Source organism: Cupressus sempervirens, chromosome 6 (assembly GCF_028749045.1).
Source record: "Cupressus sempervirens isolate cs-2001-9-10 chromosome 6, ASM2874904v1, whole genome shotgun sequence".
NCBI classification, from domain to species: Eukaryota; Viridiplantae; Streptophyta; class Pinopsida; order Cupressales; family Cupressaceae; genus Cupressus; species Cupressus sempervirens.
In genome coordinates, this window is record NC_143123.1 from 704,384,829 (window position 1) to 704,456,917 (window position 72,089).

The window sequence follows — 72,089 nt, forward strand, 5'->3', positions numbered from 1 at the left end:
CAATCAAGTATCATTACTTGAGAGAGCTATTTCAAGATAAAGAGGTAAAGATGGAATATGTGAATACAAAAGAGAAAATAGTTGATATCTTCACAAAAGCATTACCTAAGGATGATCATGACTATCTAAGAGGTAAACTAGGGGTAATAACCCTATAAAATGCTATTTAAGAAGCATGAGAAGTGCCCTACATCAACTGTGATGATTGACATATGTTACAAATTGATGAAGTGGATTTTACTTTAGGGGCTTCCTAAAGTAATCAATGAGTTGGAGCTACAGATTAGTCACAAGCTACGTGACAGAGGGAGAAACTGAAAATGTTCATATCTTCATATTGAGATGCCAAGCCTTTGGCATTATTTTAGAAGAGGGAGAAATATAGAAAGGGAGAAATATAGAATACCAAATAGAATGAGAACAAGGAAGAAAAATGGAATATCTACTTAGAGGGAGATAGTGTACTTCATGATTTAACTATAGAGAGAGAAATGATTAAAAGGCATACATCTACCTAGTAAGAAGGAGATAGTTATGAGGGAGATATAAGAACAAAATAGATAAAGACAGATATCTTAATATTAGAAATAAGAAGTGATCAAGAGGGAGTCATTAGGATCAGTTGATTGTCTATTGATTAGAACAAACTTTTGTAACCTATATAGAAGATGAAAGATGTTGATATAGGGAGAGTTTTCAATACAAGGAATTATTTTCTTGTTGGTATTGTTGTTGGTACTAGTTTTCCATCAATGCCAAAGACGAAGATTTTGAAAATAGGTTGATATAATTATGAGAATGTGTTTTAATCATTATTTTGTCACTGATGTCAAACTTGCTACTTTTTGGTAAGATAACTGCTTAGTTGATTTAAGTACTATCATTTGTTTGATTGATGAACAAGTTTTGATCAAATGAGATAACAAAAAAACCTAGAGGAAAGGTTGAGTTATGGTATGAAAAGGGAGTACAAAGATCATTTAAGATAGTGATGTTATAGTGAATTTATTAGCTACTTAATGTTGCAAAGGTTGGATACAATAACAAAGTCTAAAAGAACAAGTAACAAGAATTGATTTTTCCAGAGAAACTTTAGTGCAAGTCGAGTAGAAAATCAGTTGGAGCCAAGAAAAGTCAAAGTTCAGTGTATGTGAAGTGATATAGTGTAAGCTGAGTAAAGTTTGGTTGATGTCGAGCACAAGTAAACTTTAGCGCCTTCTGAGGGATCTAGTTAAAAAAAAGTGGAAGAACAATATGAAAACCAAGTGACAACATATTGGTGCCAAGTTCCAATATTAATGTTAAATCATATGTTTGACAAATTTGAGCTCACTATATTATTTTCTTGAATTTTGTGTAGAAGATAACTATGATGAGTTGGTGGCATAGAATTCATGGTAAACCATTTGGAGGTGAATTCAAATAGGATTCAAGGAGAAGTTTCTAGAAAGGACTATAATGAAAAAGATGGATAGATTCATTGAATCCTACCTAATCCTACGTATCCTTAAAATGGACAATAGAGGATGAATGAAAAAATATCTTAGTTTTTTATTTATAGAGATGGCTAGTTAGAAGCAAGGTTGGTCAATGTTTGAGAATCTATGTTAGACAAGATGTCTAAGGTATTGCTTCATTTAGAGACTGAACAAAAGATACTACTATTAGAAAGCAAAGAAAAAGGGCTTAAGAGTATGACTGCTTGTAAGGTGAACAAAATAGCATGTATGAAGTGTGTGAAAGCTAAGAAGAATGGAGGACTAAAACATAGATCTGTAATGTATAAGTGAGTTGTGATCTGTTATCATCTCAAGCCTTACTATTACTTTATAATCATTGTATTAGTCTAGGGTAAATGCTTTAGATTAAGGTTGATCTAATAGTCATTTGTAAATCATTTAAGTGGGTGACATTCTAAGTGAATGATCTAAAGTCCTCTAGCAAGGTTCACTCCCAATAGGGTGATTAAAATCCTCTAACTAAGTAAAATTTAATAGTGTGTATTGTACCCTTTAACAAGGTTGTCCTTTCATAGGGCATCACTTCAGAAGAGTGAGAATAAGTAGCATGTTGCTAGTGGTTTTTCTCAAATTGGGTTTCCATGTAAAATCATTGTGTCAAATTTTTTATTGAATCTATTGTGTTTCATGCTTACATTTCTACAAAGTTGATTTGATAGTAACCTATATAGTTTAATTGATTGTATGATCTAATGGATGCACACATGAATATTTTTTATGAATATGGGTTCACTAAGTTGTGAAGAGTTTTATTTGTATATCTAAACCTTGGATAAATGATTCACCCAGCCCTCTTAGTTATTCTAAATAATTCCAACACAACCACCTTGCTAAGTAAATACAATAGAATAAAATAGCATAGAGAAAAAAGCCAAGGAGACATAGAACAAAAAAAACTTTAGTAATTCATCAAATTATTATTATACATTCCTTCCTGGTTACAACCAACAAGATTTACAAAATACAAAACTTAGAGCTATTACATATCATAAATTTGGACTTCCATCTCTTCTACTTCACTCTCCTATCTACACTCTCTAAGTGACCCCTTACCTACACCTAAACATCCCTATTTATACTTACCAAAATGGCTTACAAAAGATTTTAGATCATTACATAGTAGAAGGATGATTTTTAAAATGGTTTGCACACATCCCAAGACAAGATCCTAACATTAAATTCATGATCCAAATTAAATATATAAGTTGGCTCAAAGTAAGAACTAATCATAGGAAAACTCAACTAAAGAAAGAACCAAGCATCAAAAAATATCAAGTTCACTTAGCACATGAAGGAACAGTTGGCAAACACTGGAAAAATTGGTACATACAAGAACTCGACAATGACTAGAACTCACAACATTTGGAACTCAATAGTAACTAGAACTCAATAGTGACTAAAACTTAGAAATAATGGGTAAAAGAGATTAAATGAGTAGGATTGCAAGACAAGGAAGGGTGCTCCTACATCACTAACAATCATTTGTAAATTGTTTAATTAATGTGACATAAAAATGGAATGTTCTTAAGCCATCTAACATGGCCACTCCTAACAGGGTAATTAAATCCTTTAACAAGGTCATGTTTAATGTGTGTTTTATAGCTTTTAATAAGGTTGGATCCTAATAGAGTTCACTTCAATAGAGTGAAATTGGTAGCATGTTACTGGTGATTTTTCTCAAATTGGGTTTCCTCACTAAATCCTAGTGTCATACATGTGTAGATGCTATTTGAGATGTTTAATTGTTAATGTTTTACATTCTGTAAAGTTTTTTTACTAATAGGATAGTGGAAATCAAGTTTTATGTGGCTAAATATTTTCTATAGAGATAGAGATACTAAATATTTAGATCTAAAGTATTTTACATGATGAAAATTTGAATTTGTACATGTAGACCTGATGATAATTGATTCACCGCCCTCTCAATTTTTCTAAACCATTATAACATCTATTTGATATTGTTTTTTCTTTAAATTTTAGTTTAAGATATAGGTGCATCTTTCTAGGAGCATAGTGTGAAGAGTGGAGTATAGAATCACAACTTTTCACTAGCTTGCATAGTCACAACTTCTTCATTTTCAAATTATTATATGTACCCACTAGAATAAACTCTTTTCTCAAATTAACCATGACTTTATCTATAATATAAAATTCCTTATACCGCTTTTTCACATCTTCCTTAACATTGTAATGTGTATTCATCTTAATAATGTACTTCCTCACCTCCTCATGGATGTTCTTTAAATTTTCAGCAAAATCTTCCTCTTTTGCACTACTTATTTCTCCTTTATCCAACTACCTCAATTCACAAGGATGTCTCTAAATTCTCCCATATATAATCTAGGATGGTGGTTTATTAGTAATCCTATTGAAAAAAAAATTATAGGTGAATTCTACTTGTGGTAAAATTAGATCCCATAAGCCAACTAAAAATCTTAGTAAAGTCCCCAAACTCCTATTCACCACCTATGTTTGTCCATTAGATTGTACCCAATAAACCTGGTATCTCAATATAAAACTGTGCTCTTTAGTAGACCATATAGTCTCACCACTTCTTTGAAAAACAAATCTACCACATGAAAAACATCACTAGTCTTCTTATAGGGAATGAGGTGTTCCATCTTTGAAAATCCATTAACCACCACAAATATCAAGTCATACCCTCATTGGGTCCTTGGTAAACTAAGAATAAAATAAATGCTCACATTCTCCCATGGCTTCTCTAGTATAGGTAATGGATGGTATAAACCCATATTTTGCTTCACTCATTTTTCCATCTGGCATACTTTACAACTCTATACAAACTTCTTGACATCTTGTTGCAACTATGGTAACAACCAAAGTGTCCAACCATTCCTCCATTATGCTTCTCATTAATGCAATTCTCTCTCATATAAATTCTAGGAATTCACAACAAACTTTCCTTGAACAACATACCATCTGGATTATAAAATCAAACCACTTTTTCATGTCAAGTGTAATAGGTATTATACAAGCCTTCCAATATTCACCAAAATGAGGATCTTTGAATACAAATCATTGAGTTCCTTAAACCCAACCACCTATATTTTCATATATATCAACAAAACTTGTCTTATACTAAGAGCATTTACAATCCTATTAGGTTTCCCATTCTTGTGCTTAAAAAATATTCAACTTTGAAAAAACTTAACCCATTTGAAATGCCTTTGGTTCAATTTTCCTTGACTATTCAAATATTCCAAAGCTTGATGATTAGTATGGTCAAGTGTAATAGGTTTTTTACAAGCCTTCCATGCTTCACCAAAATGAGGACCCTGCAGATACAAATTCTTGAGTTCCTTAAACCCAACCACCTATATCTACATCTCTATTAGCAAAATTTGTCTTCTACTAAGAGTCTATGCAACCCTATTAGGCTTCCCACTCTTGTACTTTAAAAAATTGTACAAATTTGCAAAAAATCAACCCATTTCAAATGCCTTTGGTTCAACTTTCCTTGATTATTCAAACATTGCAAAGCTTGATGATTAGTATACAAAAAGACTCCTTAGGAGGAAGATAGTGTCTCCGGCTCTTCAAAGCTTGAACTATAACATAAAGTTTTTGACAATAAACAGAGTATTTTCTTTTGGCATTGTTCAACTTCTCATTTAAAAAATAAATAGTTCTACCTTGTCTCAAGATAGCCCCTATTTTAGTATCATTAACATCACAAACTACTTGAAATACCTTATTTAAATCTAGAAGTACTAAAACCTAGCTACTATATAACTTTCTATTTGACTAGATTAAAACTCTTATATACTCTTATAGTTCACTTAAATTATTTGCTATCCCCTCTCATTGTTTCACTCAAAGGTCCACAAATTCTATTAAAACCTCTCATATACTTTCTATATATACTAGTCGGTTCATGGAAAACTCTTACTTTAGTTGTAGTCCTTAGAGTAGGCCATTGAAGAATATTTTTCAATTTCTCAAGGTCCATTTTTATACCATTTATTGAAACTACAAATCCTAGTTACACTGACTCCTTCTTCAAAAAACTATGCTTCTGTAGATTTATGGATATCTTTTTTTCCATCTACTAATGAAACACCTCATGAATATCCATCAAATGCTCTTCCAATATCATAATAAAGTTCAAAATTTCACCTAGGTAAACAATGAGAAACTTACCAAGAAACTCCTTTAGTATGTCATTTATGAGCCATATCAAAGTGCTTGGTGCATTGGTTATCCTAAAAGACATGACTAGGTACTCATACAATCCTTCCCTTGTTTTGAAGGCAATCTTCCACTCATCTCCTTCTCTGATGAAAATTTGATCATACCCACTATTTCCAATCTATCTTTTTGAAATAAACAAGTTCACTCAAATAGTCCATAATATCATCCAACCATGGAAACATAAATTTGTAGTTGATTGTGATCTTTTTGATAGCCAAAAAATCTATGTACATCCTCTATTCTTTATTTATCTTTTTATCTAATACTGCTAGTACACCACATGGACTTGGATTCTCTAAAATCTACCCCTTCTATAATAACTCATGCACTTGTTTGTTTAAATATTCACTTTATGTTGGTGTCATTTTGTTCACTTCCTTATTTGGAAACTTGGCTCCTAGAATGAAGTCCATTTGGTGGCTGATCTTCCATATTGGTGGTAATCTATCAAGTGCATTATCTAATACAATATCTAGACCTTCTTCCAACAAATCTACAATTTTTGCAAGAAGGTCTTCTACTTTTTCTTTACCATCTTTTAGAATTACAGAAAAAGACATTGGCTCACACCTCATACCCTTTAAGAAATTCATTCCATAAATAAAGCACACTCTTGCATCACTACACACATTTTCATTTGTATCCTTTGATGAATTCATGTTATGTTTCATCTCATCCTTTATTAGTATGTATATTTTTGAAAAATCATCATGTACATTATGTCTATTAAAATACCACAGTCTACCTAGAAACATATCACATATTTTCATAGGTATGATATCAAAATGAAACTCATCCTGATAGCTTCTAATATTGAACTTCATTAGGAACTACTCATTGACCATGACCTTGTGGTCATCCTATAGCCATGAAATACAGTACAAACAAAAGTGTTTCTAGCTCTTGAGGTTTAACTTCATGTCCATATTTTCTAACACTAGATTTTTAGTACTTCCACCATCATGATCACATCACAACACTTATTTTCACATTTGCACCTTGTGAAAAACAAACTTATCATTTGATCAGATTCATTCTCACCACTTAGTAAGACTCTTTCATTAACTAAAAATTCTCCTCTTTCAAAATATTTGGAATGCAATGATTTTGAATCATTATCAAAATGAATAACTCTAGCCTAGCCTTCAATTCTTTTATCAGTCCTTGTTAGTCATTGGGAACATTCAAATACTCTATGCCCTTCTTCTCAATGGTGAAAATATTTTCCATAGAAGCCTAATCTTTTGAATACTTTATATCTCTTCCTCTTTCTATTTTTTCTCTATTATTCTAATCATATAAATGGATGGAATTGTTTCCCCTTTGGTTTTGACTGCTACTTTTAGCATTATCCTTATTCTTCTAATCATTATTTTGGCCTCCATATGACCGTGTGCTAGATCTTCCACCATGATCTCTTCCACTATTCTTGTTACCAAACTTCTTATTTAGATTTTCCTTAACTCTTAGGGAAAATATGTATGCCATTCAATACTATTCATTCAAATGACACTCAATTCCTCCTGAATGGTTGGCCTTAACCCATTAAGATAACACACAACTTTCTCCTTGTCAGCATCAACATGGCCTATTTTCATGAGAACTTGGTAGAACTCTTCAATATAGTCTTCAATATATCTTCCCACATGCTTCAACCCTTATATTTTTTTTAGAAAATAAAGATCACAATCCCCCAGAATGAATTATTGCTTTAATTTAGATATCATCTAATCCCATCTTGTGACTTTGTCCTTCCCTCTTCTATTTCACTCCAATTGAATCTTCTACCACCAAATATTTGCATGACCCTTCCATTTGGCCTTTGAAAACTAGACCTTATCATGATCCTCAATATCTTCATGCTCAAAATATTTATTCAATTTATTAGTCTAATCAATAAATTCCTCTAGCTTAAGTTTTCCCAAAAATGTGGGAACCTCAAACTTAGGTCTTTTTCCAATCTTTGAGATGACTCTAAAAGTCCTCTCTTTTTATGGTTGCAAGATTGCCTCTTCTTCAACATTTTCTTCATCTTCTCCTTCATCCTCACTTTTTTTTGACCGTATGGTCAAATCATTTGTCTATTAGTGGTTTAAAACTTAGTCAATTATTTGCATTGCTATAGAGCTCCATATACAAAAAGAAGTGTTAGCATGAATGTTGATGATACTACATTGGGGGAGTATCCTAATCATTGGAGAGTATTGACATATTGCATTCATGACTGTGTTTGTCATTGATGTCAACATAGAATAGTTTCTATAAAGACTAACTAAGTAAAATATAGAGATCTTGATGGTATAGACAATAATTTGATTTTTTGGTGATGCATAGTTATGAATATGTTTGACGCGATGTCCTGATGATGTGGTCAAGTGTGTAGTGTCTCAGTCAAAGACACACAAAATTTGTACTCGATTTATAGAAAGAAGTTTAGAGATAGATTATTGGGAAAGTAGTTCCTAATGTTTGTTAGCTAGATTACATCTACGATTCAATAAGAAGATGCGCAACCAAGCAGTGATATAGGAAAGTTAATTGATGATGTCAGCAAGTGCTAAAGCCCTAGTAAAATATGTGTGAAGTTTTATATAGATTGTGAGCCAATAGTATTATTGTAATTGTAATTAATTAATTATCGTATTATAATTAATTGGGAAAGCCTCAAGGCCAATATCAAGGAATTATTATGAAGATATAGAATAAAGGAAAGATGTTTTACTTCTTTTTAAAGTGTATCCATTGTATGAAGTGCAAACTATAAAAAGGAGTAGAGTGCCTACTGAGTGTGTGTAAGAAAAAGTTTAGAGACAGAGTATTGGGAAAGTAGTTCTTGATGTTTGTTTACTAGATTACATTTGAGATTTAGTAAGAAGCTGTGCAACCAAGCAGTGATAGAGGAAAGTTGGTTGATGATGTTAGCAAGTGCTAAAGACTTAGTATCATACATATGAAGTTTTATATAAATTTTGAGCTAACAATATCATTGTAATTGTAATTAATTAATTATCTTATTCTAATTAATTATTTATTTGGAAAGTTTCAAGGCTAATATAAGGGAATTATTATGAAGATATGGTATAAAGGAAATATGTTTTCATTCTTTGTAAATTGTATCCATTGTTTTATGAAGCATGAAGTGTAAAAAGGAGTAGAGTGCTTACTAAGTGTATGTAAGCAATTCAAGGGATTATTGGATATGCATGGCCTATTTTGATGAGAACTTGGTAGAACTTTTCAATATACTCTTGAATAGATGTTCCCACTTGCATCAACCCTTATATTTTCTTTAGTAGATTAAGCTCATAATACCCTAGAATAAATTATTGCTTTAATTTAGATATCATCCAAACCCATCTTGTGACTTTTTCCTTCCCTCTTCTATTTCACTCCAATTGAATCTCCTACCACCAAATCTTTGCATGAACTTTCCATTTGGTATTAAAAAACTAGACCCTATAATGATCCTTAATATCTTCATGCTCAAAATATTTCTCCAAATTATTAATCTAATCAATCAACTCCTCCAGCTTAAATTTTTCCAAAAATGTGGGAACCTCAATCTTAGGCCTTTTTCCAATCTTTGAGATGGCCCTAAAAAGTCTCTCTTTTTCTAGGTTCAGAATTGCCTCTTCTTTAACATTTTTTTCATCTTCTCCTTCATCCTCACTTTCTTTTATCCTTATGGTCAAATAATTTGTCTATTAGTGACTTAACACTTAGTCGTTTACATTACTACTAAGCTCCATATGTAGAAGCAATTGTTAGCATGAATGTTGATGATGCTACATTAAGGGAGTATCCTAATCATTGGAGAGTATTGACATGTTGCATTCATGACTATGTTTGTCATTGAAGTCAACATGGAAAAGTTTTTGTAAAGACTCATAGAGTAACAAAAAGAGATCTTAATGGTACAACTAGTAGTTTAATATTTTGGTGATGTGCACTTATGAATATGTTCAACAATATGTCCTGATTGTCTGGTCAAATGTGTGCTATCTGAGTCAAAGACATACAAAAGTTGTACTTGATTTCTAGAGAGTGGTTCAGAGGTAGAGTATTGGGAAAGTAGTTCTTGATTTTTTTTTGCTAGATTAAATTTGAGATTCAGTAAGAAGATGCATAGCTAGGTAGTGACAGAGGAAAGTCAGTTCATAATGTTAGTAAGTGCTAAAGCCCTACTATTATATGTGTGAATTTTTATATAGATTGTGAGCCAATAGTATCATTTTAATTGTAATTAATTAATTATATTATTATAATTAATTTAAAAAGCCTTAAGGCCAATATCAAGGAATTATCATGAAGATATGGTATAAAGGAAAGATGTTTTCCTTCTTTGTAAAGTGTATCCATTGTTGTATGAAGTGTGAAGTGAAGAAAGGAACGAAGTGTGTACTAAGTGTATATAAGCAATCCAAGGGATGATTAGATGTGAGATTTATGATCTAGTTACAAGATCAGAAGGAGAATTTTGGTTGACATGATAGAGAAAGAGGAAGGAATAGTACAGTACCATCCTATTATTCTACAGGGATTAATATAGAGATCATTGGACAATGGGTTCATTGGTCTTTCCCTTGAAGCTATTTAGATAGTGGGTCTAATTGTCTTTCGCAACTCCTAATAGGGTTGGTACAACTCCTAACAAGGTTGGAATCTCCTAAAATGGATTTGAAGTCTCCTAATAGGGACTCATATGTGTTGAATATATTCAGAGACTCCTAACATGGTCCATCCTCTAATAAGGAATATTTATATTAGTGCACCATTTTGTGGGTACCATCCTAAATGGAGTTTTAACTCTAATCAAGGGTTTCCCTAGTTAACAGATCTAGTGTTGTTCTGTATGAGTATCTTTTTGTAGTTTTAACTTTTATTACTCATATGGTTAAGTATTTTTAAGGTTGATAATTATGATAATAGTTGGATAACTAATTCACCTTAGTGGACTATATATTCTAACAATTGGTATCATAGTATCAAGTCCTTGAAGGATAAGTTGAATAGCTTGGGGAGATTGATGGAGAATCTTTTTAGAAAGGATAGTCCTAGATTTGATAGGGCCAACTATGATAGTTGGAAGGAGAAGATGAAGAATCATCTATTGTGCATGGGTTTGGGATATTGGATCTTGACAAAGAGTGAGAACACAATCATTGAAGAAGAAAATCTTAAAAGGATTTAATGAAGAAGAGAGAGATCTATTCATGTGTAGCATGAGAGAAAGCTCTTCTAAAGAATGAATGTAGTCAAGTAAAGTTACTTGTAAGATCTTATGAAATTTGGAAAGCATTAGAATCTACTTTTGTAGGTGATGATCATGCAAAGAGAACAAGATTATAGAATTGAATATGTGCATTTCAAGATGCTAGAATGATAGAAGATGAATCTATAACAAGTTATATTGGTAGGGTATCAGAAATTGTTGTAAGAATTTAGTCTCATGGTGGAACCAAGGAAGATGATGACGTTATATGGAAGATCTTGAAAAGTTTGACACCACCATTTAAGCCAATAGCTTAGATTATTTAGCTAGTAATGCCCTAAACTAAGGATTTCACAAAGGAAATGTTTCTTGGAAGATTAGAATTAGTAGAAGTAGATCTAAGATAGTATAGAGATCTAGCAAGAGTCAAAATAGATTTTAGTGCCCTGAACATTTGACCTAATTTGACAAGGAGTGCAAACACACATGGAGATTTTATTGGTAGCAAAAAATCTAATGTAGACAAGAAGATTGAGGAAGGAACAACCCTTCTTGTGAGAGGAGAAAAAGATGGTGATAAAATATTTAAATGTTGGAGTTGTGATAAATTTGGTCATTATGCATTTAACTGTCCTAAAAGAGAGAAAAAGTATAAAGGAAAGTTTAATCCTAGAAGAGATAGAAATAGAAGTTGTTTGTATGCAAATGAAGATGAAGAATCTAATAAGAAATGTCAAAGTGAAAGTGATGATGAATTGGGATGTGTGGCTATCAAGGAAGAGGATCTTGAAAGAGAAATTGGAGATAAAAGAGCTCTAATTTCCCAAGTGGAAAAGAAAATTTTATTGAATAATTGACAATGTCTATTCACATTGCATGGCTAGTGATATGAATAAGTTTTTTAATTTCAAGAATTATGATAGAGGTAGTTTTAGAGTTGGTAAAAATGCACCCTATCATATAATAGGAATTGGATCTATTAATTTTGATGGTAAAACTAGCACTGATGATGTTTTGTTTGTTAATGGATTGAAGCATAACTTGTTGAGTGTTGGATAGTTGGCGGATAAGGGTTATTATTTACAGTTCACTAAGATCACCTAATCCATTAGATAAGGTGACCTCATCTTGGCTTGATGTACTACAATCTTTGTTCTTTCTCCATGTATTGTTCATTTATATCTTTACCTTTTTAGTATCTACCTTTTCTTTAACTTTGCTAAATTCATTGCTCGATGTAGGTTACCAAGTTGGACACTTTTTTCTTACATGACTAGTCTTAAGATACCTAAAGCAAATGATCTCATTCAACCATCTATTTTAATTACCTCTAAAATGTATCATAGTGAAATTTACAACAACATGACCATACTCACTTCAATAATGACAACTGTACCTTATATTGTAACCCCAATTGAATAATAATTTTTATGATATGTACCTTAGTTTTCTTGCTTGATGTTAGCATGGGTTTGGATTTTCATCTATACGCCTTGTGTCCATAATTCAAATAGTTGTAATAGTATCCTTCAAATCTTTGAGTGTTTGTGGTCTTCATCCTACATTCATGTGCCTAATGTCCTTGCTTCTTGTAGTTATGGCAATGTCCCTTGAGTTTCTACTTAGGACTTTTATTTCACATGTTGGTCCTATAGAAATTTTTCATGTGACCCAAATTTCTACAATTATGACAAGTGGGCTTATTGTTCTTTCCATTATTGTTCCTTTGTTCACCACTTCTAGATGATTCTCCATCCTCAATACTAGAATATCCCAATCCAGTAGTGTCATTATATGATCTTGGTGCTTCCATTCATTTTTGAAAGTACTTTATGGCTTCACTAGGATTGTTAAGCTTTTACTTTTCTACCTTTAATTCATTCTTCAATAATGTATTTTGTGTTTCCAAAGCTCTAATCTCGATGTCTTTCCTATTCAATTCTTCATTAGTAAGCTTCAACTGATTCATTTGATCCAATTGAATATTTGATAACTTCCACACATATGATGACTTCTCCTAAAGTCTATTAGCTAGTACTCTTTTTTCTCCTTCAATCATGACTCTATCTTCTTCATCTTTCCTTTTTTTTTTAGTTGTCTCACTTAATAATATTGGCTAAGTTTCTTGATCTTGTTTTAGATTCATGACTTCTTCATTTAGGGCACTATTCTTTTCCAGTAGATCTACAATTTTGGCACCAATTTCTTTACAGTTATTTTCCTCAAACAATCCATTAGTGCCTTTTTCTTGATATTGAGTATCATTTTCTTGAATGGCCAATTCATTTCTTTTCTTCAAAGAATGTTGTAGTTCATCTCTTGCCTCCTTAAGTTGATGTGGGGAAAGATTTATTTCAATATTTTGGTTCTCAATAGTCTTTCCTAGTCTATAAAATTCTATCTTCAATATCTTACCTCCAAAGCTATCAAACTTTCCTTTTCAAAGAACAAATCTTTGATGCCAATTTTCAGAAATAACAATGGGAAATTAAGTTTTTTGGTGGGGGGGAAGTAGTGGGGTGGGCTGAATTATCACTTAAACCTTTTACTTCTAAAATAATTCGCCATTCATCCATCTCATAACTTAATATGTAAACTAAAATAACTAACCATAAATCACATCCAAAGAAAAGTAATGTTAGGTCTCACATTGACTAAAGGATTTAAGCTCAAAACTAAGTAAGCACTCTATTAGGAGATTTACTTTATATCACCTATTAAAATTATTTAGCACTTGATCCTTCAGTTAGCACCTTTTTGCTTGATGTTAGATCTCCTCTTTACTAGTTATCTCTTGATCCTCACGACCAAATCTGATGCAGGAGCATCTAGAGGTATAAGAACAATCTTGTGTCACCCAAAAAAAAAAAAAAAATTAGACTTAGATTTTGTTTCATGTGTTTTCATTTCTGGATACCCATTTGGGTCAAATAAAGGTTCCAACTCTCATAGTTCCACTATCAGTTTTCTAAGTTAGAGTTTTTAATCACCTTAGGATACATGTAAATGCCAAAAAAATAGGAGTATGTAATTGAGCCATCATATTGGTGAACTAGAAGGTTTAAATTGGTTAGATTATTTTCATTGTAATTTAGAGCATTCCAAAAAAAGAATCAGGTCAAAAGGCCCCACAGTTTGAAAGTTATCATAGTTTTTCAGTTTTTGGAGACATCCTAAAAATGCTTCAAAGTCAAGTTAGCGGCATTAAATGACCTCTAATAGGGCCAAAAAAATGGTTTATGAGAAAAGATGGTCAATAGAGCTATAGAGTGCTTCGAGAGCTTTTTGAAAATGTAAACAGTTCATCAATCGAAGCTACGGTTCAAAAGTTATGCCTCCTGGAAGTTCGATTACCATTTCTGGATTCTTCTAATTTTGTGCCGACTTCTAATGTAACTTCTAGAGCCTTCTATTTGGTTGGTGGATGCCTACTAGCACTTTCTAGAATGTATTCCTAATTCATAACCCTCTGGGGCCTATTTAAGAATATTTTTGGCATTGTAAAAGGCAGTTCAAAGTGGAGTTTGAGAGAAGGTACTAGGAGAAGAATTTATCTCCTGATTTATGCTATTGTAAGCCCATAGGGCATGTTTTGGAGTCTATCTCTCTACACTAAGTGTACTAGCATATTTTTATAGTTAATAAAATTTTCCCTTTCCTATTGTGTCCATTTTGTGCTTGGGTTGTGTCCCATCAAGTGGTATCAGAGATGGTTTTTCTGAGTGTGTAGACAGAGCACCGATTGTGAGGCAATTTGCACTAGGACTATGTGGTTGTGGGTTTGAATTAAGAAGATGCCTCCATGAAGAGAGTGTGGTGAAAGGGCCGGAGCTATTAATCTTGAGGAGGTTAGAGCCCTCCAAAGGTAGGTACAAGCATTGTAGGAGGAGCTCCATAGAGGAACAAATGTTGCCGTAGGCGACGAAAGTGAGGATGATAATAAAGAAGAAGAAATTGGACCAGAAGGGGAATTTGACAGGAAAGTTCTGAATCAGGCAGAGGAAAGGCCTTTTAGGGCCATTACTAAGTTAGGAAAAAGACCTACAATTGATGTGGGTGTATGTTCAGGAAATTTGAAACCAGATGAGTTGATTGATTGGATCAATGAATTGGAAGAGTACTTTGAGTATGAGGATATCAAGGATCGAGATAGGGTTAAATTTGCAAAGGACAAACTAAAAGGACATGCCAAAATCTTGTTGAAAGAGGTTCAATTGGAATGAAATATAAGAGGAAAGGATAAGATCACAAGGTGGGCTCGTATGGTGGACAAATTGAAGAAGTAATTCATTCCTATTGATTATGAGCTTGATTTGTTTAAGAAGCTACATGGGTTAAAGCAAGCGAGAAAATCAGTCCAAGAGTATATAGAGGAGTTTTATCGACTTCTGATTAGAGTAGGGCATGCAGAAGCAAACAAGAAGAAGGTTGCTCATTATATCAATGGGTTGCGACCTAGCATCCAGGAGGAATTAAGTCTGGTAAGAATGACCATCATTGAAGAAGCATACCAATTTTCCCTACAAGTTGAAGAGAAGATAAATAAGAGGGCATGGTCAAGGAGGAAAGGGTAGTGGTAGGTCATCGAGAGGTTGAAATGAAACCCAAAAGAAAAATGAAGATGTGGGTACTAGCAAGAACTAGAGGAACAAGGGTTTCAACTGTTCCCAAGATCAAGACTTTGGAAATCAAAGAGGAAGAGGTAGAGGACATGGACAAGGAAGAGGAGGCTTCTATGGTACCTATTTCCATTGTAATGACGAAGGTCATCATGCCTTTGAATGATCTCAATGACAAGGAAGGACAAATAGGAGAGCTGAGGGTCAAGCTAAGGTTGCTCATGTGGATGAGGATGCACAATAATCACATTTAGAGGATGCAAAAAGAGGAGAGACTTTAGTAAATGAAAGGGTCCTACTAAGTGGTGAGATTGAACTAGGACAAAGGAGGAGTTTATTTTTTACCAGGTGCAAGTGTTAGGATAAATTTTGTGATGTGATTGTTGATGGTGGTAGCACTGATAACTTAGTATCAGAGGAGATGGTCTCTAAACTGAAGCTCAAGAGGGAGAAACACCCCCAACCCTATCAGATTGCTTAGGTGAAAGATGATCATAAGGTCTTGGTAAGTGAACAATGTTTAGTGAAGTTCAAAATTGGGAGTTACCATGATGAAGTTCTCTGTGATGTTATTCCAATGGATGTTTTCTATCTATTATTGGGTAGACCATGGCAGTTTGATAGACATGCAATAAATGATGGTCATGCAAACACATACTCTCTAACAAAGGATGAAATTCACCACAAACTAAAGCCCATGAAAAAGGAAGGTGAAAAGGTATGTAGCATTTCTAGGATTTGTCTTGTTGATGGAAGGAAGTTTTTAGATGGCATGAAACATCAGTGTATGTGCTATGCTTTGATCCCTAGGAAAGATAAAGAAGGTAGTAGTGAAATTCCACTTGAAGTTTCAGATTTACTAGGTGACTTTGGAGATATTATCTCTGATAATATTCTAGAAGGATTGCCATTGGTAAGGCAAATAAGTCACCAAATGAATTTAAACCCAGGAGCTAGTTTGCCTAACAAGGCTATTCATAGGATGACTCCTACTGAAACTGAGGAGCTAAATAGACAGGTTTAGGAGCTATTGAGGAAGGGCATGATTTGAGAGAGCCTAAGTCCATGTGTAGTACGTATAGTATTGGCACCAATAAAGGATGGAGAGTGGAGGATGTGTATAGACTCTCGAGCTATAAATAGGATAAACATCAAGTATCGATTTCCTTTGCCAAGAATGGATGATCTTATGGATTGCTTGAGTGGAGCTCAGTACTTCAAAAAGATAGATCTCAAGAGTTGTTATCACCAGATATGGATTCGAGAAGGAGATGAGTGGAAAATAGCCTTCAAGACCAAGGAGGATCTTTATGAGTGGTTAGTCATGCCCTTTGGATTGACAAACGCCCCAAGCACCTTCATGCGGCTTATGAATGAGGTACTTAAGAAGTTCTTTGGAAAATTTATTATTGTCTATTTGGATGATATTTTAATTTTCAGAAAGACCTTGAAAGAAAATTTATTGCATATTTGTAGTGTCCTTGAAAGTTTAAGGGAAGAGAGACTGTTAATTAATCTGAAAAAGTGTATCTTTGCAAAAAGGGAGTTAGTCTACTTGGGGCTTTTTATATCACCTGACAGTCTCAAAATGGAACCAGAGAAGGTAAAAGCCATCTTGGAATGGCCTACTCCAATGTCTGCTACTGAGATAATATTATTTCATGGTCTGGTTAATTTTTATAGGAATTTCTTCAAGAATTTCAGTGGCATATGTGCACCCCTGACTGAAATAATAAGAGGGGCTAGAAAAGAGTTCAAATGGACTGTGGTAGCTGCAAGAAGTTTTGAATTTTTAAAGAAGAAGGTGATAGAACAACCTATATTGGCACTTCCAAATTTTAGAAAGGTGTTCTAGGTGGATTGTGATGCTAGTGGCAGTGTTATTGGGGCTGTATTGAGCCAAGAAGGTAAGCCTATTGCATATTTTAGTAAAAAATTGAATGAAGCAAAAAAGTAGTATTCTGTTTATGATAAAGAGTTCTATGCAATAGTTCATGCCTTAAAGAAATGGAGGCATTATTTATTGCCAAAGGAATTTGTTTTGTATACTGATCATCAAGCATTACAATACCTAAATAGCCAAGGTAAATTGAATCAGAGGCATATGAAGTGGGTAGAGTTCTTGTAGAGCTATGCATTTGTGTTGAAGCATAGAAGTGGAAAATCTAACAGGGTTGTAGATGCACTAAGTAGGAGATAGTTGTTGCTTACAGTAATGTAGATTGAAGTAGTTGAGTTTTTTGAACTCAAAAATCTATACCCTAAGGATCCTGATTTTTCTAAAGCATGGAAAGCTTGTAAAGAGCCTATTGTTTTAGATAGAACTAAGTGGTTAGACCATCTGATTTAAGATGGTATGTTATTCAAGGGTAGTCAATTATGCATTCCAAGGAGTTCCATGGGGGAAAATCTGATTAAGGAGAAAAATAGTGTAAGGATGGCAGATCATTTTGGTCGAGATAAGACCATTTCCATTCTCAAAGAACATTATTTTTGGCCTCAAATGTCACAGGATGTGAAGAATTATGTATAGAGTTGTTAGATTTTTCAAGTTGCCAAGGGATTTAGTCACAATACTGGACTATATCAGCCATTGCCTGTTCCATCAAAGCCATGGGAGGACATAAGTATGGATTTTGTTCTTGGATTGTTGAGGACACAAAAGGGTAATGACTCAGTATTTGTGGTGGTTGATAGGTTCTCAAAAATGGCACATTTCATTCGATGCCACAAAACTCATGATGCCACAAGACTTTTTTTTAGAGAGGTGGTAAGAATACATGGTCTCCCAAGGAGTATAGTTTTTGATAGAGACACTAAATTTGTGGGGTATTTTTGGAGAACATTGTGAAAAAAGTTGAGAACAGACTTGAAATTCAGTTCCACACATCACCCGCAGACTAACAACCAAACATAAGTGGTAAACATAAGTCTAGGCAATTTGCTGAGATGTTTAGTTGGGGATAAGCCCAAGGTATGGGATTTGATTCTACCACAAGCAGAGTTTGCTTACAATAACTCTATAAACAAGACTACTAGAAAATCACCATTCCAAATTGTATATGGAAGTAGCCCAAGGACTACACCAGAATTGAGGAAGATAGAGCAAGGAGAGAGGACAAGTGTTGAAGCTAAAGAATTTGTTGAACATATTAAGCATCTACATGAAGAGATTCAGACCAAGATGAATCAAGAGTATAAAGCTAGGGCTGATCAAAGGAGAAGACAAGGAATTCCAAGTAGGGGATCTAGTCATGGTACACTTAAGAAAAGAAAGATTTCCAATCGGTACTTACAACAAGCTAAAAATGAAGAAATTTGGTACCTACAAAATTATGAAAAAACATGACTCAGGAAATGCATATGAGGTGGAGTTGCTAGATGGTATTCACATTTCTCCTATTTTCAACATTGCAGACTTAATAGAGTATCATGATGATGGTGCAGATGAGGAGCTGATGTTAGAGCCATGTCCAATTCCTACTTCTAAGAAGGAGGAGATAGAAGACATTCTAGATCATAGTGTGGGAAAGAGTACCAAACATAGGCAGTATGAAGAGTATTTGTTGAAGTGGAAAGGATGGCCAATTGAGGACTCAACTTGGATATCAGCAGCTGAGATTTCCTCTACCATTCATAAAGTGACAGGGTTACTTTTCAATCTATCCTGGGTGTCTAATGTAGGAGCATCCATAAGTATAAGGGCAATCCTATGTCACCCAAAAAAAAAAATGTACTTAGACTTAGTTTCTGTTTCATGTGTTTTCATTTTTGGATACCCATTTGGGTCAAATAAAGGTTCCAACTCTCAAAGTTCCACTATTAGTGTTTTGGGTTAGAGCTTTTAATCACCTTGGGATACGTGTAAATGCCAAAAAAAATAGGAGTATGTAATTGAGCCATCATGTAGTGCCTCTCCCATTTGACTTTTGTAAGTCATCTTGATGGATGCAACCTTGCTGATCTTTTGTTGTGATGGGATCATGATTGTGACCCTGAGTGGTCTACACCATTGAGGTGTTTGGATTTATGTTTCTGTATCAGTTGCTTTGATTATGATTTTGACTGATCTTTGAGATTATGATGTGATTTTTGGTTCACTGAGGTTTGTGCCAGTGGTTACCAGGATCGATGTGGTATCATGAGGTTGTTCCGTGATTACCTTGAGGTGTGTGCAGAGATTGCACTGTGTTCTATTACCATGCTACACGGGACTAGGTTCCTGTAGCAGTGGTTAGTCATGTTTGTGACTATTTTTGCTTATGTGTTTTAAATGCCTTTTTAATGCAGAGTAATCAATCATTATTAAATGCTTAACTAATTAGAATGGATTGTTCTTGTTGGATTATTTGGTTATGTGCTACGGACATTTACCTTGTTATATTTCTGATTAGAGAGATATTTATTACTCATGTGATGTTTACATTTGAGAGGACCCGAGGGTCAAATGTTACTCTTTGATTCCAGTATCATGGATTTTAGACTACTATGTTGTTCAGTTAATCATATTGCATGATGATGCCATTTTTAGATGACAGTGTGTTTTACGATGTTATCTGGTTATCTGGTATTTGGACATACCTCTGATTTTGTTATGTGATGCATTTAATGCTATGGTTATTTACTGCATTCCTGCGTTGTTATGCTTTATGCGAACGTGAGTGATGTAAATAGATTATTTTAATATAATTAAATAAATGGTTAAATTAGGTGATTTAATGCATTTATTGCTTCGGCTATATTATTACATGCAATTGCACTTGATCATGTTATTTAGTGTGCAGGATTTATATCCCTGGCAGTGGCACATGGAGTTAGTGATTCAGCCGTTCATATTTTACCAATGTCGCCTTTGTATGGTCAACGTATCCTTTATTAAATGTTTAATTTAAACCTTTTGGTGATTATTTAATCCGAACTCATTTGCATTATGTGATTAGACCTGTAAGCATGTCTGTGCATTTAGAGGTTCGCATTGTCACGAAAGTTATTAAGGAGGTTTATGTGTTTTTGGGTTTTCGGGCTTTTTAATTAATTTATTTTAATTTCTGGTAGCTTTGCCATAGATGAATTCCTATTTATAGGAATAGCCTGTTTTTGTTTGGGTCGATTCGGGGTTTAACTAGATTGGCTTGTTAAATGTCCTAATCGATTATTCACCCGAAAAGTGAATAAATATCCAAAAAGGAATTTAATTCCTCACTTCTCACTTTTGAATTGGAAAGTTGGAGAGTAAAACCCAAAATCCTCTTCATGAGGATTTACTATTTTGTTCGTTGTGGGAGCTACGGGCGTGGGATCATCGCGAGGTTGGGCTCATTGGATCCAGCTCGGAGAAACTTTGGATTGCCGCAATTTTCAGCTACTTCTGCGGGATATTTATTTTATGGTTCAGATTCCCGTTTTGCCCTTTTGGCTGTGAGGTAGGGCTTTCCCGTTTTATTGGTTCTGCTTCATTTTTGCTTCTGCTTTTGGTAGCCATTTGTTTGGAGGCTGAGAACTAGTGTTTCCCTCCATTTCTGTATGCTAGTTCTACCCGGTTGGGCGGGTATGAACGTTTCTCTATTTTTTGAGATGAGGGTTTGGGATTTTAGGCCGTTATGTTGGCCGTTTTTGCATACGGTGTTCGATTTCATTTATTTTTGGATTTTTGGGGTTTTTGAACCCAAAGGCCAAATGGGTTTTAATTTTGAAGTTTTTCCAAAATTTGAGATTTTTACCTCATTTTGTGTGCCACCTTATTTTCTCAGGTTTTCTTGGCACAATGTGGGTCGTGGACCTTGATGATCTGTTTGGATATCAGTTAGACCACTTTTGCACTTTTATGTTGCATTGGGATGCGTGTTGCATCCGTACTCCCGACGTTGTGTTCGGTTGAGTGATTTTTTTACCTGGTGTTATGGTTTCCTTTAGACCTTTGCTTTTGTTTTGTAAATGCTAGGATTCGTGTAGAATCCATACTCTCAGATTGACGCTGATCAAGTGAGTTCATGATGTTTGGTCTTGTTACATCATTAGGATTTGTGTAGAATCCATACTCTCAGATTGAGGCCGATTGAGTGAGTTCATGATGTTTGGTCTTGTTACATCATTGGGATTCGTGTAGAATCCATACTCTCGGATTGAGGTCGGTTGAGTAATTTCATGATGTATGATTTTATTGGCTTTGGGATTCATGTAGAATCCGTCCTTGCTGTGTTGCTTTCGGTTGGGTGTTTTCTTTGCATTGTGTTCTCATTCCTGTCCTTGTGTTATGATCTTCGTGATGGTGGTGCGCCACACACGAGTACATACGCATACATTTGTTGGGTGACTTGCGAGGCCTGATCTTCCGTGGATTTTCTGGAAGTTATGATCATTGGGGTTGGGATGGGAGTATGCATGCCCATGGGCACTTGTCGTAGGATGAGCATGGGTAGGGTAGGGTAGCATATGGAGGGGGCTTCTATCCTATAACCTGGTGACTACTTCCCGGTTGGCAGAGGAAGTTTTATATAAGTGATAATTAAATTAAAACTTTGGGTGGTAATAAATACAAGATAATTAAAATGTGTGGGTTGTGCGCCTTCCGTCGGGAAGAGTTGCTGCCCTAGGTTGTGCGCCTTCTGTTGAGAAGAGTAGCTACCTTGGGTTGTGCGCCTTTCATCATGAAGAGTAGCTGCCCTAGGTTGTGCGCCTTCTGTTGAGAAGAGTAGCTTCCTATACTAGCTTGGGCTTGTTGATGCCAAGCGACTCTCCATGATGTTAGCCCTTACATTGTAGCCTATTGAGTGTCTGACCAGGACCTGTACTCCTTGCATTGTCTTAGGTTCTTGGTTCAGCCATCATACTGTCTGGCGTGAGTGTTAGCCTTGGATGTTGTGCTTTTTGTGTGTTAGTGGTTGGATCATTATCTCCATCAGCACGGCGGATGTGGACCTACGGGTGCCACGTGGTTGGGAGGCATAGCTACCTTCACCATTGCTAGGGATTAGTGTACAAAGACGATCTTTGTCCTAGTGTGACCATTGATGGATGTCTTCACTTGGTACTTCGGGTTCCGAAGTATGTTTTCTTGTGATTTATGCTTTCATTGGAATGCTTGGATATCATGTTTAGATGATGTTAGTTTACTTGACGCATTCCCTTATCATGATGTTTAGCATATGATTAGATGATGTTATTTGCTTTAGTAGTATATCTGTTGCTTACTACTATTTAGCATGTGATAGGTGATGTTATCTACTGTAGGATTATCTTATGCGTTATCACTAGCATGTTAGATTTTCTTATGCTGTTATTATGCATGTTTTAGTAGTGACGTCCCTATTACGACAGTACTGACGATCTGGTCAGTGGCTTGGGATGTTACGCGCGGGGGATGGCTAGGACACACGATGGTCTTATGATGCTATTGACGGTTGGGAGGAACCGCGTGCTTAGTTTGGTTGTTTTGTTCCTGAGATGTATTTATGTACATTGCGATGTTGCTTTTTTTCTCTGCGATGTTTATATTCAGTGTGTTCTATGCTGTTGTAGTTTAGATGGTTGATGTTCTCCATTATTTGTTCTTCTTGCACTCGAGTGTTCATTCCTCAAGCCTTTGTGGATCCGGTACTCCCTGGTGTGGAGGTTCTTTGCTCTATTTTGGTCCTTTTTGCTTCTGGGAATGTTTTCATGTTTCTTTGGGTGACATTTGTTCAGCATGGTGCGACACTTTAAAAAGTATCGCACGCCCATGAAAACTATGTCGTAAGACACTGTAAAATATCGCACGGCTTCTTGAGAAATGTCGTACGACACTGGAAGAGTGTCGCACGCCTTCTTGAGAAATGTCGTACGATGCTGAAAAGTGTCGCATGCCTTCTTGAGAAATGTCGTACGACACTGGAAGAGTGTCGCACGCCTTAAGGAGAAGTATCACCCTCCCTTAGTAAAAAGTGTCGCACGATTTTTGTGAAAAACCTGTGCGTGCCATCAGCGGGCACTTTTCTTCATGATCCGATCTTTTTGAGAGTGGTTTTGGATACCCTTTTAGGCGTTCTTCGACCCTATGCTATTGCATTTTGAATTTTGTCGGTTTCTCTTGAAATCGAGTTTTCGTGTTTCTGTTTTAGTCTCTTGGGGTTTAAAATATATCGTTTATATTTAATTCCTTATACTTAAGATATATTTTAATATATGCGACAAATCATTTGAGATAGGTTTCAGACCTCTCAGAGATAAGTTATGGATTCTAGAAAATTTCAGGGCTTCAGAAATCTAGACTTAGCCAATTTTTAGGGCTTCAGGATTTCAGGCTTAGCCAAATTTCAGAATTCTGCATATTACCCTAGCTTGGTGTTTCGTTGATGAGTGGTTGTTTCTTGTGCCCTCATCCTATGTGTTGTCCTTGTTGGCTTTGGTTGTGTGTGTCAGTTTGGTAGTGGCGTTTGGAGATTCGTTGGTTGCCGGGATTGTGTTGAAGTCTTCCGTTGCGATCTTTATGATCCCTGTATGATGTTGTCTTGTGCATTCATACTTGTAAAAAAAAAATATCTTGGCTTGATTTTAATCCTTGATTCCAAGGATCTCCGGGTGGGGCATTACACATCATATTGGTGAACTAGAAGGTGTAAATTGGTTAGATGATTGTCATTGTAATTTAGAGCATTCCAGAAAAAGAATCAGGTCAAAAGGCCCCATGGTTTGAAAGTTATCGCAATTTTTTGGTTTTTAGAGACATCTTAAGAATGCTTCAAAGTCAAGTTAGTAGCATTAAATGACCTCAAAAAGGGCTAAAAAATGGGGGATGAGCAAAGCTAGTCCATAGGGCTATAGAGCGCTTTGAGGGCTTTTCAACAATGTAAACGGTTCATCAATCGGAGCTACGGTTCAAAAGTTATGCCTCCCAGAAGTTTGATTACCATTTCTAGATTCTTCTAATTTTGTGCCGACTTCTAATGTGACTTCTAAAGCCTTCTATTTGGCTGTTGGATGCCTACTAGCACTTTCTATAATGTATTCCTAATCCTTAACCCTCTGGGGTCTATTTAAGAATATTTCTGTCATTGTAAAAGGCAGTTCAGAGTGGAGTTTGAGAGAAGGTACTGGGAGAAGAATTTATCTCCTAATTTATGCTATTGTAAGCCCATAGGGCATGTTTTTGAGTTTGTCTCTTTTCACTAAGTGTACTAGCATATTTTTACAGTTAATAAAATTTTCCCTTTCCTGTTGCATCCATTCTGTGCTTGGGTTGTGTCCCATCAAAATCTATCTTCTCTATCCTTTCACTACTTATATCTATTCTTCTCAAACCAATTTTGATTGTACCTCCATAACTTAGCCATCATTTCCACCATGAAATTCTCTCTATTCTCTTAGCATTCCTCTCCTTATGCATGTAACACTTCTCTTCACATCATTCTTAGTTCCCTCTTAGGGTTTACTTCTTTGATTTGGCATTATGGGGACGGGCAAGGTCATTATCAATAGTTGTGGTTGATCCTTATAGCTTCCCAGTTATTCCCTTAATCTAATTGGTTGTATGTATTTACATAGGGATTCATAATATGACTAGATCCTTATTTATTAATATAAAAAATTCATGTTCATGTTAGAGAAAAATAGTTTAAATAGAAGTTTGTGCCATAAAAAACATCTATGTCAAATACAAGTAACTCAACATCAGTAGACTCTAATGCTTGACCTTCACTATGCTCTTTATACTACTAATTGACTTCTAAATGGCTTGAAACTTACTCTTGCTCGACACCTAAATCATTTGGCACACTATTTTCTCAGAACTTGATAGTACATGGAATTAACTTTCATATTACTCATGTATTATCTGGAGGCTTATGCTTGACATACACTATGCACTTGGCTTGAACTATTCTTTTCTATATAATGACTAAGTGTTCTATCACTACTTTGTCAAAACCATAACAATATTAACACGTCTTTCAAGTTGGTTGGATCTTTTATATCCTATTATAAATTATTTCTTCAAACAAGTAATTTTTCTAGGTCAATGGTCTTTAGATCTACAATATTTCTCCATTGACTAAATCACTCCTTAATTTTCTCCTTCAAATCTACAAGGAAGGGCATTTTTAAATAAATCTTCTTTACTTGTGTTCTATTAATACCATCCTTTTCCTTTTTAAAAATCAATAGCATCAGACATATATGCAATTTGTGACTCAATTTACTCTTAATGATCATTTATGTTCTATCTAAATGCTAGAAATCTATGCAAAAATTGACAACTCCAATCATTTCCTCCACACATTTTATGAATTATTTGAGGCCATCTCAGAACCTATTATTTTTAATTGCACACCTATCCATAATATCCTTTAACCCATTTTCCTCCATTATTTCTCCATGTACATTTACATATTAGCTTCTAATTGACAAGCACAATTGTTTAAATAATCAATAAAAATTCAACATTTGTAGCTACTCCATGTTCTTGAAAAATAAGAGTCTACTATAACTATAAGAAGGAATTTTTGTAATACGTTAATGAAAGCCTATACCAATTAGTACTCTACATGCATGATTTGATGACCATATGTTATGTTCAAGATGCAAATTAGAAAGAGTATCCATTTGACATTTTTACATCGAAACTTGCAAATAAATTGCTATCACATTTGGTTCAAAATTTATCTACAAACTTAGAAGGTTGATAAATTAGTTATCAAACGGTCTAAATGACTTGTGAGTTTGTATCACTCCTTTTCCTTCTACTCCACTATCTAATCTATTCTTTAGAACCTTCTCCTTGTCAATATTTTTCCTTTGAACCTTTCATGTACCTAGCATATTTTCACTTTCTTATTCATAAGTGCTCTCCAAGATGGTCTTCTCTATTTTTGCATGCATTCTGGTGTCCATAAGAGATGCATATACTAGGAAATATAAGTCTATAACAAAGGTGTAGGAGAACCCTCATAACATGAAGAATCTTGATACATTTTGATATATTTTAAGGACTTCTTCAAGGTCCTAAGAACCTTTTACAATAGTAAAAAATAGAGGCTATGCATTTGGATCTAATTGCAAGGCCTAGTTCCAAGTTTGACACAATTATAAGGTCTTGGTCAACTTTGGTCAAAGGTTTCTAAACAACCTAAAATCTTAGATAGATTCTATTTTCATTTTTTAGCATGTTTTGGTCCTAGTTGGATCAATTAGATGAGTTTTGATCATCTTTTGCTCAAAAATTGCAAAAGTTGCACAAATTAAAAAATTGCTAAAAATGTTGCATATTTTTGTAATTTCACTCGCCAATGGCCAAATTCTATTTGAAAAGTTTTTATAAATATTAGGGAGGCCTACATAAGTCATTTAAAGAAAGTGGTAGAACATGTTGCATACTTTTTCCTTTGAATTAATAAAATAACTCAAATTTTCTTACAACTTCCATGTTGTAGTAGACTGTAAGGACATATATGGATAGAATAGAAGGATCAATCTATATTTTTGGATTGATTGATGAATCACCTTTCATATATATTTGGTTTAAATTCCTACTTCATCCTCTAATTCTAGATATCCAAGTTTTTGTAATAATTATCACAATTAGTCGCTATATTTAAGGTTTCAAGCAAAATTAGCCATATCTTGGGATTTCACCATGGGAGTTTAATGGCCAATTGTGAAATTTAAATGTTGATCATGTACATTAAGTTGGATTCAGTTTCAAATTTTAATATGTAGGCCACAAGGATAAATTTGATGCCCTAGGCATGCAAGTCCCATGTACATGCCCTTAGTGTTCAACAATATCTATCATAACCCACTCCAAAGGAGTCATCAGGATCTAAAATTAGGTTTATGACTTTTTTGTTTGTATTCCCCTTCATGATCCAATTTTTATATTGGTAATTTGGTCTTGAAAAATTTTACTTCCTTTGTTATTGGAGGCATAATACACCTAATTGCCTAGAGGAGAAACTAGCTGAAATCTAATTCTTTTACACCATCCTATTATGGTGCTTTGACATGTTTAGTAAACCAAAAAGGGTATCTAAATCTATGATTTGAATATAGGTTTATGTGGAGATTTTTTAGCTTAATTATAATTATCATAATTAAGGCATATAAGCCTAGAATTGTGGATTTTTGAAGCAACCATTGGTTAGATGATGCATAGTATGGTTTTAACCTTCAATACACCTTGTAATTGACTTAAAGAGACCACAAGTGCATCTTTTATTCAACCTTGGCCCTATTGAATTTTTATGGAGTCTTGTGTAAAAAAGTTGTCATTGTGCTTGTAAAAGCAATTTGTGATAAGTTGTCTTATAGTAAGGGATTTTTTTTGTGATTAGGATTTTATTTTTTGTGGTTAGGTTTTAATAACTTTAACCTTATATTTTGAACACTTGTGATTGGTGTTTGAGCACATTGGTAGGAATAAGGACACTATTGTTGGACATTTCTTTAGTGAAGTTGATCTAAAGGGCTAGAGTGTCATTAAGACTTGCTATACTAGGACCTATTGAATCAAGTGGTATCAAAGACATGTCTCTTAATGAAGATGAAATACCTAATAGGGTAATAAATATAGAGCTTGAAAAGATCATGAGAGAGTAGAGGGAAACCAATGTTACTCTAGCAAAGAGGTTGAAAGAATTTGAAAGCAAGTTGGAAAAGAACAAAGAGGCACATTCTAAAGATGATAGCAATGAAGAAGAAAAGGACCTTGATCAGGATGGTGAAGTGCTTATAGAATAGAGACCTCTTTTGAATGCTCTCAAATCCATGGAAAAGAGGACCATTGAAGGAATTTGGAACTACCAACTTTTAATGGAAAGATGAATGCAAATGTGGCCTTAGATTGGATTGAGGCCTTGACAAGTTTCTTTGAATGTGAAGAAATTCTAGATAAAAAAAAAGTGCATATAAAAAAGTTCAAGTTGCAGGGAGAAGCCCTAACTTGATGGAACTTAATTCAAACTGAAAGAGTGAAGAAAGAAAGAAGCATGATCTCATTTTGGGATAGAATGGTGGCACTAGTCATGGAAACCTATGTGCCTAAAGACTATGGGGTAAAACTCCATAGAAGGAAGTAAAGTATTAAACAAAAGGAATTAGATGTAAGTTCCTACATTGAGGAGTTCCTAAAGTTGTGCATGAAGAAAAACATAGTGGAGGATGAGGTAGAAAAACATGCTAGGTATATGAATGGCCTCAAGGTACCCACCTAAGAGGAACTAAGTCTGTACACCCCTACTTCTATGAACAAGTGCTACTAGTTAGCCTTCAAATTAGAGTAGAAATAGAAGAGGAAACAAGACCAATAAAAAGGTAAGGAAAATAAATACAACAAGAACTTCAAGGGAAAGAACAACTCTTGGAGTAAAGGAAAGAATAATGGAAAAAAGACTATTGATTAGAACCAAAGGGATAACGTTTATGGTGAGTCAATTTCCAAAGGAAACTATAGAGGAAGGAAATCCTTCAATAAAGACATAGGAAGAAGCAATGGCCCTATCAAATGTTACAGCTACAACCAATTGGGTCACCATTTAGGTAGGTGTCCTAAAAAGAGAAACAATAACCAAGGGGAGAGGAAAGAACAATTCATTAAAGAAGATAAAAATGATAGAAGGATCTAGAACTTGAACAAGGAACATGTTTAATGATGAATTATGTCTACATGCAAATCCCTTAGACCCAAGAACCACCCCAAAGAAAAAATCTGTTCGAAACAAAGATCAAATGCCAAGGCAAGGTATGTATTCTTTTGATTGATTCTATTTCAAATAAAAGTTTTTTATCCTTTCAAATAGTTGAAAAATTAAAACTACCTAAGAAGCCCCATGCCTTTTCCTATCATGTCTCTTGGCTCACGAAAGGTTAGCCAACCTTAGTAACTTAACAAGCATGGGCCAAATTCTATATAAAACATTTTAAGGACAAGGTTCTTTGTGATTTGGTTGAGATGGATGCCTCCCACATTCTCCTTGGTAGACCTTAAAAATTTGATGTGGATTCCACACACTATTTTAGGAAGAACACCTATTCCATAACAAAACTTGGGGTAAATTTCACAATGAAGCCACAACCTAATCCGGAGGCATAATCTACTATAGTCACCATAGGAAAGAAATAAATACTGAAAGCATTGAAGGAACCTAACTCCCAAGGGTTTATACTTGTTTATAAGCCAAAGGAGAACATTAGTTCTAATGATAAAGAGCCTATACCTAATGAAATTAGAGATTTTCTAATCAAGTACAGTGATGTGACTTCCAGTGACTTACCTATAAACATCCCTCCCTTAAAAGATATCAATCATCAAATTAAGTTGATCCTTGGCTCTTCCTTACCCAAAAAAGAGCCCTATAAATGACTCTATCCCAACATGTAGAGATTAAAAGACAAGTGAATGATTTTCTTGAGAAAGGGTTGATAGAAAGAAGTTTAAGTCCATGTGTAGTTCCATTAGTCCTTGCCCCTAAAAAGGAGATTATGCACTAATAGGAGGGCCATAATTCTCTATGTCAAGGATTCAGGATTTTCTAGACCAATTAGAATGTGCTTGCTACTTCATAAAAAAATGATTTAAAATTAGGCCATCACCAAATTAGGATCAATCTAGAAGAAAAATGCAAGAAAAAATTTAAAACAACTAAAGGAATTTTTGAATGGTTAGTCATGCCATTTGGGTTAAGTAATGCACCTAGTACATTCATGAGACTCATGAATGAGATATTTATTGATTTTATTGGAAAGTTTCTTGTTATATACCTTGATGATATACTAATCTTTAGTCATAGTGGAGAAGAATGCCTTGACCATGTGGGACGGTTTTTGAGGAGACTTAATTAGCAAATGTTGGTGATCAACTTAGAAAAATGAAAATTCATAAAAAAGGAGCTTGTGTTCCTAGGCTTTTTCATCTCAGAAGGCATCTTAAAAATGGACCTTGAGAAGGTTTAAACCATTATCAACTGGCCTCTACCAAAGAACCAAGGTGATGTAAGGATTTTTCATGGCCTTTCTACCTTTTACAAAAAAATCATCAAAAAATTTAGTCATGTATGTGCTCCTACACTAGACACCATTAAAGAAGGAAGAACAAGTTTTCTTGGACCAATGAAGCTAATGATGCGTTCCAATACTTGAAGAATAGAGTATCATAATACCCATTCTTGGTCCTTCCAAACTTCAACAAGGTATTTACTATTGAGGAAAGTGTAAGTAATTTGGAAATAGATGTTTTCCTAAGTGAAGAAGGTAAGGCCGTGACATTTTTCTAACAAAAGCTCAATGTGGCAAAGAAAAAGTACTCTAATTACAATCTAGAGTTATATTCCATGGTGTAGACCCTAAAGAAATGGAGATATTACCTAATCCCTACATAATTTTTAGCCTATTTTGATAACCATGCCTTAAGTTTTCTTAATTCTTAGAGAAAGTTATGAGTTAGGCATCCTAAGTGGATGGAACAAATACAAGCTTGTACATTAAATATCAAGAACAAAAAGGAAGTGGAAAACAAGGTGGTTGATGCCCTTAAAAGAAGGATTGGATTGGTGGAAGAAGTTCAACTCCAGAGTGTGGGAATAGACTCACTAAAATACTTGTATATTGGTGATTCATATTTTGGAGAAGATTTTGAGGTATGTACACAAATGGTAGGAAATTGCCATACTAATTTTTCTTATTATTTAGTTTAAAATGGAATCCAATTCAAAGGGGCTCCATTATGCATCCCTAAATGTTCCATGAAGACAAAAATTATTAGCGAAAAGAATTGTGGTGACTTAGGTGGTCACTTTGGAATAGACAAAACAACACACATGGTAAAGAGAAGCTATTTTTGGCCAAACTTGGGAAATGATGTCAAGAAGTTCATTAAAACTTATACAATTTTCCAACAAGCCAAAGGAGAATTCACAAAGCAAGGATTGTACTAGCCCTTACCAATTCCCACAAGACCTTGGGAATAAATTTCAATAGATTTTGTAATGGGTCTTCCTAGAACAAAATAGTGATATGATAGTGTGTTTTCCATAGTGGATAGGTTTAGTGAAATGGTCCACTTTGTACCCTTCAAGAGAAAAAATGATGCATCACATATAGAAAATTTATTTTTCAAAGAAGTGGTTAGAATTCATAGCCTACATTAGACTATAGTTTCAGACAGAGATGCCAAATTTCAAGGACATTTTTGGAGGACTCTTTTCAAATAGTTTGGAACAAACTTGACTTATAGCTCTTCCTACCACCCACAAATTAATGGTTAGAATGAAGTGGTAAATAGGTCACTAGGAAACCTTCTAAGATGTCTCACCAAGAAACATTCACAAAGTTTGGATTTTCTCTTGCCTCAAGTAGAATTTTCTTTCAATGATTCACCTATTAGAATGTATCAGCAATGATCCTACAGTTAGGACTCTACTACTAGATAACAAATCACCTCTTTCCTAATGTGTACTTGATCCTCTTTGACCATATGCATCACATTTTTCCTCTACTTCCTTTCCTCTATTCTCTTCTAACTAATTATGTAATGTATCTCAATTCACAACTCCTTAGCCACCATGAATGCTCTACCTATGCATGCAAACTTCTCTCTTTTCTCCTTCCACACTCATACAAATTTTTGGGTTTTTCCTCTTTAAGAAGACCTAGGTGACTTAGGGTTGGGTATGAATTAATGATTGTAATTCATCTATCTAGCCACTCAAAACATTTCTTTAAGTGATTTCTTACATTTATTTCATAGGGATCTACAATAAAGATTCATCCTTATAATCTTAGAATTGTAAAACAATCCTTAAGTGAGCTCAAAAATGGTTTACATAGACATTTGTGCCATTATAAACAACTATGTCCAAAACTATTTACTCAACACTTGAAGTGTTTGCTGCTCAGCATCCACTATATCTTCAATGTTGTAACTCAACCTCTAAATGACTCAGCATCCATTGATCACCTGGCATCTGAATAACTCAACACTTACTATTTGCTTGGTACTTGAGTGACTCAACACTTACTAGTTACTCGACATATATTGTATATCTGACAACTTACACTTATCAAACACTACTTATTCAGCATGAACTAAGAAAATGACTTAAGTGTGTTGTTACTCATATGTCAAAACCAATATAAGATTAACAATCTCCCCCTTTGACATGAGTGGAAAAAACATTTGGTCATTCAAGAATAACATTAACCTTTCAAGCATAACTCAAGTAATATCCATTTAGTATTTTTCTTACATACAAATTTTTAAAACTTCAAAAATTTTCAAAACTTATGAATCATAAGCCATACCTCAAAATATAATAACTCCCATTGAGGTTATTATTCTATCTAATTCTAATTCTAAAACTCTTGTTGAGTAGATCTATTGTGCTGACTCTATCTCTATTTGGTCTCCCCCAAAAATTATCTCTCCTCTCATGCATTCTCCCCCTTTCTTTATTTTCTCCCCCTTCATTTATTCTCCCCCTTTTGACACTTATATCATGGGTTATACAAAAATTGTGTGTTTTTCCAAGAAATTTTTATGGACCTCAAGTATTATCTTCAGATTTACATCCTAGTTATCACATGATACTTCCAATGATTTGATTTGGATAGATAACTTAGCAACAAGGTGTAGTAATCCTTCATGTTTAGAAAGATGGGGATCTTTCTTCATCACTCTTTTTATAAAGGCTAGTTCCTAGCATAGTATCTCCATGTATGAGGTCAACATGGATAGGATACTAATTAGTGTTGCCTGAATTTTTGCATCTTGAGCATGTAAGGAAACCAATTGACCTTGGGAGTTCTTCGAATTCCTAAAGTTCTTTTGACTCTAAGATAGAGAATTAGGTAGAGTAGTGTTGGGATGAAAAATTACATGCTTCATTTTTAGTCCCATTTCAAAATTTGATAAATCAAGCCCCATAAATGCTTGTGTAATCAACTATACCTTTAAAGCTCTTAAGGTGTTCAATGCTTCTGGCACCTTTCATTCAGTTTGCCTAAATGTTCCATGATGATAAATTGTCATTCTGAGTTATCTAACAAAGTCTTATTTTGAACCAATCCTAAATCTACTCTCTACCCAAATTAATATGCAGAATCTAGTCAAGAACCTATTACTTTATGCAAATTTACCACATCTTTTGAAATCTTTTAGCCCCTTCTCAATTTCTTTCTTAGGACATGCCTTTTAAACCTTAGGCAAGTATGAAATAATGTTTTGTTAAATCTTTTTTAAGTTTAAGGTAATCATGATTTATGTGGTTTTAAACCTAAAAGAGTTTCATTTCAAACTTACCATGCAAGTCTCAGCGATCATTGATCTTCTTCAGATCGACGGACCCTGCATTCCAGCATTTTAAAGATGCGAGGCCATTACAAAATTTGGTGAAGCGGAAAGAGGGCATGTAGCATAGTTTGATTACATGGGTCCAAAATAATTCAAAGGTTGACTCACCGTTGATCTTGGGTAGATCAACGGATTCTTCTTTCCCACAAGATGAAGATGAGCATGGTTTAAACAAAGTGAGCAAGCGCATAAGTCGCATCTGTCCCTTGTGAAGACACAAGGGGTTTTCATATGAATAAAGTGGACAAGTTATGAACATCATCAATCTATGAGAGATTGATGCATGAAGCATACTCACATTTTCAAGATGCGCAATAGATAAACATTGTGGGAATGCTAGTTTGCAATGCATGGCATAGTGGAACCAAGCGTGGAAGTAACGATGTCATGGGTGCAGAAGTTTTGAATGCCACAATTAGGTTTGTTAGAGTACGTGCATTAAAAGGTGATTTCTCATTGGTCAAGATCATTTTAGTGGGCTGCCAAATATTGAAATTTTGAATCACTGTCAATTTAAGCTAGCAGTAAGGGCTAGCATTTGCCCACATTGTTTAATCTCAATATGTTTTCAATAATGCAGGTAAATAGGTTGTGGACACGTATCACAATTGGTCAATTCACACCATTTTGAAATGCCACGTGTTTTGTGATAAATCAATAGTGCAATGGTTATTGAAGAGTTTTCCATCAACCGTTGATCTTCTTTAGATTGACGAAGGGCGCTAGCCCACTTTATCAACATACATGGAGATTAAGGAAAGCATGAATGCATCATAAAGACACATGTCCCTAGTGATATCAAGTCCTACCTTATGATCTTACATAGATATTTCTTGGTCATTGATCTTAGTCAAATTAATGGTCATCACATTTCTGCTTTATGAAGATCCTCGCAAGATAAGAAATGCAGGAATGTGCAAGCCTGACACATGGGATAGACTCAAGTCGTTGATTCAATTCAGATCTATGGCTCTTGCATGTTTGCATTTCTTAGAAGCAAGAAGTGCCAACTAAAAGAGGAATTGCACACATGGCTAATTATGATTGGGTTATTTCGAACCAGCTTGTCTAGTGGATTTCGAAGTCATCATGTTCATAGCTTCGACTTGTAAGATCTTCAAGATCGACGATGCATATTTTACTATTGAAGGTGGTGTCATTTTGCATATTCATGAGATTTGAAAACCTTCAAGTGTGAGAGTGAAGAACAGAGTGTAACAGGTAAGATTTTCCTAATTTCAACTTGTGCATGTAGAAATTCATGAGTCACCTCTGAACAAAAATAATTATTTCTAGGATTGAGATAAATTTGGCACGAGTGTCAAGTAGTTGGCTCAAGGATAAAGTATAGAGTTATAGATATAAAAAGAAAAGGCTTTGGGTAAGTTTGTATACCATAGTCTCTATATTTTTTAGTCTTGGTGATTTATTCAAAAGACGATTCTAAAGATTTCACTAAGTCTGAGTGTGTGGATAGCAGAAGGATCGCCTGTTAAGAGTAATTGGTTCTGGGGCAGTGATAGTTTGAATAATGATTTATTTATTTTCAAAGGATGGTTCACAAAAGGAAAATGGTTAGCTTCATATTCCTGTATAAGGTTTTTTGATAGAGGAAAGCTAGTAATTAGGTGTCGTAGTCAAGTCAAGAAGGTGGTAAGAAGAACAAGGAATAGACTTGGTAAGCTAACAACCTTTTCAGCAGTAACTTCATCTTTTAAACAAATTTTCAAAACATCTTAGTTTGATGCTAGGGTAGTAGAAATATTTGAGACCCTGTGCATAGTTTTAGAAGAGGGTGAAGAAGATTTTATACCCTTGGGTATAGTCTTTTTCATTTTTCGTGTGCATACCCCTTTTTTGTGTCAGTGGATGGAAAATTTTGGTAGGAAGTTGGTTAAAGAAGCAGATGTGGCTAGGGATCAGAGGATCCCTATTTTGTTATTTTTAATAGCCACATTTTTTTTTGGCTTCTGTACTACATGATAAGTAATGATTCTATTATTTCTGAAGCCAGGCATGAATAGTAAAGATTGGGAAGTAAAGATGATTCTCATTCAGTAGTCATCTTGACAAAATCCACGAGCCTAGGTTGGTGCATATTTTTCAGAGTTGATTTTTTCATTGACGGGGCAGTCTTAGTAGTTGCACACACAACAAATCAGTGGTAGAGCCAAGTCAGCAAAAAATTGTAACAGAAAGGAGCCTACATGAGAATATTTGATCTACATGATGTTCTGTTAATCATTCTTCTAGTTTTTCTGTTATAAGCTTGTGATATCTTTTGTAAGGGACACTTGTCAGTTCTCTACGCCTGAAGCTTGTTGCATCTCACATTATTTAAGTGAGATCCTAGTGCTAGAGAAGAGGTTGGTTGGTTTTCTATTTTCTAGTTTTTGGAGCTCTGCTTAGGCTGTGAAAGCCACACACCCAACATATCTTGTATGAATAGCATATGGATTTCATAGATAGTTCTGATACAGTAGTGTGATCTTGTATATTGTTTTATGCATTCCTAATATACTTATTTCAAGGAGATAAATACAATGTGCAAAAGGTTTTAAATTTTAATATAGTTTTGTCTGCTTTCTTGTTGAATTTTTAATTTTATATGTTCAAGAACAAAGAGCTTGAACCTATTTGTAATTGCTCAGTTGTATGTTGAAAGTTTTCTTGCCTTTGACTCAAGGAGTCATATAATTGCTTGTGGTTTCAGACAAGGTTGCAGATTCATTAAGAAGGATGTGTGAAAATATGGGGTTATATTGGATATTGTTGTCTAATTCATAAGGTGAATAGACTGAACATGAATGTCTCAACATATGCCATATGTTGATTGATATTCAAGGATGCATAATTCTGAAATATAGGATTGCTAAATGGATAAGGCACTGGTCATTTGTAGGATCATTAAGTTTTTGCTGCATATTGGACATTCTGTCTTTTCTCAATATGAATCATTTCCCTTCATGTTGAAGTGGACATAAAGTTTAAAACCTCACTCAGTTGAGGAATAATATAGGTTTGCACCTAGCTATTGTAAAATCTATGTTGTTTCATAAGCCATTAGGAGATATTAGGGGTTTCATCTGCTATCATAGGTCCTAATTATCTTTATTACACTGGTTCCATATGTCAGATCTAAGGAGGTTCACTTGCCTAGGTTTTGCAGAGCCTAAAGTAGAAGAAGGGTTATGCCTTATAGTTGGCCTGGTGTCTGAATAGGCATGTTGAAAATGGGAGTTAGCTGCCCCTAGATGTGCTTTGTTCTCATCAGGGTAATTGAAAACTGATAACATTTTCAAACACCAACAAAATGGTGACTCTACTGGGGAATGTATTGAATTAGATTTAAGAAAAACCTTGAGAATTTGAAAAGAAGAGATTCAATACAATAGGAGAAGTGCATTAAAAAGTTTCAGTAGTAAGTTCTCTGATGTTCTTTCCAATTTTCTACCTCTGAATTATGCACCCCAATAAGTTTTTATCCATTTGCAATAGTATTTTGCAAGGTTGAATATAGATTGTGTTGCTAAGAGTGTTCATCTTTAGTCATGTCAACTAGTTGTTGTTTTCAAAATACTGTTGTAATTTAGAGTCAAAATTGGTTTAAAATGTTTTCTCTCTTTTAAGTGTTTTTAAAAAGTTTGCAAAGTTTAACGAAGTTGACAATTTAGTTCAAATCTATAGTATTATGAATCATGTTTAAAATCTTTCTCACAATAGTGAGTGGTGACTCTATCTAAAGGATCTCTGAACCATTGAAGAGTGGTGATGTATAAATTGTTTTCAAGAGTTTTTAGTTAAATCAGATAGATCTGAAAGTTTTGTTAAATTTTTAAAATAGGAGAGAGATCTATAAAAATTTTTGACCAGTAAGTTTCCAAGTGTTGCCTAATTTTCTGTTAAAAGTTTTTGAAATGATAAATGGGAATCACTGTTGTGATTTTATTTCTCTCCTCAAGGAGATGGTGACTTTGTAAGGTTATGATCAGTGGTGTGAGGAATTCATGTTAGCACTAGGCAAATCAATAGATCAGTGGTTTCATGCAGCAACACTTGAGGTGTTTTATGCTTTCATATGATTTCTTTTCAATGAAAGTGAGTTCCACATATGTGTTCTCCATCAAGTGAAGTTTTAGAACTAAGAAGAGGAGAATGATTTGATAAGTTTTATGCACTTCATTAGATCAAGTTTCAATTGGTTATATTTAAAGTTTGTGAAGTGTGTTTGAAGTGTTCATTTGGTAGAAGGTTCTGAAGATCTGCTGCAAGTTATGAATTTTGAAAATGTTTAATGGTGAGTGAGTCTTGAGTTTGAAGAATGTCGAGTTTCATCTCATCTAGTATGCAACCAATTAGTGAAAATTTTACATCCATCTCTACCAAGCAGTATATGCCATTAAATTTTAATGGTATTCATGGTTTCCCAAATACTATTCCTTGTAACCTTAGAAAGTATTTGCCTAAGTTTGGCGAAAACCATGAAATTTCAGCTAGTCATCATGTTCAGTTGTTTAGTGACTTGGTTGGTGATTTTGAAATTGCTCATGAAGATGTTCAGATGAAGTTTTTTGTTCAGACTTTAGAAGATGATGCTAGGGACTAGTTTTTTTTTGTATCAACATGTTCAATTTCATCCTGGGATGACTTACTGTTAGCCTTCATGATGCAGTTCAGAGAAAGAATAAGCATCTTTGATTATTTTGATAAGTTTTCGAATATCCAAGTCAGGAATGGTGAGTTAGTTCCTAAATTTAATATTAGATTTGCTAAGGTTTTAAATGAAATTCCTGAAAGTTACAAACCAAATGATCAAATGTGTTTAGTGGTTTATCTCAGTGCATTTGATAGGAAGATGAACTATTTGTTGAGAGATAAACAACCCAAGACTTTGCATCAGGCATTCATGATAGCGATAGAGATTAAGAATAACATAAAATATGGCTTAACCTGGAGTCACTTCTCTATAAATACTTGCCAACAAAATGAGATGTAAAGAATAAATTAATGTCATATAGAATGTTTAATTTTAGATCAACAAATAAGTACCCCTGCTATTGTAAATAGTTTTGTTGAAGATTCAGAAATAAAACCATGTGAACATGAAATCTCTTTGTTGCAAAGAAGAAATGATTCCATGCATGTTGAATTGAATGCACATGTCTATGGTGTCATAACAGCGAATGAGAGAGTTGATTAATTTGATGAGTTATACATGCAAGATATAAATCTAATCATTCATTTTCCCATTGATGATTTGCATTGTGTTAAAAACATAATGAATCAAGAAGAAGAAAGGTATTTATCTTAGTATGAGGATGAAGAACTTGGAAGTAATGCATCAAGTGATAAAGACAAAATTGCTGATCTGACATATTGTGGAGAAGCATCATGTGAAGACAATGGTGAGACTTGTTGCTCAAGTCAAGAAGAGGGTTGTGATAGTACATACACATCTTTATGTGAATCAGATGCAGATTGGGAAGAAGAAAGTAATGACGGAAGTGAGTACTCTTTTTCTAGTAAAGGTATGAATACTATTTCTAAATCTGAAAGTGAGTGTCCATTTCAGAATTGTGTAAATCAGTTTGAGATTGAAAGTTATGAAGAAAATGTGTCTACACAATATGAATACAAAGAGGTTATCTATAAGGACCTATTCCCTAATTGTGTGGAAAAATGTCTTGAAGATGTGTATGGTGATTATCAGTATATGAGTGATCCTAAGATTAATGCATCACCACCTATTAGTCAGATAAATGATGATTTTCTTACAAGAAATTTGAATCACCTACATAAAGACAATGAAAGTAACTTTGATTTATATTTCGCATGCTTCTTTGATGGAGTTGATGGTGTGTCCTCTTGTGATGATTCTATTTTTTCTTTTTCATATGCTGAAAGTGTCCATGACAGTGATGTTAGAGATGGTTTTAAAGTTTTTACTAATCCATTATATGGTGAGAAGTTTGACATTGATCAACACATCACTTGTCCTAATGTCTACAAAGGCACTTTGCATGGAGTTATCAATCCTCTTTTTGAAGAACACATGGAAATTTTAGATTTAGAAGGGAATAAGTTTAATGATGATACTTTGTCTTACTACTGTAAGAGGTCAGACTATTCTTCTTCCAAATATGATAGTGAATATGATCATGATATTGCATCTGATTATGATAACAAGGTGTTTGATGAGACGGTTATCAAAAATCTGCCTATACCTTACAATAATTTTTATGATGAATATTTCAATGTGGTGACTAATCCACTTGCTGATTTCAGAGAATCATTCGGAGATGTCAGATTAGTTTCAAATGTTGATATTGATGACATGTATGAGTACAAGTCAGATTATTCATTTGATTCCTATCTAGTTATACAAAAGGATACACATTTTGAAGGTATGAGTGGTCTTTTTCTCCAGGTTGAATATGAAGCCTTCATATTCGAGAATGATAGCATGCATGAGCCATTAAATGAAGAGAGTTTTCAGTTTTAGTCTAATATGTTTAAGCGTGCTGATCAATATTTTCATAATAAGCTGATGGTTGAAGATGAAGTAAGTTTTTATATGCATTATGAAAGTAAGAGTAATGATATTTTTTTGCCAAGTGATTTTTTATATGATGATAATATGATTGGTGAAACTGATAGGAGAAGAAAATTTAGTTTACCTCATGAAAGTTCAGATGAGAATCATGTTTATGACAAAGGTATACAATTTTGCTGAAGTTTAGTGGCCTAAGGCCATCATGTGTACATAATCTTGGTAGTAGTAGTTGTTCTCTTGCTTTCAATAAGCAGTTCGAGAGAATTATTGAATTTTTGGAGTGGTCTGCTTCTCCCAAAGATTTGAAATCTTGCCATGCCCAAAAGGGGCATGCATCCCTAGACAGAGCCATTGTTGGAAAAAAAAATTACATGCTTCATTTTTAGTCCCGTTTCAAAATTTGATAAATCAAGCCCCATAAATGCTTGTTTAATCAGTTGTACCTTCAAAGCCCTTAAGGTGTTCAATGTTTTTGACACCTTTCATTCAATTTACCTAAACATTACATGATGATAAATTGTCATTCTGAGTTATCTGACAAAGTCTTATTTTGAACCAATCCTAAATCTTCTCTCTACCCCAATTAATATGCAGAATCCAGTCAAGAACCTATTACTTTATGCAAATTTACCACATTTTTTGAAATCCTTTAGCCCCTTCTCAATTTCTTGCTTAGGACATGCCTTTTAAACCTTAGGCAAGTATGAAATAATGTTTTGTTCAATCTGTTTTAATTTTTTAAGGTAATCATGGTTTAAGTGGTTTTAAATCTAAAAGAGTTTCATTTCAAACTTACCATGCAAGTCTTGGCAATCATTGATCTTGTTCAGATCGACGGACCCTGCACTCCCGCATTTTCAAGATGTGAAGCCGTTACAAAATGCGGGGAAGCGCGAAGAGGGAACATAGCGCAATTTGGTAATTTGGGTCCAAAATAATTCAAAGGTTGACTCACCATTGATCTTGGGTAGATCAACAGATGCCACTTGCCCACAAGATGAAGATGAGCATGGTTTAAACAAAGCGGACAAGCGCAGAAGTGACATCTATCCCTTGTGAAGACACAAGGGGTTTTCCTATGAATGAAGTGGACAAGTTATGAACATCTTTGATCTATGAGAGATTGATGGATGAAGCATACCCTCATTTTCAAGATGCACAACAGATAAACATTATGGGAATGCCACTTTGCAATGCGTGGCATAGTGGGACCAAGCGTTGAAGTAACAATGTCATGGGTGCAAAAGTTTTGAATGCCGCAGTTAGGTTTGTCAAAGCATGTGCATTAAAAGGTGATTTCTCATTAGTCAGGATCATTTTAGTGGGCCACCAAATATTGAAATCTTGAATCACCGTCGATTTAAGCCACCATCAAGGGCTAGCATTTGCCTACATTATTTAATCTCAGTATGTTTTTAATAATGGGTAAATAGGTTGTGGACACGTATCACAATTGACCAAGTCATGCCATTTTGAAATGCAACATGTTTTGTGATAAAGGAATAGTGCAATGTTTATTGAAGAGTTTTCCATCAACTATTGATCTTCTATAGATCGATGAAGGGGATTGGCCCGGTTTATCAACATGCAAGGAGATTAAGGAAAGTGAGAATGCATCATAAATACATGTGTCCCTAGTGATATCAAGTCATACCTTATGAGCTTACATAGATCTTTCTCAGCTGTTGATCTTAGTTAAATTAATGGCCAACGCATTTTCACTTTATGAAGATGCTCACAAGATAAGAAATGCAAGAATGCGCAAGCCTGACACATGGGACAGACTCAGGTCATTAATTCAATTTAGATCTATAGGTCTTTCATGTTTGCATTTCTTAGAAGCAAGAAGTGCCAACTAAAAGAGGAATTGCACACATGGCTAATTATGATTGGATTATTTTAGACTAGCTTGTCTAATGGATTTCGAAGTCATCATGTTCACAACTTTGACTTGTAAGATCTTCAAGATTGACGGCTCATATTTTACTATTGAAGGTGGTGTCATTTTGCATATTAATGAGATTTGAAAACCTTCACATGTGAAAATGAAGAATAGAGTGTACAGGTAAGATTTTCCCAGTTTCAACTTGTGCGAGTAGAAATTCATGAGTGCCCGCTAAATAGAAACAATTACTTCTAGGATTGAGATAAATTTGGCATGAGTGTCAAGTAGTTGGCTCAAGGATAAAATGCAGAGTTACAGAGATAAAAAGAAAAGGCTTCAGGTAAGTTTGTATACCATAGTCTTTGCATTTTTCAGTCTTGGTCATTTATTCAAAAGATGATTCTAAAGATTTCACTAAGTCTGAGGGTGTGGATAGCGGAAGGATTGCTTGTTAAGAGTAACTGGTTCTAGGGCACTGATAGTTTGAAAAATGATTTATTTATTTTCAAAGGATGGTTCACAAAAGGAAAATGGTTAGCTTAGCTTTATATGTCTGTGTATGGTTTTTTGATAGAGGAAAGCTAGTAATTAGGTGTCATAGTCAAGTCACCAAGGTGGTAAGAAGAACAAGGAACAGACTTGGTAAGCTAACAACCTTTTCATCAGTAACATCATCTTTTAAACAAATTTTCAAAACATCTTAGTTTGATGCCAGGGTAGCAGAAATATTTGAGACCCTGTGCATAGTTTTGGAAGACGGTGAAGAAGATTTTATACCCTTGGGTATAGTATTTTTCATTTTTTGTGTGCGCACCCCATTTTTGTGTCAGTGGATGAAAAATTTTGGCAAGAAGTTGGTTAAAGAAGCAGACGTGGCTGGGGATCAAAGGATCCCTATTTTGTTATTTTTAATAGCCACATTATTTTTTGGCTTCTGTACTGCATGCTAAGTAATGATTCTGTTATTTCTAAAGCGTGGCATGATCAGTAAAGAGGTAAAGATGATTCTCATTTAGTAGTCATCTTGACAAAATAAATAGGCCTAGGTTGGTGCATATTTTTTAGAGTAAATTTTGTCATTGACGATGCAGTCTTACCAGTTGAGCACACAACAAATCAATGGTAGAGCCAAGTCAGCAAAAAGTTGTAACAGAAAGGAGCCTACAGGAGAATATTTGATCCACATGATGTTCTATTAATCATTCTTCTTGTTTTTCTATTATAAGCTTGTGATATCTTTTTTAAGGGACACTTGTCAGTTCTCTACGCCTGAATCTTGTTGCATCTCATAGTATTTGAGTGAGATCCTGGGGCTAGAGAAGAGGTTGGTTGGTTTTCTATTTTCCAATTGTGGAGATCTGCTCAGGTTGTGAAAGCCACACACCTAGCATATCTTGTATAAACAGCATATGGATTTCATAGATAGTTTTTATATAGTAGTGTGATCTTGTATCTTTTTTTATGCATTCCTAATGTACTTATTTCAAGGAGATAAATACATTGTGTAGAAGGTTTTTAATTTCAATGTAATTCTATCTCCTTTCATGTTGAATTTTTAATTTTATATGTTCAAGAACAAAGAGCTTGAACCTATTTCCAATTGCCTGGTTGTATTTTTGAAGTTTGCTTGCCTTTGACTCAAGGAGTCATATAATTGCTTGTGGTTTCAGACAAGGTTATAGATTCATTAAGAAGGATGTGTGAAAATATGGGGTTATATTGGATATTGTTGTCTAATTCATAAGGTGAACAGACTGAACATGAATGTCTCAACATATGCCATATGTTGATTGATATTCAAGGATGCATAATTTTGAAATATAGGATTGCCCAATGGATAAGGCACTGGTCATTTGTAGGATCATTAATTTTTTGCTGCATATTGGACATGTTGTCTTTTCTCAATATGAATCAATGATTTTCCCTTCATGTTGAAGTAGACATAAAGTTTAAACCCTCACTCAGTTTTGGATTAATATAGGTTTTCACCTAGCTATTGTAGAATCTGTGTTGTTTCATAAGCCATTAGGAGATATTAGGGGTTTCATCTACTATCATAGATCCTAATTATCTTTATTACAATAGTTTCGTATGTCAGATCTAAAGAGGTTCACCCGCCTAGGTCTTACAAAGCTTGAACTAGAAGGGTTATGCCTTATAGTTGGCTTAGTGTCTGAATGGGCATGTTGAAAATGGGAGTTAGCTGCCCCGAGATGTGCTTTGTTCTCATCAGGGTAATTGAAAATTGGTAAAATTTTCAAACACCAACAAGTAGTACCTATTAGTTTTGTATCTCCTTGCAAAGTGTCAATATGTCACTACAGTTCTTGTGTGAATAGAGTTGTATCGCACAGCTTGGTGTAAAGGGAGATTCTCTAATAATTTCTTTACATCCTAAATCTTGGTTGCTAATTCAACCTAGTGTAATGCAATAGCACTATATATTTATTCATCCACCTTGGTTTGAAATTTCTTTGAAGACCATTCCAATAATTTGACATTGGTATCTAGGTCTTCATCATTGATTTTCTCTATAATATCTACCAACTACTCACTGATTGGCTTGGCTTCATTAGGTGCAAGGAGGCTGAATGAATCAAGAAATATGGGCTTGATGTCATGACGTTCTTTTTTCGACATGTGCTTCTTTCTGAGAAATTATTGGTGTTTCTTCCTTGCTAGAGCATCCTACAATATGCTTAGTGTCTCTATTTTGATTGTTGTAATATAGTACTTTGGTAACTAAATCACCTCATCTAAGTTAATGTCACCTTAGGATGTCACCTTATCAACCTTAGATATGCTAAGAATTTTCCTTGATTCTTGCAAAGGTGTATCTTCAGTACTCAACCAATAAAGTGCTTGACTAGGAGTAGGAGTAGTAGTATTTGTTGGAATGTTCAAACTGGAAGAGTACTTCTAAGAAGGGGGGGGGGGGGTGAATCAAAAGTAACTAGTTTTTATCCTTTTAAACCCTCATTAACACATAACTGAAATAAAGTAAATGCATATAAGCATATAAGAAAACATGAAATGAAAGCATGCATCAAAACATGACATAAGAGATTTGGTAACCCAAAAACCCTTCACAAATAAGAAGGTAAAACTAGGGTGGGGATGACACCTAAAAAATTTACTACAGTAATATGTTCAACCACTTATGATGGTCTACCATATAAAAGGCCTACCCTATTAAAGGCTTTACACTATGTCAATAGTGATCTAGTTAGAGGATTTGCAAACATTTTACATGAAGTGTCACATTGTTAAAGGATTTACAATAGGTTGTTAAACACACCTATTACATAGGATTTTCATCACCTTCTCCAAAGGTTTCCTTCCTAGCTATTAAGCTAACCTATCAATATAGAATTTTAGCATCTAATATAATGGAGAGAAAGTATTAGAACATTTGACCTAATAGAGTGTAATCTTCAATTGCTAGGTTCGAGCACTAGATCTGCTCTTCCAGTTCTAATCCTTGCTTGATCTAATCTCTATATGTGTCCCCTGTTCTATTCTGATCAACTAGATATGTAATTGCTACTCCTTTCACTAACTCTTTCCTTCTTCACACTAAGATTTCACTATAATATCCCCATACACTGTTCTCATCCACATACCTAATGGATTTTTTGACCTCCTTTAAAAGAATGTGAAGACATAGGGTTAGGTATGGATCTATGGTCCATATTGATTCTCAAATTCCCACTCATACCTTGTATTTTTCTCATTGGTTTCATGCCTTCTCCATTTTCTGATTGGCTACATGCAGATCACATAGGGAATGCAAATGATTCATAAAATCTCTCTATGTGGGCTCCAAAAAAAGTTTACATCTTAGTTTGTGAAAGCAAAATCTCATATGATGATTCTGTATTACTTAGCACATATTATATTACTAGTGCTTGGCACATGAATGTTCTTGTATTACTCAGAATCTATTACTTGCTCAACACTTGAAGTCACTTAGAACCTATTAAGATTTTGACTCAGTAGCTACTATAACTCACTTGACATACATAGTGTACTTGGCATATATGGTGGAATTGGTTAAGTGTGTTGACACTCAAATGCCAAGACCATTCTAAGACCAACACTCTCTCCCTTTGACATGAGTGTCAAAAACACTTAACTATGCATTACTAAACTTATCTAATTGAGTACATTCTCTATACTTCCTTAGCATACATGCAAAATTTCAAAAAAATTTCAAAATTTTGTGAGCAATGATATACCTTATGACTCCCCCTGAGTTGATTATACCTAGTTCTTGAAACTAAAATTTTATGTTGATGTGCCTGATTCTCTATGTCCTTTGTCATGTTCATGTTCCCTATGCCTATATACTATATCTGATCTGTTTTCCACATGCTTGTCAAAAATTTACATCTCCCCTCACTTTATCTTATTTCTTGTCCCTTTTTGGCTACCTACAAAATTTCCATTTTATTCTCAAAATGAATGAAAGAATGTAATCAAAATTATCAAAATTTGGTATTCTCCATATATCTTCATATCTCCCCCTAATTTATATATCTCCACCTTTTTGACATTGATGTCAAAGGGTTCTAAGGAGTAATACCATACTTATCCAAAAATGTACTATTTACCTCTAGGAGTATCTTCAAAGTTGCATCCCAATTTTCCAATGCAACATCCAATGAATTGTGTTGGATGGCAGCCTCTATAGCAAGGTGTACAAGTCCATCTAGGGTAGAATGGTTTGGATCTTTCTTTAGGACTATTTCTACTTATGCTTGTTCCTTGTGGAGGACCTCTAAGTGTGGAGTTATGGAGGACTAGATTTGCATCAATTTTGCCTTTATGTTTTCCTCCTCTACTATTAATAAAACTAATTCCCTTTGTGTGTGAAGCTTCTATGCAAAATGCTTCTCACTCTAAGCTGGATTTTTTCATAGTTGCATGCTATAAATCTTGAGATTTATTTCCAAGCTCATTATTCTTTGGCTAGTCTCTTGTGTGAAGTTCAAAAAATCACACAGTTTGGTGTACAATGAGAAAGTGTTCCCAAACAATTTTCACTCTTTTTAGTTTCTTAGCCAATTCAACTTGTGCTAATGCTATATCATTTGATATTTTCTCATTTACTTTGCCCTGGAATTTTCTTTCTAACCATTCCATTAATTTTACATTTGTATCATGGTCTTCACTAGTCACTTAATCAACTATATCTGATAGTTGTTCTATTATGGGCCTTGTTTTGTCTAATGATTGCAAGATGAAGGCATCCATGAAGATGTCCTTTATGTCATTCAATGCTTGCCTATACTTATATTCTCTTCTCAAAACTTCTTGTCTCTTTTTCCTATCTAGTGCACCTAGTATTTCATTTATCTTTTCTATGGTGAGGGTGCTAGATTCATAGGAGGGAATGATGATCTCTTCATCAAGTTCAGGATCTCCATAATGAAATATCCTAGCTACCTTTCTAGAGCTCAAGCTTGGTGTTTGAACTTTCATTGATATCATGTTAGTGCTTAGCTTCTAAAGAGTCTGAATGGGAGTACCAGTTTTTGGTAATTCAACCAATATCTATATTGTAGCTTGCTCCTCATCTCTTGTTTCCTCCTTTTTTCTTTTGATTTCCCTTTACAACTAACAATTATTGGGGGTGAACTTGTTGACTAGTCTTGTTTTCCTCTATCTTCCCCTACTGCAGTACTTGGCATTTGAAGTGCATCACTTACTACTTTTGGTGGAGATGGTGGTGGAGGTAGTAGGAGTTTTGTAGCATCTTATGTAAAAGGTTGTTCCTTTGGCTTCACCTTTTCTCTCTGAGGTGTTGCTACTACTCTTTTTAATTCATCTACACTCACCAATACAAGGCTTGTACACAACTATGCCTATAGAGTAGATTGGTGAAGGACCTTTGAGAGATCCTTTGTAGTTAAAGGATTGATGTTTTCACATGAAGTGTCAATAAAATCCTTTATTTTTATGGTCTCTACAGGTGTGATAGTGGCATGAGGAGGGCTAGGAGCAAGGTATTTTTTAGTGGCTAATATTCACTAATTTTCTAATTTTAGGAAATTTTGGTTAATAATTTAGTTCTTAAAAATATTTAAAATTGCCACATTTTTATTAAATTTAGTTATAAAAAATATTCAACTAGTTAAAGATTCACCAATTAATAATAGAATTTATTTTTATTTTTCAAAATAATGTAAGATTTGACCATATTTTTATATCTCTTTTTCAGGGGGGGTTGCTTAAAGTTAACCTTGGCTAGGAGGTGACATTTGTGTATCTTGCACACATTGCTCTTCCTATTCATCTAATGCCTTTTCCTCTCCTTTAGTTGTATTCTCTTCTTCCTCCTCCTTAATTACTTCCTCTTCTACTCTTCCTTCCTCACCTTTCTTATCCTCTTCATCTTACTTCTCCTCTTCACTTTTCTTCTCCTCCACTTTCTCTATTGTCTCTTTTGCTTCTTTTCTCTTTGAGCTGATCTCTACCTTATATTCCTCATAAAATACATCATCAATTGACTTGTATATTGACTTCTACAATTTTGTGGATTTATTTACAACATCCTCTATCTTATTTTGGAGAATGCAAAATGCTCTATTTTTAGGAGAAAATTTTCTATTATGCCTTTTATTTGCCTTAGCTATTTGTCCTTTAGTCAAGTTTGGCAGTATTCTAGCTAGGGTTAATTCTCTTATCTCCTTTACCATTTGTAAAAAAAAAATCCACTTATCTAAAACTATCTTGTATTTCTCCTTAGGCATTGTACTATCTAACTCTAGAGGTGTGTGTTTGTATTCGGCCATCATTACATACATTGATTCCTCTATTTTATTTTTCTCTTCTTTATTGAGCTTATTAAAGTCCATAGTCTTTAAACCATTCAAGTTTTCTTTCCTAATACTTGCACATAATTTGTCAATGGTAGACTTGGAGGGATGACTTACCATTCTAAATTGGATGTTATCATTTGACTCTATTTTCTCCTCTTCATCAGTGTCTAGCTATGCCACATACCTTCTTCTTTTCTTTGGTTCTTCAGCAGGTTGTTCACTAGCCTTCTTCTTATCTTTTGATTGTTCCTTGGCTTTTTGTGTGGATGTACTTGTAGTGACCCTTGTTTCTGGTGTAGGCTTGGCCTATGCTAGCTTAGTGACCTTCTTAGGCTTGGACTGAGCTAAAGACTAAGTTTTGGCTTTCTTTTTGGTGGCTTTGGCTTTAGTGGGTGCTTCCTCAACACCTTCTTCATTGTCCTCTTCTAGGCCCTATGTCAATTCTTCTATCTTTTTCCCTTGCTCACCTTCTTCCTTACTATCACCTTCTACTTCTTCTACTTCTTCTTCACGTACTTCACCTTCAATACTTGCCCCTAATGTCTTCTTTATTTTTCTTACCATTTTATCCTTCTTCTTGATGATAGAGGCTATTTTCAATTCAATCTAAAATTTGGACTTAACAACATCATAAGTCCCAAAGTGAGGACCATCCTTATCAATTTCTTCTGCAAGTAGTGTTGTGATTTCTACTAAGGCTTTATCTACATCAAGTTCATAATCAAATGGCCTTATCCATCTTACTCTTGGTCTTTCTACTTGGATATAGGTATTGTCAATGTCAACCAAAAAACATATTTCATTGATGTGTTTTTCCACTAGGGAAACTAGTATTCTAACCCTTTTGCTTCATGGATTTCTTAAAATTTTCAAAGAAACTTGTCATTTGTGCCTCAAAATTATCACCCATCTAATCAATGAACTCATTGATTTGTGTAATTGTAGTTTTGGTAGGGTTCCGGTTCACTTTTCCAATAGATGGAAACTCTTCGATGACATAAAAGAATATGCACATAAGAATTGAACCAAACTTGCATTAGGCACCTTTTAATCTTCTTATTGCTCCTAGATTTTCATTTATTTTCTGCAACATTAGTTCTAATAGATCATATGTGTGATCTCTCTTCATAAGCTTATAGGCTACATCAATAACAATACATGGTACACTTTTTAATCTGCTAGATTGGTAGAACTTGTGAGAAATGACTCTCATAGAAAAGTTCAAAAGAGGATTTATGATCATGTCAATTGGCATGCCTCTTTTATTCTATTTAACCCCTGTGTTCTTTTTCATTAATTCTTCTATCTTTTTCCCTTGCTCACCTTTCCTTCCTCAATTTCCATCTATTGGAAAAGTGAATCAGAACCCTACCAAAACTGCAATTACACAAATCAATGAGTTCGTTGATTAGATGGGTGATAATTTTGATGCACAAATGACAAGTTTCTTTGAAAATTTTAAGAAATCCATGAAGCAAAGGATTAGAATACTAGTTTCCCTAATGGAAAAACACATCAATGAAATATGGTTTTTGGTTGACATTGACATTACCTATATCCAAGTAGAAAGACCAAGAGTAAGATGGATAAGGCCATTTGATTATGAACTTGATGTAGATGAAGCCTCAGGAGAAATCACAACACTACTTGTAGAAGAAATTGACAAGGATCGTCCTCACTTTGGGACTTATGATATTGTTAAGTCCAAAGTTGAGACTGAATTGAAAATAGCCTCTATCATCAAGAAGAAGGATAAAATGGTAAGAAAAATAAAGAAGACATTAGGATCAAGTATAGAAGGTGAAGTAGGTGAAGAATAAGTAGAAGAAGTAGAAGGTGATAGTGAGGAAGAAGGTGAGCAAGGGAAAAAGATAGAAGAATTGACATAGGGCCTAGAAGAGGACAATGAAGAAGGTGCTAAGGAAGCACCCACTAAAGGCAAAGCCACCAAAAGGAAAGCCAAAAATTAGTCTTTAGCTCAGTTGAAGCCTAAGAAGGTCATTAAACTAGCACAAGCCAAGGCTACACTAGCAACAAGGGTCACTACATGGACATCCACACAAAAACACAAGGAATAATGAAAAGATAAGAAGAAGGCTAGTGAACAACCTATTGAAGAACTAAAGAAAAGAAGAAGTTATGTGGCACAATCAGACACTGATGAAGGGGAGAAAATAGAGTCAGATGACAGTAGCCAGTTTAGAATGGTAAGTCATCCCTCCAAGTTTTCCATTGAAAAATTATGTGTAAGTATTAGAAAAGAAAACTTGAATGGTTTAAAGACTATGGACTTCAATAAGCTCAATAAAGAATAGAAAAATAAAATAGAGGAATCAATGTATGTTATGATGGCCGAATACAAACACATACCTCTAGAGTTAGATAGTACAATGCCTAAGGAGCAATACAAGATAGTTGCAGATAAGTGGCATTTTTGTTTACAAATGGAAAAGGAGATAAGAGAATTAACCCTAGCTAGAATAATTCCAAACTTGAATAAAGCATAAATAGCTAAGGCAAATAAAAGGCATAATAGAAAATTTTCTCCTAAAAATAGAGCATTTTTTATTCTCCAAAATAAGATAGAGGATGTTGTAAATAAATCCACAAAATTGTGGAAGTTAATATACAAGTCAATTGATGATGTATTTGATGAGGAATATAAGGTAGAGATCAGCTCAAAGAGAAAAGAAGAAAAGAGACAATAGAGAAATTGGAGGAGAAGAAAAGTGAAGAGGAGAAGAAAGATGAAGAGGATAAGAAAGGTGAGCAAGGAAAGGTGAGCAAGGGAAAAGGATAGAAGAATTAATGGAAAAGAACACAGGGGCTAAATAGAATAAAAGAGGTATGTCAATTGACACAATCATAGATCCTCTTTTGAACTTTTCTATGAGATTCATTTCTCACAAGTTCTACCAATCCAATAGATTAAATAGTGTACCATATATCTCTATTGATGTAGCCTATAAGCTTATGAAGAGAGATCACACATATGATCTATCAGAACCGATGTTGTAGCAAATAATTCAAAATCTAGGAGCAATAAGAAGATCAAAAGGTGCCCAATGCAAGTTTGGTTCAATTCTTATGTACATATTCTTTTATGTCATGGAAGAGTTTCCATCTATTGGAAAAGTGAACTAGAACCCTACCAAAATAGCAATTACACAAATCAATGAGTTCATTGATTAGATGGGTGATAATTTTGAGGCACAAATAACAAGTTTCTTTGAAAATTTTAAGAAATCCATTACCTCTTTGGAATCACTTCGCAAGGTTTTGGGACATTCTAGGGTCAAAAAACCTATAACCCTATGTACTATCCTTTTTGTAATTTTTGCAAGTCCTATCTCTAGCCACAAGCATCCATTGCAAATTCTGCTTAAAACAATTCGTATCCATTCAGTTTTGAAACTTGTAGGGTATACTAGGGCATTTGTTAATCCCTTTCTTTCAATTATCTAGAATTCCTCCTTTAGAATTTTTTTTTCACATAGTTTTTCATAGGCTTGAAATATTTCAAGTTCACCCACTACTCCTATTTTGCAATTATAACACTTTCTTACATCTTATACAATAACAACCTTTGGTGGGATAATGGGCAATGCATTGGTAGGGTCATTTTTATAGGAAACTTTGTGGATTGGCCTAAACTTAGGTTGTTTGACCTCATTACTAACTAACTAGACCTCATGACTCTTCTTTCCTTTAAATTTCTTTAATCTAGAAGCCATTATACCAAACTAGTGTTTACTATTAAAAACTTTAATACTGCATAGCTTGGCACTTAATAAATACCTTAGACTATTGAAATGTATCCTAAATTGATATTGAGGTTGATGTTGATGGCTTCAAGATTTTTCTGTGATCACTCCTGCACTCTTTGTGTTCTTGCTTTATGTTCGTATGATGTGAAAATGAGCAAAATTTGATCTTATATCTTTCCAAACCTAGCATTAAATGCTTGGTATGAATAGTTGTACACTCAGTACTTGAAATTTTTATCATCACTTGGCTACCATTATATTTTATTTAGTTGATAGCCACTAACATATGTCATTCAGCATCAACTAGACTTTCTAGCTTGGCATATACTGGAGTTTCACTTAGCATCCAAGGATAGCTCAAAATCTTCTACCAATTTTTTAATTTTTAACTTGACATCTTTTCTCGTGCAAATTCCTTCTTGCCAATACTTCTTTGTTCTTTTGGGCTAATGTATGATACATCCTTATATATATCAGCCCCATGTACCTGTCTTGTGCTTAATTGGATGAAATGTCATCGCTTGACCTCTTGGGTGAAGTGAACCCTCCATTGGATGTACTTGATCCATCTCTTCTTTGCCTTGTCTTTTTCATTTCTGCCCTGATGTGTTCCACATCAACTTTTTCTTTACCCTTGTTGACTTTTGATTTGGGTGCCTTGGCCTTTGTTGGGCAATTCCTGCTAACATGTCCTATCTTCAAGCAACTAAAACATATTATTTGTCTTAACCACCTACTATAACTTCCTCTAAAATGTGTCCTTATGTAATTCTCTAGAATGTGTCCACACTCATGATAGTAGTGATAACTTTTCCTAGTATTGTAATCCCAATTGTAGTGGTGTACATAGTTGTGTTTCCTTGCAGGTTGATTAGGTGTCCACATAGGCTTTGATTTGCACTCAAAAGCTCTATGTCCATACTTTTTGTAGTTGTAGTACTAACCTTCAAATCTTGGTGTCCTCATATTTTTTGGTTATGCAGTCTTGTGTTGAGTGTCCTTGCATGTTACACTTGTGACAATAACCTTTGTTTTTGGATGCATCTTGCTGATTGGTCTTTTTACTCCTACAAATATTTGCAGTGTGCCCCTTTTTATTATAGAAATGACAAGTGGGTTTAGTGTTCTTACCTTTATTGGTCTGTTCTGCTACAGTCTTGGATGATTCTCCTTGTTCAGTGCTAGTGTAACCAAGTCTTGAAGTATCATTACTAGCACTTGGTGATTTTAATAATTTTTCAAAGTACTTGATAGCCTCATTAGGTTTATTGTATATTTTTTCTATCTCCTTTTCTCTCTTCAATTCATTCTACATCTTCAAGGTGGAGATCTCAATGTCCTTCATGTTTAGTTCATGATGAACATTCATCATCTGGCTTAAGGTGTCTAGCTGCATGTTTAAGATCTTTTCAAACTCAATTATCTTCTCTTCTAGTCTATTGGTGAGATTTCTCTTGTCATCTTCTATCATGGCCTTGTCTTTAATAGCTCTTTTCTTTTGTTCAGTTACTTCACAAAGAATTATGGCTTGTGATTCTTGTTCAAGTTTGAGTAATCTGATTTCTTTAGCTTGTGCTCTATTTTTCTCCATCAATTTTGCTATTGCTACATCAAATTCCTTGGAATCTCCATTGGAAAACACTTGTGTGGTATCAATCTCCATGTAGTGTATGTCATTCTCAACTATGGCTATCTCCTTTCTTCTTTTCAAGGATTTTCTCAGTTCCTCTTTGGCTTCTTCTACCTTGTGTAAAGCAAGATGCACATCAATCACTTAATTATCAATAATATTCCCAATTTTGAAGACTTCCATCTTTAGACCTTTCTCTCCAAGTTGTTAGGCTTCTTCTTGTGAGAACCAACGCTATGATACCAATTTTTGGAATGTTCAAATGGGAAGAGTACTTCTAAGAGTGGGGGTGAATTAGAAGTAACTAGTTTTTATCCTTTTAAATCCTCATAAACACATAACTGAAAAAATTACATGCATTTAAGCATATAAGAAAACATGAAATGAAAGCATGCATTAACACATGACACAAGAGATTTGGTAACCCAGAAACCCTCCAAGAATAAGAAGGTAAAATTGGGGTGGGGATGACACCCACAAAAATTATTGTAGTAATATCTTCAACCACTTCTAATGGTCTACCATGTAAAAGGCCTGCCCTGTTAAAGCCTTTATACAGTGTCAATAGTGACCTAGTTAGAGGATTTACAAACACTTTACATGAAGTGTCACCCTATTAAAGGATTTACAATAGGTTGTTAAACCCACCTAATACATAGGATTTTCATCACCTTCTCCAAAGGTTTCCTTCCTAGCTGTTAAGCTAACCTATCAATATAGGATTTTAGCATCTAATACAATGGTGAGAAAGTATAAGAACATTTGACCTAATAGAGTGCAATCCTCAATTGTTGGGTTCATGCACTAGATCTACTCTTCCAATTCTAATCCTTGCTTGATCTAGTCTCTATATGTGTCCCCTGTTCTGTTCTGATCAACTAGATATGTAATTGTTGCTCCTTTCAATAAGTTTGTTGGTGTTTGAAAATGTTACCCATTTCCAATTACCTTGATGAGAACAAAACACATCTAGGGGCAGCTAACTCCCATTATCAACACATCCATTCAGACCCCAAGCCAACTATAAGGCTATGCTCCTTCTGCACTTCAGGCTCTGCAAAACCTAGCCGGGTGAACCTATAGATTCCTTATATGGTACCAGTTGTCAAAGCATACACTGAATCTAATAAGAAGCAGATAAAACCCTTATTTCTCCTATTAACTCATGAAATAACATCAATCTACAGTAGCTAAATGCAGATCTAGGATATTCATAAGTTGAGTGAGGGCATTCTATGATAGCTCTTCAACATGAAAGGGGAAAAGCATTTGATTTTTGATGTTGATTTCAACAACCCTCAGATATGCAGCAATGAGAAAGTAATAACCCTGTAGCTGATCAGTGCCTAGTCCATTAGGGAAATCCATGGATCACAAACATACATATGAATATCTAAGACATGTTTGTATCTTTAGATATAGATCTATCTATTTAACTTGTAAATAGACATCTATTTTCAGTTTAAACTCTCGTTCTTACCTGATATCCTCCTCAATAAATCTACAACCTTGTTGATTTCTTTGAAGCATTTACACAATTCTTTGAACTATCAGCAACAATGAAACAACATACAGTCTTAGGGGACTGCAACTACGACCTAAACTCTTTGTTCAGAGATCGTAAAACATTGAAATTCAATGAGAATGGAGACAAGATTCAACTGAAACTTAATCATCTACTGCTCTTTGCATTATTTCCTTGAAAACATACAATCATATGCATGAAATGAAAGACATGAAACAACCTAACAGATCTAAACTACCTACATTTATCTTCCTACTGCTGTTCATACAAGAAGAATATTGCCGAAGGAAAATGATGTACAGTCATGGGATACAACTAGAACTAGATCCAAGACCTTGGTATCATAGTAATGTGCAGACTTTCTCCAAAGAGTTGGAACTTCCAAAAAAATTGGAACCCTTTACAAAGAATGAAAGAAAGAATGATATAGACAAGGGTGAATTCCTAGATCTGATCTACAACTACCATCTGTCCACTTGGAATTCAATCTTCTGGCAACTAAAAACTTCTTCTTTCCTTCTCCCACTTGATCTGATTTTGTCTCATCATTTTTTGCAACTGATTTGCAAATGTCTATTTCTAAATAATGAAAACTTGCTGAGTCACTAAAATATCTAATTTACCTTATGAAAAGCTGGTGAACTCCCCAAATAACTGACCTAAACGTGACCCCAACTACATTTTCACTATATGCTACTGATATTCAAATCATTACCATGTTGGAAAACTATTCTAGACTTTGATATCTGAAAATGGTTGCAATTCAGGTACCTGAGACAAATCCTCCTGTAACTCAAACAGACTAATACTTGTGCAAAAATTGACTCCAGAATTGGAAATTTCGTTTTCTCCCAATTTCAGCGATATATAACATTGCCTATCTGGCCTCTTGGAAACCTCCTGAAAGTCATTTTGAAAATGACTCCTCTACTAGAAACTCATGTCTACCATTTGATTTTTTACAAAATTTGAAAAATTCTAAAGTATAAACTTTAGAAAATGTCCCATTTGATTTTAAAACTTGACGTGGGCATTTTCAACAAAAATAATAATAAAATATTATTATTTTTAACTTTTCAATATTTCCTTGACCCTTTTAATCCATGGTCAACTACTGTTGACCAAGCGCTACGTGTCACTTGTTGATTGGCCTTCTTGATTTGCACCATCTGCCACGTGTCATCTTCTCGCTAACTTGCTATGTTAATTGTTGTGCATCTTCCACTTGGCGAGTAAGAAGGGACTGCTGGATGTGCCACGTGTCACAATTTCCTTTCATCTAAACTCATCTGTCATTCATTGGATTTTTGAACTTTTTCGGTGACTCACTAAGTCGCTAGCTAGATTTTTGACCTTTTTCGATCGCCTAGGATGCTGATGTCACCATTTTTGGACTGCGTCTCTATTCAAAATTTATTATTTATCACCAACTGGCCGGTTGGACCCACCTACACATGCACTTGGCTTCAAAAGCCACTGTCTTTTAGACATGACACTATAAATGTAAATTTGCATTTAAACAAATGAAAAAGGCCTCCCACGGACGATGTGGGATAATGGCCTCTAAATGCTTTTCCATTCGCTTTTCTCATTAACAGGTGGCTTACTCTCCATTCACGTGATGTTTTGCTTTTGTTTTTACTGGTCTGCGGATTTTCCTTATGAATGCATGTGTCTTTTGCAATTTTGACTGCGTAGAACTATTGCTTTATAGGCATCTTTTACACTGCCAAGGCTCTTCTTTTCAACTATGGCTAAATGTTTTTCCTTTCTTCTTGCCACGTTTCTCCTTTACCTGAGCCCCTACTGTTGATAGCATTGACTACGCTACGTGTTCTTTCCTTCTATTTTTAATGTGCCTCCTTTGCCCTTTTATGGCATGGATCAACCTTCAACATTCCTTCATTAATGTCTTGCATGTGAGTGTTCAAACTGGGACTTTCATTTTTTCATGCAAGGTATTCCTTTTCATTGCCTCTTTCATGCAAGTGATGGAGTGGAGCTTTATTTTGCTCTTCTTGTTTGGCGATGCCATCTTCTTTAGACGCTGGGTGGCTTTAAAATCTATTGGATGTGGGGTGTTCTGCACCTGAGGCATGATCCTTCTCTATCTCTTGGCATCTTTAGTAGTGCATGGGCGGCGTTGGATGCCCTCTTTTCTGAATTGGCATATTTTTCTTTACATAACCAGCTCCTTCAAAAGCAAGGGAGGCTCTGTTTTAACGTGCTAGTATCCTTTTGAAAATGTCTGCTATAGTAATGACTTGTTGAGATGCCAAACCTCATTTTAAATGTCCTCCTTCCAAATTAGTTGTGCTTTATTTTGAAAAGGCTTCCTCATTGAAGCAACCTCCCTTGCCATTCACTTTAAAAATTTGGGTTTAAAAGAGAGAAACCATTTAACTCTGTATTCCTGTCTTTGTCCCCAAAACAAGAGATTAAAATATCATTACTTGCAAGACAGTGAGATGTATGTGGAAGTTGTAACATAAAGAAGCCTCTCTCGAGGACCATTCATTGCATCTTTAAGAGTTGCATCTGATATCTATGTCCACCTTGAGAAAATGATGCTTCAGACACACTGCCCAGCAGAGCCATCATTAGGTGCATCAGAACTCCAATCTCCATATCATCAAAATGAGGGAAGAAAATCAAATTTCCAATCCTTATTTTTAGTTGTGCTTTGTTTTGAAAATGCTTCCTCATTGAAGCGACCTCCCCTGTCATTCACTTTAAAAATCTGGGTTTAAAAGAGAGAAACTATTTAAATCTGTATTCATGCCTTTGTCCCCAAAACAAGAGATTAAAATATCATTACTTGTAATATAGTGAGATGAATGTGGAAGTTGTAACATAAAGAAGCCTCTCTTGAGGACCATTCATTGCATCTTTAAGAGTTGCATCTGATATCTATGTCCCCCTTGAGAAAATGATGCTTCGAACACACTGCCCACCAGAGCCATCATTAGGTGCATCAGAACTTGAATCTTCATATCATCAAAATGAGGGAAGCAAATCAAATGTCCAATCCTTATTTTTCTTTTAAGAATAGCCACTGTATCTAATAGTGATGGAGAAAAATGAGATTAATATCCACATTTGTAGTAGCAAAATGGGAACTCTCTTGTCCTCTATTTACATTGTGTTTTCCATTTTTTTTAGGGACATGTTTCTTCTCTATTTCAAACCTTCTCATTTCGTCATGTTCATGATTTCTTTGTCCAAACCATCTTAAAATCTCACCAGCTATCACAAATTTGATGAATTTAGTCGGGCCCCAAAGTGGGTCCGACTAAAAAAAATTTCATTTTCGAACAATTGAAATGTAAAACTAATCCAATAATCTCCTTGAACTATCTGGGACCAAATTTGAAGACAAACACGCCACAAAAACTCATTTTAAATCACTTCTGCATTACTATGAAATCTTTGTCAGGAGGCTTGTTGCCTATCTTTAAAAATTAATTCAGACACCTGACCAAGCTCTGAAACTTAAGATCTCTATTCTATCCGACATGTTCAAAAAGTTTGCCTGATCTCATCACATGACAACATCAGTGTCAAAAGATATCGACCTCTGAAGTTTCTCACTTAAAATCACCTATAGATAAACATGTCAGAATGCAAGAAATTGCATATGGTTTCGGCCTTGAAAACTAGGCAAATGGGAACTTGAGATTTTAGAAATTGGGATGCTAGTACTTTGCCATGAGGAAATTATGATTCTACAGTTTCGGCTCATGATGAATCATGAGGTAAATTTGGCAATGCTGCAAAGTTTACTTGAATTTGTAGGACATAAGACATTAGTGAAAAATCATTTTTTACAAATGGAATGACCCTGGAAAAGTGTGAAAACGGGTTTGTCAAGGTTTAAAAACTGACACACTTATAGTATTTTCAGTATAGATCATAGGGAAACAAACCATTTGGTCACACCTATCATAGATCAAGAGATATGACGTCTCGAATAGGGGTTACAATAAATCTGTAATTACTGACACCAGTTAAAACTTATAAATTGCGTTTGGAATCACGCTTGAAAATTGACCAAACGGATTCATCATAAGCTAAAACTTGGAACATAACAAGTCTCTGATGTCTAGAATACAATTCAAAAGGAATTTTCTTATTTGGGTGAACTGGTCAAAAGTTATTGCACATCAAACAGGGCTTCCTAGAATTAGGTGCAAAGTGCAAAAGCATGAAAACAGTAACCAACCAACTTTGAGGGATTCAAAACCTATTCAAACGGACTCTAAATGACTCAAAATCTGAAACATAGGTTCTCAGGTATGGATATTAGATACTCCCAAAGAAATGAATCACAAAACATTTTTGGGTGCGAGATATTCATTTACAAACAAAGCCTCCTGTTGCTGTTTAACACTTATGTGAAAATGCAAAATTGATACTAGCTCAAAACAGAACTTTGCCAAATGACTCAAAAACTCAATTTAACTTCACGAAATGCTTAGGAATGCTGAGTGAAAGGTGCTAGAAGCATTAAACACCTTAGGGGTGTCAAATGGACAGTCGGGTACAACCAGGTACATATGCATTTTAAAAGCGTTTAAGGGCTTGATTTTTTCAATGGTGCTCAAAATCGGGAAGGCAATTTTGAGCGCCAACAAAGTCTTTCCTTCTTCACACTAAGGTTTTGCTATAATCTTCCCATACACTATTCTCATCCACATACATAATGGATTTTTTGAACTCCTTTTAAAGAATGTGAAGACTTAGGGTTAGCTATGGTTTTATGATCCATATTGAATCTCAAATTTTTGCTCATAACTTGTATTTTTCTCATTGGTTGCATGCCTTCTCCATTTTTCTAATTGGCTGCATGTATATCACATAGAGAATGTAAATGATTCATCCTTATCCTTTTTCTCCTTCAAAATCTCTCTATGTTGGCTCTAAAAATAGTTTACATCTTAGTTTGTGAAATCACAAACTCATATGCTAATTCTATATTACTTAGCACATATTATATTATTGGTTCTTGGCACATGAATGTTCCTTTATTACTTAGCATCTATTACTTGCTTAGTACCTAAAGTCACTCGGTACCTATTAAGATTTTGACTTGGTAGCTACTATAACTCACTCGGCATACATAGTGTACTTGGAATATATGGTGGAATTGGTTAAGTGTGTTGACACTCAAATGTCAAGACCATTCTAAGACCAACAATATCTAGTAAGGTAACTAGTGTTTGTATGTTTGTTACTTCCTCTAGCTTCATAGTCAAGTCTAAATCTTCAGTCCAATCCTTCTCCTTTTATTCAATTATTGTTCCACTTTTTTCTTATGGTGTAGGTGTAGGACTAGCTTCCTAGCCTATTTGAACTGGTGTCCTTTCCTTTTCAATTATTGTAATTGTTGGTACCTTGGTGCTAAGAGGTGAAGGTATGATTTCCTTCCTTTGGTATACTACCATATATATGGTAGGTTGCACTTCTATAGATCGAGTGGGAGTAATGGATCATGCTTGTGGTTTCTTCCCTAATTCTACCTTCTCAATCTCATCCTCACTCACCAATATGGGATGACTACATAATTGTGCCTTGGTGGTGGAATCAACTAGTATCTTCTACATATCCTCCTCTACTAGGGGATTGATGTTCTAAATGGTGGTGTTAGACACATCCTTAACTTTTATTATATTTTTTTGAGGACTAGCACTCAATATGTGTTCTACTGATACATTTTAGTCTTTCTATTGCACTTCTTTAACTGCTACCTTTGTAGTGCCTTTCCCATGTACTTCCATGAAAAATTCATCATTTATTGCTTCAACTACCTCTTCCTCTATTTTTTCTTGACCTACTTCTTTAGGTGCTTTATCAATAGCCTTTTGTGTTGTTAACCCATAAATTACTTTCCATATTTGTGTGCTTTACTAGAAAATGACTTCAATATTGTTCTATAAAATGTTAAAATCTTGGTACTTTGGAAAAAATATTCCCTTATACTTGTTAATATCTTTTTTCATCTTAGATTTGACAAAATCTAGTGCATCATTCTTGCAAGAGTAGTCTCTCTAATATTTCTCTCCACCTTTACTCAACCCTATCATATAGGTTCTTTGGTAGAGAGCTAGCAATCTCAATTAGAGTCATCTTAAAAGTTACTATCATGGCATATATAGACTTTTCTAGTTTATCCATATCTAACTTCCCAAGTTTTTCAAACTCAATATGTGTGACTCCACTTAAATTAGAATTATTCTTAATATTTTCATGCAAGTTTTCCAAATCAGAATAGGAGCATTGACTCACCACTTTGAATTGGTTGTTATCATCTAACTTTTTCCTCTCCTCATCTAATTCAAATGGGGAAATATACTTCCTTCTTTGCTTCTACTCAAGTTCATATCCTTGTGTAGTTTTACTAGCTCTCTTTCCTTTACACTTCTAAACCTCTTGAATCTTCTTGGAAGTAGCTCTTGTGCTTACCCTGGCAATAGGAATTGTATACTTTTTTTGTGAAGGTTCCATTACCTTTTTAGGATTCTTGTTGTTAGCTTCTTCTTTTTTCTCTTCTTTTCTTCTATGGCAATAAGTTATTCATTGTCATCTTCTCCTTCAACACCTCCCTCAACACCTTCATCAATTTGTGCTTCTTCTTCTCCTTGGTCTTCACCTTGACCCTATACAAGAGCAAGTGGTGCTTAGGTAGGTGCATCTTCATAATCTTCTTCTTCTTCATCTCCTTGTGCCCATTCACAAAATTGTTCTTTGAGTTTCTGCTATGCCCTTAATATTATTGTATATAGGGTTATGAATAGTCAACTTGTAGCTATCTTAATCATTAATTAAGTCATGTTATCATTAATATATTATAATTTAGGTAGGTAGGTCAGCCTTGGTGTTATGAATGTTGTGTCCATTCAACCTAAGCATAATTAGGTATATATAGGAGGTTTTGAGTCTTATTTCATCATCATATTATGAAGTGTGTTCTCACTAGAGATATTTAGAGATTGGCCCCCTTGAAATGGCCTATTAATCTCAAGTATTATCAAGTATTTATATAATATTTCATATTACTTCTTCTATGGTGCAAGTTATTTCATTACAAGTGGAATTAGAGCATTCTCTTGGCACCATAGAGGGAAAAAAATCTCAACATTGGGGCAATTTTGGGAAGAGAATAACTTTCAAACTTTAGAAAAAAAATTCAAAAATATTTAAAAGGTTTTTGAAGAACATATTAATGAAGCTATAGTCTAAAATATAGAGGAATTGGAACAAATTTGAGGAAATTATTGCATAACTACTATTTCTACACAATTTTTTGAGATCTTCATATCTCTCACATCCTATTGAATTGGAATATAACTTGTATTGGGTTTTTTAAAACATAGCAAAGGAGCCTAAGTTTAAAGCTTGAAGAAATTGAAAAAAAAATCAAGATAATATAAAATTAGGAATTTTCTCTCTCAAGGAAGAAAATTTGCTAATTTTTTTAGGCAATTTTTCCAAGTAAGTATTTCTTGGCCCAAGTAAGTTACAATAAAAAATAAATAAATTAGAGTATTTACATTTCATCTGTGTGATTTATTTATAAAAAAATTGTTTCCATCATGATGAGGCCTCGAAAAAGAGGCAAAAACAATTTTGCCACACCAAGTAAATCCTCTAATCAAGATTGGGAAGCAACAGAGGATAGTAATCCCAATGTGGAACTTAGTATGTTCAAGGAAGAGGTTAAGAGGGATATGTGTGACCTACGAGGAGATATATATTAGATATACGAAGCATGTTAAGCACATATATGAATGAAACAAAGAAGGATCTCTTAAGCAATCAAGGTGAGACCTTCAAGTTGACTAATAATGACACAAATTTTATTAATCCTATAGGATCTAGGAATTTTTTTCCAAAGGTTGATATGCATAAATTTGATGGCAAGGATCCTCTAACATGGATAAATCAAATGGAGAATTTTTTTGAAATACATCAAATCCCATAAGGAAAAAAGGTTGTGATGGCTTCCTTATAACTAGAACTAGATCAATTCATTTGGTATTGTTGGTTTTGTACTCATAGGAGGGAAAAGGGTCTCACTATATCATGGTTAATTTTTATAGAAGAACTCCAAGCACAATATAGCAATAGTGTGATAGAAAACTTCTTTAGCCAACTTGCTAAGCTTCAAAAAATAGAATTAGTTAGCTTGGATTATATTCAACAATTCCAAAAAAAAATCCTTAAGAGTGGATACAATTACAGAGAAGAACTTGAATGATTTATTCTTGGGTGGTCTCAAGGTTCACATTCAACATGAGCTACGCATGTTTTGTCCCAGTTTCTAATGTAGGGAGTTCAGAGAGTCATAACTTTTGACTTGAATTTGGATTTTCTTAGATTTTTTTGGTTCTTTTTAAAATCTATAGTTGAGGTGGATTCCAACTAGCCCAACTCTATTGGGGCCATTTCAACTATTTTTTTGATAGCCAAAAATTCCATCTTGCCCTCCAAATTTTAGTTTTAAAATATCTTAGGTGTTATTTCATTTTTTCTACTTTGCAATAACTTCAAAATTTCTTTCTAAATTTCCAAAATTAGTTGGAAATTTGCCTCTTTGGTTTAAAGGGTAGATTTAGGAAACTTTGAAATTTCTTCCAAAGGTTTTTTAGAAGTTATAAAAAATGGCATGTTTTTCCTATTGTTGAAATCTACCAACTTTGGAAATTTCCTATTTTTTGTAGTAGTTGTTATTTAGTGGAGTTAGAGATCCATGTAGAAGTAGATTGGAGGAATGAAGAATTGAGAGTTTGAATCTGTATTGTGTTTTTTTATGAATTTATTAATTTCTCTGTGAGTTGAGGTTGGCCTACTACATCAATTTAGTAAATGAGTCTTTTATAATAGCAAATAGGGTAGAGGAGAAATTCTTGATTCCTAGAAAAAAAGGGGCTAATGTGACAAGAGACAAGGGATATTCCACAAAAAATTAAGGAGAAAAGAGAAAAATGGTTGTGTTTCAATTGTGATAGCAAATATAGTCGAGGACATAAATGTAGTGAAAAGAAATTGTTCTATATTGAAGGTCCAAGTAAGGAAGAAGAGGATGAATCCATATCAAAGGAGGATAAGGAGTCAAGTGAGAAAACACATGGTTCTGAACCAATCATTTCTTGTCATGCACTTTTAGATTTCAGTGCACCATAAACTCTCAAGGTAGTGGGTTTCTTAGAGAAAAAAACAATAATAATGTTGATTGACTCAAGTAGTACTCATAATATCATCAACAAAATGTTTGCACCTCTTCTAAATTGTTTTATATATCCATCCCTATAGTTTAAGGTTTTGAGTGTAGATGGCAGCACAATTAGTTGTTTAGGGAAGTATCATAGCATCAAATTATTCATGGGAGATTATCAACTTCATACCCCAATGTATGTGATATTCATCGATGTAGTAGATATTATTTTGTGAGTACAATGGCTTACTACATTGGAAATAGTTGAGATGAACTTCCAACAACTATTAGTGAAATTTCAATCACAAGGAAATGTAGTGGAGCTAAGGGGATTGAAGTAAAAATCCCCACAAATGGTAAGCTCTCATCAAATGCAAAAACTTCTTAAGAAAGGTGTAGATGTACTTGTGGGACAACTATGTTCATTATAAGTCTCTCAATCTAATTCTCTTACTCATCTAGATTTACAAGCAATAATTGATCATAACTCAGTGATTCCTAGAGATATGCTTAAAGGACTTCCTCCTAAGAGGCATCATGACCATTCCATACAACTAGTTCTAGGGAGTCAGCCACCAAACATTAGGGCTTATAGGTACCACACATACAAATAAGTTAGAAATAAAAAATTGTTGAGGAAATGCTAGAGGCATGAATTATTAGGCATAGCCAAAGTGCTTACTCCTCACCTATTGTGATGGTGTGTAAGAAGGATAAAACTTGGCATATGTGTCCAAATTATAGAGTACTCAACAAGTACACCATTAAAGATAAGTTTCCTATTCTAGTCATTGATGATCTTATAGATGAATTAAATGGAGCTATGTATTTTATCAAGTTAGGTATTAGATCAGGTTACAACCAAATTCAAATTGAGCAAGATATTTGTAAGATAGCATTTTGAACTCATGAAGTTGAATATGAATTTTTGGTGATGTCATTCGGTCTTACCAATGAACATCTACATTCCAAAGTTTGATTAATTCAATTTTTAAGAAGTTCTTGAGAAAGTTTGTGTTAGTATTTTTTGATGATATATTAATTTATAGCAAGACTTGGGAAGAACATTAGTAGCATGTAGACCAAGCATTACAATTACTCAAAGATCATTAACCCTATGCTAAGCCATCCAAGTGTACTTTTGGTCTTAAGGAGGTGGAGTATTTGGGACACATAGTTTCACATGAAGGAGTAAAGGTAGACCCTAACAAAATTAAAGCTTCATGGAATGGCCTATTCCAAAAACTATTATAAAGTTGAGGGGATTCTTAGGATTGATAGGATACTATAGAAGATTTGTGAAGAATTATGGTCATATAGAAGCACCTCTTACAAATCTAGTGAAGAAGGATTAGAAGGATTCTTTTATTGGAATGAATCTGCTAATGTATCATTTGAGAAATTGAAGAAAGTTATGTGTACAACTCCGGTGCTTGTCACTCCAAACTTCACAAAGGAATTTATTATGGAATGTGATGCTTCTAGAAATGGGATAGGACCAATTCTCTTGCAAGAAGGTTGACCAATTGCTATTGAGAGTTGTCAATTAAAAGGTAAAAATCAACTCAAACCTATTTACAAGAAGGAAATCTTAGCAATCCTTCATGCAGTTAAGAAATGGAGGCCTTATTTAATGGTTTGACACTTCAAGGTTAAGATAGATCATGATAGCCTAAAATATTTTTTGGAACAAAGACTATTATCACAAGAGAAAGAAAAATGGGTCACTAAGATGTTGTGATATGACTTTGAAATTGTTTACAAGAAAGGGAAGGAAAATATTATGGCTAATGCACTTTCCAGGAAGGATGAAAAATATAAATCCTTATTGTGTGCTTTTTCAATATTACAAGAAAATTGATTGGTAGAAGCTAAAGAAGAGTGGACAAATGATGTTGCAAAAAATGATCTCATCCAGCAAATAAAAAGTGACCCTACTAGTTCAGATAAGTTTTGTTTAAAGGGGGATATTCTTTGGTATAAAGAGCACTTGTATCTCTACAAGAATTCTACTCTTAAAAACAAGATTCTCAAAGAACTACATGAGTCCCAAAATTGTGGTCATTCAGGTTTTTTAAGACATATCATAGGTTCAAGAAAGATTTTTTTGGGAAGGGGTAAAAGGTGATGTTCAAAAGTTTGTGGCTGAATATTTGGTTTGTCAAAGAAATAAGGGGGGATATAATTAAGGCACTAGGTATCTTGTAGCCTTTATCTATTCCTAGCCAATGTTGGGAAGAGGTATCCATGGAATTCATCATAGGGCTCCCCAAATCTAAAGGTCATAATGTCATCATTATAGTAGTTGATCGCCTCACTAAATATGCACATGTTATTCCATTATCACATCCTTTTATAGCAAGTATAGTTTCAAAGCTTTTCTTTGAGAACATCCAAAAGCTACATGGTACACCTAAGGTTATTGTTAGTGACAGTGATCCTATCTTTACTAGTCACTTTTGGAAAGATTTATTCTCATGCTTGGGTACTTAATTGGCTCATAGTTCTTCGTACCATCTGCAACTAGATGAGAAAACTAAGGTGCTTAACAAATGTCTAGAAGGATATCTATGTTGTTTCACTTCAAAAAAAAATCTCAATGGGTAGATTGACTACCTCTTATAGAATGTTAGTACAATACTTATTTTCATAGCTCATAAAAAATGTCTCCATTTTTGGCACTTTATGGATATTATCCTCCTTCCATCACATCATCATTAAAGGTGTCACCAAGAGTTCAAGAAATAGAGGATCGCTTGCTTCATCAACAACAAGTACTTTCATGACTCAAGGAGAATTTATCTATGGCACAAAATCAAATGAAACAACAAGTGGACTAATTTCATAATGAAAGAAATTTTGAGGTTGGGGACTAGGTCTTCTTGGGATTGTAGCCTTATAAAATAATCTTAATGAAGCAACAAAAAAAGAATAATAAGTTATCTCCAAGATATTGTGGACCATAGAAAATCATGCAAAAGATTGGTAGTGTTGCCTACAAGCTTGAGTTGCCACAACAACAAAGATACGTCTAGTTTTCATGTTTCTTATTTGAAGAATGTAATTTGGATAAATATTCCCACTCAAACAGTACTAGTAGAACTTGATGAAGAAGGAAGAATAAATTTGGAACCAGAGTGCATTCTTCAAACACACATGAAGAAGTTGAGGAACAAAACCCTAACTTAGAATCTCATCCAATGGAAGAATTTACTAGTTGAAGAGGCCACATGGGAGGATGAGGAGTTCATTCAAAGAATCCACACTTGGTTAGCATTGAAGACATTGCTTCTTTCAAGAGAGGGGGCATGCTATGACCTTAATATTATTGTATATAGGGTTATGAAGAGTCAACTTGTGGATATCTTAAATCTTAATTAAGTAATTTTACCATTTTTATATTATAATTTAGGTAGGTATGTCAGCCTAGGTGTTATGAAGGGTTGTGTCTATTCAACTTAAGTATAATTAGGTATATATAGGAGGTTTTGAGTCTTATTTCATCATCATATTGTGAAGTGTGTTCTCATTGGAGATATTTGGAGGTTTCCCCCTCGAAGTGGCCTATTACACTCAGCTTTTATCAAGTATTTATATAATATTTCATATTACTTCTTCTATTGAGTAAGTTATTTAATTACAAGTGATGTCAGAGCATGATCTTGGCACCATAGAGGCAATATTTTTTCTCAACATTGGGGCAATTTTGGGAAGAGCATAACTTTTAGATTTGACCATATTTTTCAAATATTTTTGAAAGATTTTTGAAGAACATATTAAAGAATCTATATTCCAAAATATAGAGGAATTAGAGAAAAATTGAGGAAATTATTGCGTAATTACTATTTCTACACAATTTTTGAGATCTTCATATCTGTCACATCTCGTTGAATTGGAATATAACTTGTATTGGGTTTTTTAATACATAGTAGAGGAGCCTAAATTCAAATCTTGAAGAAATTGAAAAACAAAAATAAGTAAAATATTGTAAAATTAGGAAAATTCTCTCTCAAGGCAGCAAATTTTCTAATTTTTTTGTGAAATTTTTTTGAGTAAGGATTTCTTGGCCCAAGTAAGTTATACTAAAAAAAAAAAAATTAGAGAATTTACATTTTATTTTTGTGATTTATTTCAAAAATATTGGTTTCCATCATGATGGGGTCTCAAACAAGAGGCAAAAATAATTCTACCATACTAAGGAAATCCTCTAATCAAGATTGGTAAGCAATAGAGGATAGTAATCCCTATAAGGAACTTAGTAAGTTCAAGGAAGTGGTTAAGAAGGATATGTGTTACCTACAAGGAGATATATTAGATATAAAAATCATTTTAATCACATAAATGAATGAAAAAATGAAGGAGCTTCAAGAAATCAAGGTGAAACCTTCAAGTTTACTAATAATGACACACATTCTATTAATCCTATGGGATCTATGAATTTTTTTCAAAGGTGGATATGCACAAATTTGATGGCAAGGATGCTCTAAAATGGATAAATCAAAAGGAGAATTTTTTTGAAATACATCAAATCCCATATGGAAAAAAGGTTATGATGGATTCCTTATATCTAGAACTAGATCAATTCATTTGGTATTGTTGGCTTTGTACTCATAGAAGGAAAAAGGGTCTCACACTATCATGGTCCATTTTTATAGAAGAACTCAAAGCACAATATAGCAATAGTGTGATAGAAAACTTCTTTAGCCAACTTGCTAAGTTTCAACAAATAGGATTAGTTAAGGATTATATTCAAAAATTCAAAAATATATCCTTGAGAGTGGATACATTTACAAAGGAGAACTTGAATGATTTATTCTTGGGTGGTCTCAAGGATTTCATTCAACATGAGCTATGCATATTTTGTCCCAATTTAGTAATTGAGTCTTTTATAATGGCATTTAGGATAGAGGAGAAGTTCTTGATTACTAGAAAGATAGGGGCTAATGTGACAAGAGACAAAGGATATTCCACAACAAGTTGAGGAAAAAAGAAAAAAAAGGGTTGTGTTTCAATTGTGATAGCAAATATAGTCGAGGACATAAATGTAGTGAAAATAAATTGTTCTATATTGAAGGTCCAAGTAAGGAAGAAGAGGATGAGCCCATTTTAGAGGAGGATAAGGAGTCGAGTGAGGAATCACATGATTCTGAACCAATCATTTCTTGTCATGCACTTTCAGGTTTCAATGCACCACAATCTCTCAAGGTAGTGGGTTTCTTATAGAAGCATAAAGTAAAAATGTTGATCAACTCAATTAGTACTCATAACATCATCAACAAAAAGTTGGTAACTCTTCAAAAACAAAAATTATATATCCATCCCTAGAGTTTTGGGTTTTGATTATAGATGGGAGCATAGTTAGTTGTTTAGGGAAGTATCATAGCATCAAATTATCCATTGGAGATTATTAACTTGAAACCCCAATGTATGTGATATCCATGGGTGTAGTAGATATTATTTTGGAAGCACAATGGCTTACTACATTGGTAATTGAGATGAACTTCCAAGAACTATTCATGTAATTTCAATCACAAGGAAATGTAGTGGAGCTAAGGGGATTAAAGGAAAAATCCCCACAAATGGTAAGCTCTAATCAAATGCAAAAACTTCTTAAGAAAGGAGTAGATGGATTTGTGGCCCAACTATGTTCATTAGAAGTCTCTTAATCTAATGCTCTTACTCATTTAGATTTACAAGCAATAATTGATCATCACTCAGTGATAGTTGGAGATATGCCTAAAGGGCTTCCTCCTAAGAGGGATCATGACCATTCCATACAATTAGTTCTAGTGAGTCAACCACCAAACATTAGGCCTTATATTTACCCACACATATAGAAAAGTTAGAAAGAAAAAATTGTTGAGGAAATGCTAGAGGCGGGAATTATTAGGCATAGCCAAAGTGCTTACTCCTCAAGTATTGTGCTAGTGTGTAAGAAGGATAAAACTTGGCATATGTGTCCAGATTATAGATGTTCAACAAGTACACCATTAAAGATAAGTTTCCTATTCAAATCATTGATGATCTTCTAGACGAATTAAATGGAGCTATGTATTTTACCAAGTTAGATCTTAGATTGGGTTAGAACCAAATTCAAATTAAGGAGGAGGATATTTGTTAGATAGAATTTCAAACTCATGAAGTTTGGGTGATGTCATTCGGTCTTACCAATGCACCATCTACATCCCAAAGTTTGATGAATTCCATTTTTAAGAAGTTCTTAAGAAATTTTGTGTTAGTGTTTTTTGATGATATATTAATTTATAGCAAGACTTTGGAAGAATATTTGTAGCATATAGATCCAGATTTACAATTACTTAAAGATCATCAACTCTATGCTAAGCCATCCAAGTGTGCTTTTGGTCTTAAGGAGGTGGAGTATTTGGGACACATAGTTTCACATGAAGGAGTAAAGGTGGACCCTAACAAAATTAAGGCTATCATGGGATGGCCCATTCCAAAAACTAAAAAGAAGTTGAGGGGTTTCTTGGAATTGACAGGATACCATAGAAGATTTGTGAAGAATTATGGTCGTATAGCTGCACCCCTTACAATTCTTTTGAAGAAGGATTCTTTTCATTGGAATGAATCTACTAATGTATCATTTGAGCAATTGAAGAAGGCTATGTGTACAAGTTTGGTGCTTGCCACACCAGACTTCACTAAGGAGTTTATTATGGAATATGATGCTTCTGAATATGGGATAGAAGCAGTTCTCTTACAAGAGGGTTGACCAATTTCTTTTGTGAGTTGGCAACTAAAAGGTAAAAATCAACTCAAACCTATTTATGAGAAGGAAATTTTAGCAATCCTTA